The sequence below is a fragment of the Bombus vancouverensis genome, chromosome 5, assembly GCF_051014615.1.
Source record: "Bombus vancouverensis nearcticus chromosome 5, iyBomVanc1_principal, whole genome shotgun sequence".
In the NCBI taxonomy this organism is placed as follows: Eukaryota; Metazoa; Arthropoda; class Insecta; order Hymenoptera; family Apidae; genus Bombus; species Bombus vancouverensis.
The window spans coordinates 13679536-13751624 of record NC_134915.1 but is presented as its reverse complement, the minus strand read 5'-3'; the positions used below and the strand labels follow the sequence as shown (position 1 = coordinate 13751624).

The 72089-nt window shown below is 39.3% G+C and overlaps 1 protein-coding gene across 1 annotated transcript; it reads right to left on the bottom strand.

Moving 5' to 3' along the window:
- Positions 1-18625: 18625 nt before the first annotated feature.
- Cph (BCL11 transcription factor chronophage) lies at positions 18626-67241 on the bottom strand. The gene is made up of 3 exons (XM_033332834.2): positions 65377-67241; positions 39591-40043; positions 18626-24898 (listed from the first exon to the last, which is right to left on the bottom strand). The coding sequence occupies exons 1-3, from the start codon at positions 65411-65413 to the stop codon at positions 22758-22760; spliced, it is 2631 nt and encodes an 876-aa protein (XP_033188725.1). The 5' UTR covers positions 65414-67241; the 3' UTR covers positions 18626-22757.
- Positions 67242-72089: the final 4848 nt, after the last annotated feature.

Genomic DNA, 72089 nt, shown 5'->3' with positions numbered 1-72089 from the left:
CTAGGAAGGACAATAAGGAGGAGCGTCGCTCCTACGCTCGATTCTTCGCTCGTTTCTCCGCGATCTTTCACATTATTTTCTACTCGAGACACGTAGGTCGAACAAAAGACGAAGAGAGCGTGCGGCGAGGGTGGCGCTCGAGAGAAACACCATATAGAGAAAGACGAAGAGTAAGGAGAAGCGGAGAATCGTAGGCAAGATCTCGCTGCTGTGTGAAAAGAGTGAAAGTCGGCGGGCGCGTTTCTTTGAAGCGGGTATTAACGGGCCGATTCCATCGAATTTACCGCGTGGCGCGGTGCGCTCTCTTTCTCTCTCTCTCTCTCTCTCTCCCCCTCTTTCTCTTTCTTGCGAGTTCGATCATGGAATGTGATAGCTTGTATATTTGTAGAAGTAATAACGGGCGCAGAGAAGCGGAGAGTGGTCGTAGGAAGAGACCGTGGCTACGAAGCACGCGGGGCTGGGTTGTCGCGAGGAGGTAAAGGAGGTGGAGGGTAGCTTGGCGACACTCAAGACCTCTCTCTGCAAGCCGGTCCCACTTCCTCCTACGCTCATTCCATCTTACTCGCTTGCTCTCGTGCTTGCCGAGCTGTACAAGGGTCCATCTCATAGCAACGCCCACGGAAACCCGAATCGATACGACGCACTGTTCTGGAAATTCGCCGGATTTTCGTGCTCGTTTTCGAATTTTCCCCGCGAAAAAATCTCGAATCACTTCGATGGCACTGTGCGCGTACAGAAAGACGTGGCTTCGGGGTTGGTCGTGTCGCGCCGACTCGCTACGCCGCACTGTGCGTTAAAATAGTTGTCCGACCCAGAAAAAGTCATCAGTCTCTACTACCTAATTTTCAGTTTTAGTTTCTTGACTTTCTAAATTCGTAAGGATCCTTTAAACGGAATAGAATAGCGTACGGTTATTTGAGCCAGAAGGACGTTTGTGATTTGCCCTGTAATTCGCTAAAATTGGTGTTATTCAGTGTACCGACATCGACAGTTCGACAACCAAAGTTCTCCACGAAGATGTAACTTTCATCAGAAGGAAAGGCTAATGGTATCTCATGATATGCAAGTTTGATTAAATTTAAAAATATCGAAACTTAGATGATTTAAACGATACTATCTTGGTCGAATTGTCGACGTATGTACACGCTATGTTTCACTAATAGTCTGTTTTCAAATATAGATTAAAAATCATTCGTAACTGAATTTGTCGAATAACAAGGCAAATTACTTAACTTGATACGAATATTTTTCCGACTCAAATAATCCTTGCTCTATTTTCAACGACCCATCGTAGTGGGGCCAACCGACTATAAATTCGAGAATCACGCTGCTGAAGGGGCAGGACTTGGACCGAAAATTCCAGCCCTGCTTCGACTACCTTGCAGCAAGGAAAACAGCGGTTGGAAGGAAGGGATTTTTGATAAAGGTATCCCTTATCAGCGGCGGACACACGGTACTCTCTCTGGTCTCTCTGGTTCTTGAAAAACTGCACGGAGAGATTGCCTGCCCTCCTAATGCGCGCGAATCCGCCACCACAAGTTTGCATCCCTCTGCGCCTTCGATTACCACCTCTCTTTACGAGAGTCGCTCCTACGGCTCGTTTTTCCTTCTTAAAGTTCGTAGGTGGTAGGAGCACGAGGTTCCAGCGAGTGGAAAACAGAATTGAGATAAGAATCGTGATATGTCACGCGATATTTATTTCCAAAGAAGGAGGTTTTCTTCACGAGAGGAAGTTTTTATTTGGCTTTGGTGATTCTTGAATTGTTATGGTTATACATATTTGAGGAGAATTGTCTTAATTATTATTAATCGAAGATTTTAATATGTATACCAATTGTATAATTAATCTACCAAATGTTTGGTACATTGTCTTTATATTGCCAACGAAGCTAATAATGGCAAAGTTTACGAAGTGTTAAAAAATTCGATTAAGTCAGTTCCTATAATGAAATAAATTTTATCGTCAAGCAAGGTGTAACATTGTACAGGAAACTTTGTAACAAACGATGTAACTTTGTTTACAAAATTATTTGGTAACTCTTCAAATACTATAGGCAAATATGTGAAGCCAGTTGATAACGAAACAGAATGCAAATTCTAATAAGAGAAAAGTATACCATTCATGAAGACGAAGAATCAAGTAACAACAATAATTTGAATCTACGTACGACACCTATTGGTGAAAAATTATCCATAAGAAACATTCAAAACATATTCAGATTGTTTAATACACAAACATTTAAAGGTTCCAAGAGTTATCTATTTCCTCGGCTCTCAAGAATCGAGTCTTTCAAAGTCCTTCGAACTCAGAATTATCTTGACATCGCGTTAAATCCTTTCCGTCTCTTACTCTTCTCCTTTAACTGGAACCTTCTTTCTCTCCCTCCTCCCCAGAAACTTTTCACGCGGCTATCAAGGATATTGCGCTTTTCATAACAATGGCCGACGTAGATTCTTCAACATCCAACCTTTTTCCATAAAAAAAAAAAAAAGAAACGAAGAAGGAAAAGAAAGAAGATGAAGATCCAAGAGGAAGTCGACGGGGAAGAGAGTCTTGAAATGGCGCGAAAGGAACGAGGCGAGTTTGTATTCTCCGCGTTTTCCTCGTTTTTACTGGCGTGGCCAGTCAGGCGTCTTGTCATGCATGACCGATGTCGATATGTGTACAGCGTGGGATGTACACGCTCAGGAGCAAAGCATCGTTGGAAGAGTCCTCTGCTTCCCTTCGATCCCCCCTTCCTCCTTCCTATATATCCCTCTTATATCAAGAGGATGGGAGCTAGGCTTCGTTTCACATTCGTTTCCAGATCTGTAGAGGTTCGTGCACGAGAAATCCAGAAAATTGGACAGAGCGATCGGTTCCCGAACCATCGCCAACGAACGTTCTTCAAATGAACGATCAGCTGGAATCCCACACGACATTTTTCTCCGTGAGAGATCCATAGGACAAACGGTATCAAAATTTGAAAACCGAGCCAGCCAGCGAGCCACGTTTCCGCTGATCTACAGAATTTTCTTCTCTTAATTCAGATTTAAATCTTGCCACTTCGACCCAACAAATGATGTTCAGCACGTACTGGATTTAAATTTACGAAGAAAATATCCGGATATGTGATTTCAATTTTAGCTTCGAATGATCGACACATCTTTCCAATCGCATAGCTATGAACAATAGGGTTGAAATTTTACTCAGTGCTTCGATCGATTCTTTGACAAAATTCCGAATTTCACTGTATTTAAATGATCCTTCTATACACGGAATGACGCAAAATCGATATAAAATTAGTTTTATTTAGGACGGTTTAAAATTATCGTCCAATTGAAATTGCCATTAATCAAACAGACTTCCTTTGCGGATTGCCCATCCGTGCTAAAATAATTTCACATATCTAATATTTTATGAATTACGCTTTCTCTTTGCTCAAACTGAACCACGATTTCTTTAAGATAACCACAAGAAACTTCGTTCTGAATTGTAACTCGTCGTTTATACAATTTTACGAGAAACGTATTAGCTTTTAGATTTAAGTTATCGCGATGATTGGATGTCGTGTTTTTGATTTTCAGAGGATAATTATGCGATAAGTTGTACTTTCTGCACCGACGTTTTGTAAACGTTACAGTTCACTTTTTCACGGCAAATTTGAATTAATATAACAAGTAATTGTATTCAAAATAGATAATCAAACGTGTACAAACGAAAATCGAATTAAATAATTCGGTTAACCATTTGAGAAGTAGATGGGAAAGACTCGTAGAATTAAATGCACGATATTTGGAGTATAGACACATAGAAAATAAATGATATTAAATTAGATATTGGAAACACTTGTTATATTTTCATTAGTATCTAACAAAATCTATAAACTCAATACATTGTTAAATAAAGCTGACAGAACTTTGCATGTGCTTGATATAAACGCGTGAAGAGTATTTTCCACCCTCGAGTCGTTTCCCGATACTCGACAGAGCCGGCTGCTAAATATTAAAGCGACGCTATTGAATTAGGATGTAACGTCGACGAAACACGGGGGGTTGATCACCACTGATACGAATTTGTCTACACGGGCGATTGTGGTCAGTCGATGCAGGATTGACAAGACTCGGCTACTCGTTTAGCCAGTTCCTGGTCCGGTTTCCACGGTGAACTTCGACCCCGAAACGGGGCCAGCCCTGTCAACACAGAGGCGCGCGTACAGAATGACAAATGTCGCTGCGACCGCTAATGTTGCTGCACAACAAATTATATTCGAGGTGATAAAATCTACCAGGAAGCTAGATAAACACGGTACACGAAAACGAGAGGCCACTCTCGCGAGTCACGAGTCCAATTCAATTTCTTCTTTGATCTTTATCCCCGTGTTTTTGAAAGCGTCTTGAAAATTTTATACGAAAGAATGATGTTTGGCTTGGAGGATTAAAGCCTGGTTTTAAGAATTTTTGCGTCGCGCTTTCAGCATTTTTTAGACGCTTTATTAATGGATGACATTGTATGAGGCTTTTATTGTTTGTTGCAGGTGCCTCGTGGAAAATGAATCTGTGAATACAGCTACGTGGTGATCTTGGATTTATTTGGACAATATTGTACAATGTACTTATTATGGTGTTATGGTGTTTTTAATGAAGAGTGTGTAACGTTGTGAAAATAAGTGAATTTAGACTTCAGACGCATTGATTCTGATACACGTTGATAGTTATATGTGATAAATAGGCTGTGGATGTTTATGCAAGTTCCTATTCTCGAGAATACAATTAAACAAAAGTTGTTTTAACTGTTAACAAATAGTATACTTTAGATGTCTTGTATGCTTCTGCATATTATGTGCATTTTTGCACTTTGAAATTTCCCATAAGTACATACTTAACCATCCACAGTATAGTAGTAAAATTTTATAAAATATATTTCTATATCTGGGGACCACTAATTACTATTACATTATATTGTTACGTAAAAAAAAAGGAAAATTAAAAATTAGCAAAGGCAAAATCTAAGATATTCTTTATTGGACTTTTATTCTATAAAATAGTGCTCGGTTTGGTTACAAATAAGAAGGCTTTTAATATCGTAAAATTATCTTAGAACAGTACCTTCAAATGACTATAAAACAATGCCTCGTAACTTCACATTTATGGTTCACGGAATTAAAATACACTATGTTCCTCGTACAGCACAAATTTACTTGCACCGTTCAAAATTTTAAACCCACTATGCTCCTGCTTATTTTTACGTGAAAAAGTAAGTCGAAAATTTAGACTGATATTCCTTTATACGAAGCTTAACTTATTTTTTCATTTATTATTATTATTATATTTAGATTATTAATTAGCAGGCTATTAATGCATCAATTAGGTCAAAATTAATTAGTAAAGAATGTATAGTAGAATACAAACATTTTTTTTAAAGAACTTTTTCTATTAATGCGAAAGTTGTTAGAAAAACAACTAAAATTTTATTCGCTAAATTATTTCTGTTTTGGATATTAGACCTACTGTTTTATGTCACACTGTATATGAACGTTTCCGACAATATTCCTTTGCCAAACGATATTCGAATGTAAATATTTAAGCGTAATTTTCAGAGACCCTGAATCTTGTATTTTACATTTTTAACAATTACGAAAAAATATGTTTCTATCTTTTTCAAAATACTTACGTACATAACTGTTGGCTGCCCAGTTGTTCGTGTTGGCCAACAATTGTGAAACAGAAATAGTACAAAAATTGTATTCAAAGAGGCTAATAAAATTGAACATCAGTGGTCCCAGATAATAATAATCAATGCGTCGAAATTGATATGTGTAATTATGAAAGTGTGTGCGAAGAGAAATCGAGAAGATAGAATAAACACAACATGGAAATGTCCCGACCCACGGTTCATCACGCTCCTGTCCTGCATTCCTGTCGCGCGTCCACCTTTTCCTCGTGTTCGACCATTAATTTTCTTTATCGGAGTCTCGAGAATACAGCGCATTGTAAGTACGTGCTACGTTATTGGCCAATATCGGGCAGGCACGAGGTTCGAATCGTTCTCGGCTACGCACGACCCCCATTAACCGCGCCATAAACAGATAATCGCGAATTTCCCGGCGATACCGCTCACCCAATCAGATAAATCCGAAGCAGCCGAGATATAGAATTATTGTCTACGTGTTTCTCAGTTCATTCGCATGCGAGGCTACGTAGCTGCGAATTAGCAACAGATTCACGTCATTGACGGTAGGTTTGAAATTATCCAGGGAAAATTACGGTGCTGTTCGAAATTTGAAATGTTCCTGGTCATTTTAGTATTACTAGTGTCAAAGAAAAGTATAAAAATGATCAGATATGAAGTGGTAAATTGGGATTAGATTACAATATCTAATAGTTAGTTCAATGATATTTCCACTTTACTTTATGTCCTATTTTTACAACATTAAATTGTCAGGATGTACAGTATACCATTTCTTAAAACATTCACACTACTTTCACGTTGAACTTTTAGATTCACATTGAAACAAAAATCATTTATCCTGCGAATAGTTACGTACAACAGCGCGTAAAAATACAGAACAACCCGATCGCCAAACGAAATCTTTCTTCTTCCTCGTGCCACGAATTCAAAGAAAGTATACAAATCCATCTTCTTGTCGCGTCGAAAGTTAACGCGGTACTTTCTCTACAACACGCGTCCTCGTATCACAAAAAAAGTCCTTATCAATCGCATCGAAAGACAAAACACAGGGTGCTTTGTCCGAAACACGCGTTAACTCCTCGTAAGCGAAACCTTTGACCAAGAAACGTCTGTTCCTTCGTAAATCTGAAAAGCAGCTCAGCTCATTCGGTATAACACGCGTCTGGGCGATATCAAACGACCGGACTTCGCGTGCAGCGGAATAAAATTTCCGCGATGCCTCGCGTACTTATTACCAAGCGGAGTCAGCCGTGATCCGTGCTCTTTGTTTGTGTTGGCGAGGTGCGCGGAGGGTGAAGGAAACGCGGCTAAGGGTGAGAAAGAGGAGCACTCCGTTAATCATTATCCAAGGGTAAGTCGAGAGGCGAAGGAAGCCTCCTTTGAGGCCGGACCACGGTTGCTCTGCCCGGAATTCCAGGGCCTCGGATTACAATTTGGCGAGTCCAGGGCGAAGGGAGAGTAAAATGGCCGCCGGCGGTAGGGTAGTTTTGCCGGTCGTGGGGTGGCTACGAGGGTGGCTAACTGGGTGGTCGACAAGGACCAGTGGAAGGAGTAGGAAGAGAAGCAGCAGCGTGGAGGTCGGTAAAGGGGATAGCGGTGGTTGAGGACTGGGGCAAAGGGGGGCTGATGCTAGCCACAACCCCTTAAGGGTCGAACGAACCCTTGCACTACCACACGGAGTCCAAGAATTCTCTCTCTGCTCCTCGCTTCCCTTCCTCTCGGGTTTCTCTCTCTTTCAGTTTCTCCACATCTGTGTCCTCCTCTCTTTCCGTTTTGCCCGCAGTTCGCGATGCTTCTCTGTTGCTACCAGCGTCCCTCTTCCGCGTATTATCCGTCTCGTTCCTTTTCCACCGTCTCATCCCCCGCTCACCCCCCTCGTTGAACAACCTTTATATCTACAGCCACTATACCTACCACCACCACAACCACGTACTACCTAGCTACCTATACCTTGGTTACTCGTGTGTTCGAGGGGTAGAGAAGCTGCGAAAGAGCGAGAGAGAACGATCGAGACTAGAGGGTGAGTTCGAGAGTCGAAGAAGGATGGACGAACGTGCTGGTTACCGATAAAGAGAGACAGAATGGGAAAGGGACAAACGGAAACTGGCCATAGAGATGGAGAGAGACGAGGTGAGGGAGGTGGAATAGGGGAGGGAGTACATAGGAGAGAAACACGAAGCTGCATGGACGAGGGACGAGGAGAGTCGGCGCTGAATGAAGGACGGGGCGCAAAGAGGATGGGCGCACACGGGCAAGGGTGGAATTTTAGAGCCGGGGCTAGCCTTAAAATACACGCCACGCGAAATACCAGCCGTGAATTAGAGTCCGCGTATATACACGCTTGCTGCGGCGAGCGGCCAACGAACGGACGAACCTTTGGAATTTTCGTCAGCCGCAAACCAAGCGAAACCATCTTCCGACGTTTCTCTCGTTCCGCTCGCGTCCCAGCTCGCCTTTCGATGGACCTTGCATCGTGCGCGTGACTAACAGAATTCCAACGACACGAGTACCGTTGATTGTAAGACATTCCACGATTCGTCGTTGAGCGACGATTATTATGAGGTGGGTTGAACCGTTGCTGGACCGTGGACGTTTCTTTACCAAAGTAATAAACGTAATTTTTATATGGTTTGGTTAGGAATTTATTGAACGAACGAGAAAATATTGAAATTTGAAGTTCTTTTTAAGAAATAAGAAGTATGAAGAACTGAAGACAAGTTGGAACGAAATGCAATATGGTAATTAGTAGAATTAGTAATTGAAGTATAGTTAGGAATAAATAAAATACGATTACAAGCATTCGCTTGTGTCTATTATTTTATTTAGGTGTATGTTATTTAAGAGGTTTAATTAGAGTGTTGCTGCTTTGAATGGATCCTTAGATTGGCTTGATTCTCCAGGATAATCTCCAGCATGCTTCGAGCAGTGAATTAAAGATATCACGTTTTCCAGGAAACGAATTCATACACTTTTACCAGTATGCTCGTTACTTTTTTATCACGATATATAAAGAAGCCATTGTTAAATAGCTATTTCATTACGAGATAGTTTGTGATCTTGATGAGGTTGTAGAAATCGTAGACGGTATTAAGAGGCAATAAACACGGTTCATACAAATGTATTAAACATCGGAAAATGTCAGGGTAGGTTCAGATAGTTCGAGGAAGACGTTTTTAAATTTTTAGTAAAACGTTCGTTGGACATTGAATGGTGAACCCGCGCTAACTATAGAAACAATAAAATCGAAAATAGGCTTAGAAAAATGGAAATATTGCAAAATATTGCAGCAAGGATGCACATGATTTTTCCTTCACGTTAATTATGAGAATTGTTAGATTTATCTCGTCGTTAGTCACGTCCAAAATAGCCATGAATAAGTGAGCATAACTGAAAGTGGAAAGTAAAACAACTTCAGAAACAAATGCAAATGCGTGCCTTGAAGTGGTCAAACTTGGAGAAAAAGTTAGGAGTAACTGTGCCGCGATGCTAGAAACATTGACTAAACGAGTTTTTAAATGACATTTTTTTTATTCGAATGAAATTCCATTTATTACTGCCCACCTTTATGTTAGTTTATATCCAAATTTCATAACAACAAGACAGTCACATACGTTCCCAAATCGCCTTTTACAATACTTACCTTGTTTTCCTTTTTCTTTTTCATCCATTTCCATTCCACGTTCCAATCTCCAATCAATTTGGCCATTTACCATTCATCGTTCCAACATAAAGATCTAAAAATCCCCTATCTTCTACATAAAACTCAATTATTCAAACTTCATTTACTAGTTACGAAACTTCAAAAAATTCTCCACATATATTTGGATATTTCACAAAATTCGAGCGTTATTTAACCTGTTTCTCGTCGAGAAAAGGTACGTGCATTAAATAAATGAGATAAATGCTTCGACGATATTTATATTAATACACTAAAAATAGTCAACTAATGAGCTGGTTTAAACAAATGTAGGTATAACTGTATGCAACAATAACATTACCTACATACCACGGTACCTGAATATTAATGCGAGTCACTGGAACTATTTACATAGTCCTCTCATTTTCCTTTGTACGGTCAAGTCATGCACGCGGTTGACGCAATTCTAATTACTCAAAATTAACCGCTAAAAGATCGCCAAGAATTTCGCATACTACGTACATATGTAACTATTTCCTCAATTTCCTTATTTTGCTCGACAGACTCGAGTCTTGCACGCGCTCTCGACGGAAGCGGGGGATTTTTTCCTCGTGGCGCGACACGATATAAGTTGGCGACGATACCGCACGGATTTAACTAATAAGAGCAATTAGCGCCGGGGGTAGTAACTAGAGGTGGTTTGCCCGCCATGGCATGTCTCTCGCCTGGCGGTCGCCTCGGTCAATACCCACCGGACAAGATGGCCGACGCCCACTCCAACACAAACTCAAAGTTACATACATTTATGTACTCAAATGTATAACCCACCCCCTCCGGACCGAGTTGCCTTTCTCCTTCCGCCGACTACAACCCTCCCGGTCTCGCCATCCACTCCGACTACACGGACACCGAACTTCATCATTATTATCTCGCTAGCCCGGTATCCAGCTTTCCGGCTGGTGCGTGAATTTTGCAAAAGCAAAGCGCCACTCGGACCCTGTCACGAGACGCTGATATACGCTGGGGGCTGAAGGTTTGATTCTGGAAAATTAAGCGATCGATCGATCGAACCAGAGAACCGGAGGCTCGATCGTCGGGGGAGAACGCAGACGAGATTGAAACGTCGCGTCGTGCCGGTCGTAGATAAATGTTTAAACGTTTTATTCTCGCTCTTAGCGAATCTCCTCAATTTGGAAATCTAATCGATCGAATCGAGAGAAAATGGTGTAGTAAGGCGCGTGGTGCGAGAAACTTGTGAAATCGGTCAGTAGTTGAAGAATTCGTAATAATTTAAAGCAGGTAATCGGGAAAATAGTACAAGTATAGTCTTTAATAAGGATTATTATGATAAGTATGACAATAATAAATACAAGTAAAACAAGTGTAATAAAAGTACAAGCATTCGTTACGTTTCGGCGATTTTGGATGAATTTTTTACTGTCCTCCTTTTGATTTTTCTGGGCAAGTATAAAATGTTCAAAAATGAGGCAAATATGAGGTATGTATATAAATAATATTCGTGTCTATTATATATAAGGGATTTTATTTTGGATTTCCAAGTTCTTTTGAGAAATTATAATAATATGTTTCAATATTTATAAACATTAAGGTTTGTTTACTTTCTCAATGTGAAAATCGAGCTTTTTTTAAAATAATAATTAATAAATATTCTTAATTGTATATAAAATACTTTTTATTGTTTGTGACTATAAAAGGGATTGCAATGTACATCTCTAACTAAGTTTACATTTTTAAAACGTTAGTCAGAGGGAGAGAGAGAGAGAAAGTATCCTCAAGAGTATCTTGGTCTACTTTATGACCTCTATATCTTGGCTCCATAAGATATAGCTTGATATTTAACGTTAGATGGATGGGTTAAGTTTCAGAGAAGGCAATCAATTTTTAATTGTGAATTTCTAATGGCTTATAAATAAATGTTTCCGTCGTGATAGGTAAAAGAAAAATCCTCCTGAGAAGTGAAATATCTTTCATTTTAGAATTTAGATTGATTTATCAATAAAAGATTGAATTGAGAATTTCGGACACAATGGGGATCGATTTACATCAAATTAGAAAAAGGAATTGTGACCAAGGCGCGAAGGTTACGAATTTAAAAACCTCTTTCAAATAGATAGAAATCTATTATTTATATTATATATCGTACATATATTGAGCCAGTGTATAAGTGGTTAAATTGGAGAAAAATTACCCAATCAATATTTCATTATTAAATCACCTCCTATTTAAATGACTGCTTAAACTGCGAATTGGTATGCATTTATTGGATATCTGTAAAACTTATAAAATATCCAAATTATAACACTTGCCATAATATTCAGTAAATAAAAGAATTGTCTGTCACAGTTGATTTTCTGTAATTATATTCATAAAACTGTAAATTTGTATAAATATTCGCGGTTTGCTGATTACAAAATTACAGCCCGTTACATCCAATCTTAACCCTTATATGTACATGCCATATATCTAGAAATTTTGTTTTTAACAACTTCCACCAAGTAGTCGCTAAAATTTTCGTGTCATCGCTAAAAAATTCACGTGTCAAGTGTCAGAAGAAGTATAAATTCGAGCGTATCCCAGGAAATTGCGACAAGTTAGCGGCGTAAAATTTTAACGAACAGCCAGCCGCACTAACCGGGTTCGTTAGGCTTCGGCATATCCCTAAAGGGACCAGTTTAGCCAGGACACGTCAAAACGGTCCTCGATTGGTCAGCAGAAAGGGGTGGCAAGCCCACGCATACGATTGGTCAAAGCTACCCTTGTAGTAAGCGAATACTGACCCTTCGGGGGAGGATTTCTCTCCCTTGAAAAATATCGCCGATCTTTCGCGCCCCTGGCAAACGAGCGGAAAGAAAACGCACAGGGAACTCGATGAAACGTATGCGGATAGCTTAGCGGCTTGCGGTGATTTGTTTCATGTCTTACGATTTCTTTTTCCCCTCCTTTTTTCCTCTACCTTTTTCATATCGTTTTCTGTAAATTTAAATAGAAATAGAGAAATATTGAAGGGTATATTGATTATTATTGACAATCCTTGATAAGGAAGACTGTCAACATAATACTTTACAAGTATTTCTAAACAGGCATATTGTTGATCCTATTAAAAAATATTATAACTATATAATACATTAAATCTGTACATCTTCTTCACGAGATATAAATGTAAATCCTGTAGATCACATACTTGCAAGCATCTCGTTACAATGGTATTATAAGTATTTATCACTTGAATTCAAACGGCATCAAGTACGAGCAAAGCATTGGCAAGGCGTTACTTGAATTTAGCCCTGTCGCGATTCTCTAATTTTTATATTACGATCTTGCTCTTATCTCTACAAATAAGAAGATTTTTAATGTCTTAAAAAACGCATCAACTACAATTCTCTCTCAACGTGCTCAAACTTGAGATAATTTTCAATATTAACAAAATGCAATGGGCCAAAAGATCAGCAAAAGAATACAGCAAGGTTACGAAACTTAAAAGTTGATTTGATTCGGAAGTGGCTTCGTCCATCGACAGCTAAGGGAAGAAAAAGCGCGATAAGAGCAGCCGGTCTCGCAGTATCGGCCGCAAATTGGAAAATCGAAAAGCAAAGCGTGACATGGTGGCCCGTGCAAAGAAACGTTCCAGTAATTGATTTAGGAGTATCCATTTAATTAGGCGGACGTTGTAAAGGCCGAGAAGAGATCGAGATCCGACAATACTTTCGCAGTTCTTTATCGGGAAACGGAGAAGGACAGCCCCGGGAACGACGAAGTATCGGCAATAATGAGATTGAAATTAATTCGACGTCGTGCCGGTCGACGAGATATTCGACGATAAGATAATTCAACAAATTTGCCCAACTAAGTCTCGGATTTTCGTTCCACACCAATGTTACTATTATTCGAGAGTATTACCCTCTTGGTCGCTATTTCTATTTTTTTCTTCTTCATCCTCTCGTTCCTTTTCTTTCTACTTTTTGTTGGCGATCCTTAACGCTTCTTCACCGTGAAACGATTCTCGAATGAAGGAGAAGCGAGACCTCTTGCCGCGAAGACAAACGAGCACCGTTTAATCTTTTAACCGGGAACGAGACAGTGGCGCGAACGCAGCCGAACTAATCCAGCGCAATTGTTTTCGTCCGTGTTGACTGCTTATCTGGCTTAACAGCCGACTAATTCCGCGATCTAACAAACTTCGAGGCCCTGGTGCCTCCTCCGCTAGTAGTTAACCTCCGGTTCCCGTAGTTTTTCACGGCGCTCCCTGTAACGCTGCAACTGAATACCGGACATTAAGATATACACGGCGAACAACGTAATCGCTTAAACGGCCGCGAGATCATACGTGTCTCTGACGAGATAGCGAAATGGCGGCCATTTAAAGGGAAATAAACGCGTTCTCGGGAGCAATCGCGAGGAATGAGAGAACGATGCTTGAGTGGTGTGGTATCGTTTGGTTTAGAAAATTAATTGTGCAATTGATCTTATATATATAGAAGAAAGGTCTAAGGTTTTAGGGTTAACTGTTGTAAGCTTTAAAGGTTCATAGCGTGTAAAGAGAGGAATAAGAGGATGATTAATAATAAAATGTAGTCGTGTATTATGTTGTAGGGATACTTGACAAGATTAATATATTTGTTCGTCATAGATAACTTAGTTAAATTATAATAATGAAGAATGTATATTGTATAAGATGAACGTGTAATACGTCCGAAATTTTTATTTGAAGCGAAAGGTTTTACAAAAATTAGACTTTCAATTTTAATTTTTGTTAGAATTGGTTTTATTAGAATAATAGTTCCTATTAAAATTAGAATCTTATTAAGATTTTATTTTTTTTTGTCAAAGACGTGTCAAAGAACGACACGGCTCTATTGGCATTCTTTAAACACAGCGATCCCTTTCTATGCAGGGTCTCTAACTTACCCTCGGACCGGTTCTGTAAGGGGTTGAAATTTTGTAGGGAAGTGTACCACCTATTAGTAGGCAACCGTGTATTACGTTGCTGCTGTACTTCAGGTAACTCAGGTGTATGGACGAAATAGGAAAACACTGCGAATCGATACTCGAATCTTAGTTTCGAAAGTATCCTTGATATTATTTGCAAATTATATGCACAGAAATTTGTGTTAACAATGTAGCTCAAATTTTCGGCAGCGTTGAGATTATTCGTAGGTGAAAATCGATAGTTTAATTTTAACAGAGATTCGACTGGGCTAAGTTTAGGACGCGCAATTAATGGTTACATTCGTTGGAGAATGCCCGAGTCAATATAATTCACGTAATAATAGCAAGACATTGTTACGCAGAATTTGAGAAAATTTCTATTTTGGATCGTGTTTACTATTATTTTATTATTGTTGAATATTATTTCTGTTTTTAAAGAGCAATTTCGAATACAAGTTGTTAGTAATTCGACTGAAACCACCGATATATCTTTTGTAATTATAAACAGGTGAAATTTGAAATCTATTATTTTTATGAGCTTCGCATCTCTACTTAGAAATAAAAAAAATCCCAATCAGCTGACATGAACCAATTGAATAAGTCATTTACAAATGATCTTTCCAAATTCATATAAAACGCCTGAAAAACAGAATAAAAATTGGTCGAAGGTAAACGTTGCTGTCGACTCTGTTACCTGTCACATGAACGAACAAGAGTATACAAATATATCTCATTAATCAGCAAGAATACAACTGGTTAACGGCAACGGAGAATTATAAAATTTAGAAAAAAGAAAAAGACAAATGCGAACGAAAAAGAAAATTTCTGTTCTTCGTGCTCGGTTGTCGAAACATCGCGATAAAGAAGACCTCGACTCTGTTTCCTAAAACGCATGTGCACCCGAAATCCCTAAAAATTCGGCAAAACTAAACGTCAACGACGAACTCGGAATAGCTAACGAAACGTCACGATAAAAGGCTAAAATTATATGCGTCCTTCTCCATTTCTCTGCCTTCCTCTCTACTCTCCTCTTTTTTCCTTTTCTTTTTTTTTTATCATACTGACTGCTGGTGCGCTGTTTTCTACGCCCGCGACGAACGGATGCGGACGAAGCGGCGACGCGACGCCGGAAACGCGGATGGGGTGGGAGTTGAGCGTTTGACATATTTTGTCCGGAAAACCGACAGATCAGGGACGATAGCGGCGTACGAGAAAGGGTTGGTGGTTGGGGTGAGCACAGGGGCACCTCTGCTTCTGACGTGGAGATTAGTGTCCGCCATTGTGGTGACGTCACCATAGTTAACACGCATTCAAACGACCGTGCAAACGGCTGGTGAAATTATTGACCAACGCCTCGCGAGTTTCGTCACCTCGTCCTCGTTCGTTCTCTTGTCTTCCTCCTCTCTTCTCGTTTTCTTCTTTTCTTTTTTTCAAAAACTCATCACAAGTCATTTTACGTAAAAATAATCGAATAATGGAAGAGATAGGGTAAAAACTGATTTCACGGTGGACAGTAAGATAGAGGAAGGAGATGATCTATCGTTGAATCGTGTAACGTCGAGTCTGCAGGCAGAAGTCGGTACCGGTTGACAGATGAATTGTGCCCCGAGGAACAATGGGACCGACCAAAAATTAACGGCATTGTCTTAACTTTGAATTCGCATGGCGGCTGGTGTTTGCCTCATGCCGTAGTCGATTACCACGAAACAGGGAGGCGCGGCTGGGCGCGAACGCATTCAGAAGAGAGCTTTCCTGGCTTTCGATTACGCGCCCGACGACGGATTGTCCCTGGCGTTACTGCCGCATTTCGAACTTTATGACGTGTAATTTTGGCTTTGACATCTTCGGGAGATGTACGAGCGAGGAGGAAAGGGAAGTGTGCGTTTATAGCCATCCCCTGTTCTATTGCGCAAAAAATCCGTGGAGTTAGCAAAGTAGATGTAAATATGAAATGTTGATTCATGTTGGATAGGATTTATCGTGATTGCTATTTTGAATCCTTTTGCTTTTTCAGGATGTGAATGCGACTATTGAATGTGGGAAAAAATTCGGTGATTTCATATATATTATGGCGAAAGCGTAGACGTTGATGGATGTATACGATAATTAATGTTATCCGCGAAATTGAAATATAGAATTCTCCCCATTTTCATTTCCAACTTGACTTTCTTCGAACATTTAATAATTGGTTAAGACAATCGCGATAAGAAAAAGAAAAATTAGTATATATCAGTTTATATCTTTCCAAGAAATAAACTAAGGACAGTAGAAACGATACGTAAAATTCAGATTAATATGTTTATATAGAACGTTTTATTACAAATTTCTAAACTTTTATGACTATGCATAATTTCTTTTTACATTTGGTAATATACAAATTTTTTGTGAGAATTTATTATTATTCTGTTCATATATTAAATGCCAAACTGTAACGCGATTTCGTTAACTCTTCTGCTACTTTACTATTTACGAATTTATTTTATAATTTTACTAATCAATTTAATAATACTTAACTATCAGAAATCTACAACATAACACAATTTTATCTAATTTTACCTGATGAGAAAACTGTGCTCAACCCCCGTGGTACTGCAACCAGATACGCGCTACAGTACTACCCATGGCTTAACGTGCAGGCGAACTATTCTTACCTGAGCCTTGTCCATCGATACCTCTTTCAAACGTGAGATGGCGTACAGCTCATTTCCAACAAACGTTCTCCCCCGTACTATGAATTTAACGATCGCTCAGAGAAATCGATTAAAAAGAAAAATAAGAAATAATAGCTCGATTATCTGATTCCGGACAGAGCAGAGGCGATGGGTTCACGCGACGCGGCGGTTTCGCACACGCGAGACACGTTGCGAAATGCATTATGCAATAAACGTAATAAGCGTCCAATAGTAATGGCTCGAGAGGAGTTAAACAATTTATGTAACGAGCTTTCTATAGCCAGCGGAGGTGTATCGAGATCTGGCGTGAGATCGATCAATTATTCTCGCATAAATTCGCTCTTGTAATCGAGGAAGACGATCGTTCGTCGAGATCGTATGAATTGAAATTTATCCTCGGCTGATACCTTTGGGTCGTGGATGACCGAAACATTTTGATTTAGATGTAGCGGCACAGGAGTCAAAGGACGATGCGAATCGAGAGCGATTCATATTGTTATTTTGCCTCGCGACATTGACACAGCCTTGACGCATAAAACGTAATGATAAATAAACTCCGGGCAAAACAACGTTGCCGCTACATGCAACCGTCGAATAAAGACAAATTTGAGTTCTCCGACTCTCCCCCGATCAGTATAAATAAACAGACGCGATCGCGAGCGAGCAGTTACTGTCCGAGTTATTGTCCAAATTATTATCTGAGTTACTTTCCGAGTTATCGTAAAAGCTATCATCAGGTATTAACGGAGTTAATCTTGACAGTATTTATACTTATATTTATTTAATTTATTTAAATATATTTGATGGGTTGCAACAGCAATTCCTCGTTATTCTATATTATATTCCTCTATACTATCCACCATATAGATTTAAGATTGATTACTCAATCTTAACTTTTAAGATTTCTTTTTCTAAATATTTAAAGTTTTTGTCATATAAAATAATATTAAATTTAGTTTAATAGATCAGTTAACGATTATAAATTGAGGATCTTCAGAAATATTTCTTGAATTGTATTGATATCGATTTATATGAATTATAATTGTGACTGTGTTTTTGAGTTAAAGATTCTACTTAGTTGAAAAAAATTATTTGAATAAATTTTGTTCATTGATATATACTTATCTTCCGCCCTTATCCGTTTCAATCAAAAATAGGATTAATCTGGTACAATATCTTTTATCTATCGATCACGCGATATAAATTTAATCGTGAAAATAATTTACCTGAAATTATGTAAACATATTAAAAATAACATTTTTTTGGAATTACTATAAGTCAATTAGTGAGTCAATACCTTTTACTGTTACTGAAATCTTATTTTTTCTCAGGAACAATATGCTCTTTTTACAAGGAATATTATTGTACCCAGCTTCGTTAACAATCATTGTTTGAGCGAGTTACTGTCAAAAATCAATCGATAACGATACCAAATAATTATTATTACGCAATATACATTTCAATGTTGAAAGACAAAAATCTAACCGAAACGAATATGTCAGTAATATTATTGAAACAATTGATAAGACGCAACGTATGCGTCAGTAACAGTGGAAGTCTTAATGAATCTAATCACTTCAAAAACCAATCTGAAGAACATTAATTTATAAGAGAATTAATAGAGATAATGTTTAATACAAAAACCAGAATGGGAGTATATTAATATAACACGAATTATTTAAAAACAATGTGGTTTATTTGAATCGCACAAGACATACACCGTATCTGCTATGTTTATAATTACGGACCTCCCCGTGGAAAATCTGGTCAAAGGATGTGTCGCGAACTTTGGCCAGTCTTTGCCCGAAGACGCCTTGTTTTCTCGTATTGCCTTAATGTCGATCCTCGGTTTTTTCTGATTTTTCATTTTACTTTATTTTTGTTTAAAGTGTTCGAAAGTGTTGGCAGGTCTTGAAAACCCAGTCATACCGTGTCTAGAAACCGAGCTTCGGATTATTTTTACCCTGGATCAGAAGATTTCATGCTAAAAATCCAATTTCCCTGCTACCGACTGTTTTTGTTCGCCTCCGTTTCTGCGCATCCTGCCGCGTTCATCTTGCGTGTGGCTCATTTCCCATCCTGTCGCTTACTATATTATAGGAAATACCTCTTCATATTTTTTTTCTCGTTTATTTATTTTATTTAACTGTCTAGATACTTCAATTCGCTATACTTCTGACGTTTTGCTCTTCGCTTTATTTATTTATTTATTTTTTATTTCGTCTGGGATTATCTTTTACCATTTTACGTGGTTTACCCTGTGTAGAAACGTTAGAAATCGATCGACAGGACACGGCGAGGCGAAATAACACGATTTACTTCATCCGCGTGAAAGAAACTTCAGTTTTCGTCGTCTGGAATTCGTTCTGGAAGATTCCACTTTCGCGGCGAATTTACTCATCGTCTCCTGTCGATCGAATCGCCCGCCGCGAGATTTGCGTGTGTGATTGTGTTCTTTTTCTCTTTTTTTTTCCTATGTTCGCTTCGTGAGGCAGGGAACTTGGTCCTATGTGGGATGAATTCGAATAAGAAAGACGAGAGAAACTTTTGGAAACGAAGCGCGCGTTTCGTCGCATCGTCTCACGGATTAAGGTGATTCTGTGAACTTATAATTCTTTTTTCTTTCTTTTTACCGTTCCTTTGATTTAATTCTTTCTTGCTGTTTTACAGAATTAAATTTTTCGAAAGCACTCAAGAAGGACGAAACATCCATCTTTTAGATAATTGCCCCATTTGTTTCTCTTTTATTATTCGTATTCTTATAATGTTCACGTGCCGATAAAATGGCCAACAAACATCCTCGAAGATAATGATGAACGAAACAACGCGTTCTCGTGTGCACGAAAAAGATTGATGCAATTAATATTATGATGATTTTTATTTATTTCTCACGTTTGAACGCCGACGATCATGTTCGTCTGCCTTATTCTCCGCCCGGTTCTCCACCTCCCTGTATTCGTTTCCCATTTTTGCTACGGGCAGTGCCATATATTTACAATATATCGTATAAACGGAGCCTGGCATGTACGTATTTCAGAATCAATCTAACAAACGCTTTTTTTTTTCTTTAACTAGATAACGAGATTTTCATTTTTTTATCATTTTGCCTTTTACCTAGGGCCGTACACGTCTAACACCGAGACAACTATCTTGATATGAGTTTTTTTCTCCTTTTATCCCTTTATTACTCACTCGTTATTGACATTCATACAATACACAACGCACGGAAAAATTGAACAAACTAACGTTCGATCCTTTTTCCTTTAACGCGCAGACGCACAGTTTCAACGAACTCATACATACACAAAAATCGAGAAACGCACACACATACTATACTCCAGTTACTCTTTATCTTATTGCCTAGATCATCTTTTTTTTTTTATTTAGGAACAGTCCCCTTCGAAAACGTTTACAACGAGGCGTTTTTCGGGATAACGAAATGAACGAAGGAAAAAAAACGAAAGGGAAAAAAACAGAACTATACAGTACGCAGTATAATGGAACGTAAGAGAAAAGGAAAGATAATTGAAAGCTGGATGCATCGATCGTGCGAATACAATATGTAAGTACCTCAGTCTTCGGTTTCTTCCAACGAAAAAAACGGAGAAAGTAAAAGGATAATCAGTTAACCAACCGTCGCATCGTTTGGACGCGCCACTTGGTGGACACGACGATTTTCGCAGGATCAACGATCCGTGTTCTCGATCCTGCGAAAGCCGCGCGATATCCGATCAGCCGCGACGGTAATAAATATAACCAACGAACAAACGCGCTATAATAATAGCGCCAGCGTGTTTTGCGACCGCAAAATGACCGTCGAAGATTTCTCGAACGCCCTTCACACGAGCCAACCACAAAACTGTCTCTTCAACGTCTATAGATCGTATTTTTTTCCAAATCATCGGCATTATTTTTCCCGAATTTAGTTTTCTTTTTGTTTATTTTTATTTTCTTCGTTATAATTCTTTTATTATTTGCATTAATTTCTTTTCATTTTTATTCGATTTTTTCCTGTGAACGTGAATAGACAAATTTTTATGACTAGCTATCGAACGTTAATTAGACGCGTTTTTTTAAAAATCCGTTTAACATAGCGCCATCGCAAAAACAACAAAGAGAAGTTTCGATAGAGAGCCTTCGACGAACATCTTCGGCCGACGATCATCGCGCCGATAAACCTAAACAACTTTGGCATCTTCTTAACCATGTAAAACATCATCTTCGATAATAATTTAATAATAGCGGAGATAAAATAATGAAGACAGCGCTTACAGTCGCTTGTAACCGCGTTAATAATAGTTGCAATGAATAATAATAATAATAATAATAATAATAATAATAATAATAATAATCAGTATGACAATAATAATAATATAATAGTAATAATAATAATAAAGTCAATAATTAATGTTAATAATGACAATAATAATATTAATAATAAGCAATAATGGAAACATATATAATAATATTAGATAATATTAATAGACAATAAAAGTACTATGATATATTTTACATAGGATCAGGGGTGGAGCTTAAAATCTAGAAAAAACGCAGCGCACACTTCCGGTTCACGCTGTATACGATTAATCGTACATCAAATACTCTCTGTATTCCTAATCATCGATAGCTAAACGCTGTTGAATTATTATTTAAGGGTGGATTTGAGGTTTTTCGAATATCGATGTTTCGCGCTTATATACATACACAAAGGATAACTTCGAAATCGCTCACGTGATTATTCTTCTTCTCGATGGAAAAGAATAACCTGCCATTTTTATTTTCTGGCTTTTTCGCGTTTTCTTTTTTTTTTTTTTCTTCTTAGAAAACAAAGACGGACGCTTGATGTACCGAAGCGACGTCGTCGGTGCAATGTACAAAAGGATTATTTTTCCCCTCCTAACCCTCTAAATCACTCCTCTCTCCCCCCTCTTCTCGACCTTTCACCCTAAACGCTATACGTACGAACTGGTTGCAGGTTTTTTCATATTATATAACGTAATGTACATACATATACACGCGAACACGGGTCTCCATTACACATATATACATATATTACGTTATACAGTATTAATATGCGATAATATTCTCTATCATTATTAAATAAATAATCTTCAAATGCAATAATAAAGTTACTATGTTCATTATCCTATGTATAATATTTATATTTTGTATAATTCATCCTCTCGCGATTTTATATTTATGTATATATTTATACATTTATATATTTTTTTATACTCTTTATGTATATAATATGTATATTTATATATATTCATATTTATAGTTTCTTTATTTATAATTATTTACTCTTTTAAATAGTTCTGTTGAGACTCGCAAAGTGGTAACCATTCGTTCGTTTCTCCAGTTCAATGTTTAAAATCGTCTTTATTCATTGAACCAGTTTGAATTTTTCTTTATATTCGGTTTCCTTCAATTCGGAAACCTTTCTTTTTCATCTTGAAATCCTCAAACGTGGCTTTTTAACTTTCGAGGCTGACATTTGTCGTTGTTCTTCGTTTATACAATGATATACATTCCTTGTATTGCCGGGACCGTTTCCAGGTCACATCGATCGGCTGTTTCCTCGTTCACCGACCTACCGCCTCCTCCAACACTGAGAGACGATCCTGGACATTTGACCAGAGAAAATTATTCAGAGTACACTGCAACCGTGTCTTCGTCTGAACATTTTAAGGTTCCTTGTCTTCGTCCAGGATTCGCCTTTTTGCCCTCTGTTTCACTTCCAAGGAAGAAGATCCCCTCTTCAGTACACCGGGTATGGTGGTCTGTGTGGCCACAGTGGCGGGATCGGCGGTAGGCTTCCGTTCCAAGATCAAGTGTCCTTGGTACTCAACGAGGAGTCCTCGTCTTGGCTACCAGGATATGGCATGCCTAGTTTTGGACCTTGCTGCACCACAACCACGCACTTTCTCATGTGCTTCTCCAACGTGCTTGGCACCGAGAATGGCATCTCGCAGAAGCGACATTTGTACGTGTCTTTCCCGTGTCTACCGTGTGTCTTCATGTGCCTGGTCAGTTTCGAGCTCTGTGCACACGCGTACGAGCACAACTCGCACTTGTACGGTTTTTCTCCTGTGTGAGATCGCCTGTGTACCGTCAGGTTCGAGCAATTCTTGAATACTTTGCCGCAATACTCACACGTGTCGTTCCTGCCACTTCGTTCCTTTTTCAATAAGGGACTTGGTAAACCTTGAAGGGCTAAACTGGACGTGGTAGCCTTCGTTGCTTTACGGAATTCATTGTTTTCTAGGTAATGAGGACTCGGTAGCCAGAGGCCACCGAAGTCCGGCCCCGAAGATCTGGGAAAACCCTGACCAGAGAATATATTAGGTGTGGTTGAGGAATTGAAGTTCGTGGGCGATAACGCGCTGTCTTTCTCCTTGTTGTTGTTCAGAGAGTTGGTCATGTTAGACGGCGATTCCGTTTTAATGAAACCGCCCCGGTGGTTCTCCTGCAGAGCCTGCCTATAAGCCTCCGAGTACTGTGCGATATTACTTAATCCGAACTTTTCCATCAAATCACCGACTAAACTGGCAGGTTTCTGCTCTATTCTACCACTGCTTTCTTCTCCGCTTTGACCTTGAGTAGTACTCAGATCCTCTGGTGTATTCTCTTCGGTATCTTCCCTTTCTCCTTTCTGTTCGTTTTCGTCCGCTTCATCGAGATCCATATTCTCATCGCAACTGGAACCATCGTCCGGAACGGTTTCGACGCTCCCTTGAGGACTAGCCGCGTTCAGATTCTCCTGGTGTTCTTTTCTCATATGTTTCCTCAACTCGGCAAAGCTTGGAATCTCCATTTCGCAAACTTCACACCTCGTCGGCGTCGTTTGTCCATCCTGCGTTCCATCCTGTCCATACTGTCTCTCCTTGTCCCTGTGACTTCTTCGATGCACGATGAGATTCGACTGGAAACGGAACTTCTTGTCACAGACCTCGCACGAGTAAATCGTTTCTGATACGGAGTCTGTTATGATGGGTGTCGAGGCGACAGGTGGACTGGTCTTCTCGCTATCGGTCGAATTATTATTGTTATGATGACCAATCGGGCTCTGACTGTAGCAGGGCGGCGAATTTTCCTTTTGGTGATTGTTATGTGTCAGTATTGTAGCGTTGTTCGACGCTGGACTGGGAGGTTCGACAGGTTGACTGTGATTTTGTGCTGCTGGCGGCTGTTGTTGCTGTTGAGCTGCGCTCGGTACAGGTACAGGCGGTACCGGGGCCGGTGGGTTCGAATTCGTCGTCGAATTACCGCTACTAGGTGGAGCCGCGCCTAAGGACGGATTAGCGAGGCTCCTTAGGCGCGCCGAGTAAAAATCCAGATTGGCCTCGAGTGGAGGAGGATGCGCCTGTCCGGCGAGGCCACGGCCGTGCGACAGTTCGGCCAGGTTCGCCAGATTCCGGGCATTGTTCAAGGAGTCCAATGAACTACGGACCAAGGGATCTCCCAAATTTAAACCGTCCATACCTCGAAGCGGATCGCCAAGATTTTGGAGGTTTCTCGTGGCAGTCTGTAGCTCCTGAAGGCCTCTATACCCGGCCAGAGGATTCAAGGCCAAAAAGTCCGGCCTAAACATGGGTGGGAAGCTTCGTTCGAGGTGTTGAGGTAACCTTAGAAAACTGTGAAGCGGATCGCCAACAAGGGACGCTGAGGATTGAAGTTGTTGTCGTCCACTGCTACTGCCGCTGGAACTCGTGCCGCCGGATGAGTTTCCCGTGGATGAGCTTCCGGTGGATTTACTGCTTAGGTTCAGGTGGTTGGGTGGGCTCAGGTGATGCGTGTGAGTGGGTGTGGGCGTTGGTGGACTTGGCGCGGGTGTGTTCGACGAGGAGTTCGTCGATGACGACGGGGAAGTGTAAAGACGGGCGCCATGGACGCTTTGTACGTGCTGGAGCAGCTCCCACGCTGACGATAGTCTTCTGGAACACTGCGAGCACTGCAGCCATCGTGGTTCTGAAACAAGATAATGTAGATGGTCTCGGTTAAATACTTGAAAGTATAGATTTTTGGAAAAGAACTCATTGAAGGAAGATATAGCGTTAATTCATAGTAAATTGACAAATCGAGTATTTTAGGAATATGTGGGACTATGTTGATATGAACAGCTACAAGGTGCAAAGGTTTCCTAATTTTAAGGAATTCATTTTCTCGTCACAAACAGTGCAACGATACACGAATCTCCGAAAATTTCTGGATTTCGAAGCTTGTGGGTTGCTTTTATTTTATAAAACGAGAATATTTAATACTTAATGCGGAGGGGAACGACTTCGGTAAATTTTAGATTAAATTAAAATATAACAAGTCCACAGGGTCGTTGATGATTCTCCGGCAGTAATTCGAAATGGGTCCCAGGCATTTCAGCTGAGCGTCGGGCGGTCCACTGTGGGATTTTAGTCGGTATAGTTCGACACTACCCTGCCGCTTCCAAGCGCGGGTGTGTGTGTGTGTGTGTGTGTGTGTGTGTGTGTCCATGAGGATTTCCCCATAAAAAAAAAAAAAGAAGAGGTCGTTGATGAATGTCTGCATGAATTTACTTGCACATATAAAGATACAGAAATGCATCAGCGATCGTCTATGTACAAGAAAAGACTGATTATTTCCGTGACGTAAAAGACATGGTATTTACATTCCGAATAACGAAAAATGGTATAAAACCGAAAACTGTTCAAAAAGCCTTGATCACGCCTAAGATAAGGAAGGATCGAAAATCGCATAAAATATTTCACCCCGAAGCAACACTCCTGCGGGCGATCACGCGTGCGATAAGTTGCAACCGCATCAAACAGTCCAGAAGATTACCGTGAACCACGATGATATATGGAAACACGGGGAAAAAATCTCTCGTCAAAATTGTAGAGGGACAAGGCGACACCACCGCGAGAACATGTGTGTCTAACGTGTGTCCGACCCACGTATATAGCAAGTTCAACTGGCTATCAATTTTCGAGGCACCCTTAATTTCGCGGAATCGGGATAGAAATCGGGTCCGCCGATTGAATTCGGAATTCAAACGGCGCGGCTGTGTCAAATTGCGGCCACGCGGGGGCTTAAAAATAATATCCCCGACAACGATGCTCCGTAGTCGGGGGGGTTGAAAAGGCTGGCTCGAGGCGAATGGGGATCGGTTCAGACTGAAACTGACCCTTAACGACTTCTCGACCCTGCCTCTCGCTCCGTCGACGACCGCGGGAGGAACTGGTTTTGAATTTCAATGTTTTTAATCCGGAATATCAGATTTTCGGCCATTTTTCACGCTCCGGAGACGACGCTTTACGCGGTGCTAGGGTGTCCGTAGGATTTTATTAATTCGTGGCCACCCTCTCGTAAAAGAGGATGAAAGGAGACGAGAAAAAAATGGAAAGAAAGCGGAACAGACGTTGTGATGGTCCCTTGTTTCGTACCGCGGAAATGCCATTCAACGGAGGATCAGGGACATATTCGAAGAACTCGTGATTCCGGAGGTTAGGGTGATCGTGAATTAAATTTGTTTGGAAGAAACGTGGAGAGGCGATGTGGAATTTGTAAGCAGAGAGATATTTCGTTTGAGGTGTAACGATAGTTGAGATTACGAACGAGGAAAAATGCAATTTAAGTTATATGAGCGAGGATTGTAAATAATTCATACTGTGTCTCAAGATACATGAAATTGAAGTTTATATTTGTGTTCCGTGACTTTGAATATTTGACGAATCTTTTAAACAATGACATGTATTTTTAGCAAATTGTATTCCTTTCAAAGCATACTTTATCTCTTCAATATGCCACTTGCTTTTGTCTCATATGTTATAGAATCGTGAACTCATACTTATCAGGAGTTAATATATTTATGAATTTCAATGAAATATTGGGAGAAAAGTTCTGCGATTTGTATAAACGAGTTAGTGTTAGAATACAACATAAGCAAAAAATTACAGTTTGTTCGAACGTGGAGGAGAAGCGTGTTAGAAAATTAAAAAGTCGGGGATCGGTTCACCTATTATACCGTTTCAGACTGATTTAACATCGGGAAGAAAAGTCAACCGGAGAGACAAAAGATCTGGGAAAAATAAAAGCGGCCCTAATTAAATGGCTGTTCGAGATAGGGGAAGATCTTTGTCGTTGAAGGAAGTCTGGAAGCGAGAGTCTTAAAGCCGAACCTCCTCTAAATAAGACCTTACATTTTACTTAAGTTTCTTATTCCATTCGAATTGAGTCGTTTGTTACACCAAACGGAACGTTCTCGTCGATCGTTTACTCTTCTGAATTCTCTTTAAATCGTATAAAAGCAGTACGACTTGCGAATAAAATGATCAGGTTCTAAAGTTCATGTAGATTGTTCTATTTTCAGTGCTAGTTATACCTTACGGTGTTTCATATTGCTCTATCGTAAATGTCTTTTAAATTAACTGTGAATTAATAGAAAAGAAAATCATGGATTATTTATAAAAAGCAATAAAGAAACTAACTACTAGCAAGCATTTAGTGCCAAATACATATGAGCTTTTTCGAACTTAAATTGATCAATTCCGCTTTTTATAAAGTTATGAATGTCGCATTATAGAGATACGCAATTAGTACTCTACATCTCAACAGAAAAACCACATTTTCGTAAATTTATTGATCATAAGAGAATAGCGCAAATAACTGTAAATTTCAAAAAAGTTCTTACAAAGTAATGTTTGCAATTATCCTGCTTGCACGCAGTTTAATTTATAAAGTCGATCCGCATAACTTCTGAACGATTCACATAGCCATTCATTGAAACCACGATGAATGCGTAGAATATTCCAAAAAAAAAGAGATAAAAATTCCGAATACCAATGGAACAGGAAAACAACGAATTATACGATTTTTGGTCACACCTCGGTCTCGTTACTGAAATTATTCAAGAGAAACTGCTTGAGAGCCGCGTGGAACACACAGAAGCGTGTATCAACGATGTCCAATAAATGAATCACGCTGGCGCGGATCCCGGCGACAATGGGACACGTAAACAATGAATCCTAAATTAAATTAGAAACAACTCGAGGGACGTCAGCTTCATAAGCGATAGGATATACCCCGCGACAATACACAATAGAACACATATCGCCGCGTGTAACAAGGTGCTAAGTAGAATAACGAGGCTGCCGGGTGGGCGACAGATTTTTCTTCCCCGCCTCGCTGACCTTTCACCACGATTACGTTTGCGTTTACGCGTCGTGGTAAGAAACGCTCGCGGAATGGAAGAGGGAAAATACCGTGATTCCTCGCAGATAACCTCGTTCCAACGTCTACCAACGTTGCGTCGGCTTCGAGGCTGAAGTCTGAAGTTCAAACGTGATCGTATATGCAGTGTACAGGGGAAAATGATGATAGATAGATTCGGAATTTTTATACAAATTTATATTGTATTTTTATGGACACAACTAAAGAAATAGTAATTAAGAAGAGATTCGTTCTATCTATTACAAATTATTATAGTTACCTGTTATACATTTTTACCTGCAATGTACTTAGAAACGCCTAAAAATGCACCTGTTAACAATTACAACAAGTTCATTACCTTGGACAATTTAAAGATTTTGTGCATATTATGTACATGTTCGTGTATTGTCATAAGTACATAAACATTCACGTTCCATTTATCGCAGAACGTATTTATCGATAACATTCTCAACGACAATGAATATTTTTCCAATATTACTTATATTTCGCACAGCTTACTTCAAGATGTAATTTATTTCATGATACAGCTTGTAACTTCGATTTGTAGAAATCATTAAACAGAATTTCCAAACAAAACTGAAACGGCTACACGGTTATCTCGACAAGCGGTAAAACAAAGGAGCGCGATACCGCAGAAACAGGAAGAAAAACCACTTAATTTTCACCGCGTCATCGATTCGACGAACCTTTTCGAGTGCGAACTTGGCTGACCCCGGCGAGGAGAAAATTAGAAAGCGAAGAAAGGGACGAGTCACGTCACAAATGAGGGGTCATCGAGTGGCAAACCGTGAAAATTTGGCATATTGTTTCACGCGTCTGGCCCTCGGGCGAGCTTTCGTCGACCGGAAGTCGATGATATTGCCGAGTTCCCTCAAACTCGTTGAAGAGGGGACCCGACACCGAGGAAGATAAGCAAGTGCTCGAGCATAATAAAGGTGTATCGATTCACAGGCGGACGCTTTTCATATGCAAACGTCGCGGCCGGCCATCCGTTAGGATTATTTCTTTAGATTTTCCACCATCTTCTTTCTCTATGGATGCTTCTGCCCTTACTGAAGATGCGGCCGATAGAGAAGCGCATCGATCACGATTTATAGAGTTCCACTTTACAACGTGAATGGTGTTGCGAAAAAAGTACTGCGGCTATGGAAATCATTGGAAATTTGAAAGTTCTGTATGAAGCTGGCGTATAAAAATTATTAACAAAAAGAAAATGAGAAAATTATCTATATATTAAAATTATAGTTAGCGCGTCTTGGGTATTATTAAGTTTGCAAGAATTACATTTTCACATTATTACATAGAATGGATGATATATAACATATTAGAAAATGTTAAATACGTGTGCGATCACCTATGAGTCGACAACCTCAATTGAAGGTTAATTTTAAGAAGAATTTAATACAATTTAATTATTCAATTTACATATCATATTGTGAGAACGTAAATGACCGAATCATCTAGTTCTAGACTAATTCTCTCTTTCTATTGTTAGTGTGTATGTCCTCGTGCGTGTATGCCGAGCCAATACACATGACGTTGTCGAGCCGGCGAGCCGCCGCGGCTTTTCCGAAAGGGCCCGGCTTTTCCTTTTGTCTTTTAACCGTCGATGTCGATCACCGAGTCCGATCAGAGTGTGACGAGCAGTTTATAACGAGCCGGTCGCCGGTGAAGATCTGCGCTAATAACGAGTCTCTACATTCTACGCTATTGAGAAACAATTCTCCGTAACTTCAAAATTACAATGAATTAATATAAAAATTTAGTACAATATGTACATTTTAAGCGTTTTATGAAATTTTCTACATGAATAAACATAAAGAGTCGTTTTACAAAAAGGCAGATAAACTTTAATAACTTATTATTATGTTTGTCTGTCTATCATACAATAATCGTATCTTTGAACGAGAACTTGATCAAACAATATGCAACTAAATATCTACTAAAGAATTTTGTTAATATATTAAATACTAAATATATGTGACATACGATTTGATGACAAAAGCTAAATTCGTCGGAGGTATCGTGGGATCAAATAACGAACAATGTGGTCGCATACGAATACATGTTCTTCCGGTGCTCGCGATAGTGACCGAACGATTTTCCTCAGAAATTGCCCGACAAATTGGCCCACGCGACGTTTACGGGCAAATCGTTCGGAATGCCATTGTTTAACGACCATCCAAACCCTGGTCATCCTACGAATACTTCCTTTCAACCCTTTCACGGAAGATTTCACACGAAACCTAGCTACCCTCAATCGGTGGGTATAGTTCCCGCGAAATAATTTTCCAAATATTCTTCGTCTCTTCAATACGCTTTTTTCAAACGCATTTCTCATAGACTTCTAACGTGTTCATTTTACAAACTTTTGGAAAAATTATGAAATTGGAAGTTATTCTTTCATAATACAATATTTTATATATTTTACTGCATGTGCTACATACTATATGAAGACAATAAGGTGGAAATATAATAAGTTCATTTTTATTGATTTTCGTAATTTCAGTATTCTTAATATACCATAGCTGAAAAATAGATTCATAAACCCAGAAAGTTTTTTAAAGGAAAACATTCACTGCATAATGAATAATATTCAATATTCACAAATGTTACGTTTATCGTAAATCAGGGTCTATCGTAAATAGAGATTTATCTGCTGAATATTTGGAAACCATATTTTCTACTTTGAATATTTCATATATTTTTATAGATGACATGAATTCTGCATATTCTCGGCTCTTTAAATTTTTCATAAGTGCATAAAAATTCTCAACCTGTTTACGATTAAAGGTCAACTACAACGTCAAAGAGTACGTTCAATTTGACACTTTGCACAAACCTGGCAGGAATGAAAGAAGCAAGTCAAATTCTAAAAAAATATCTGACTGAGCCTCCAGGAGCCAAATTAGACAATTCTACTTTTTATTAATTCCTTAATTTCATTGCATAAGTCCACGAGGAATATTGAATTCTCAAGAAACGAATGACTCGCTTCTGGAAGTTCATCCATCGCGAAAAGATGACGCGAATTTAAAAACCACTGTTTGTAACGTCATTACGTTCCTATGCTTTGTGTATGCGAAAGATTCTCACAAGAAGAACGTTAAGAATGAAGAAAACCGCATACAGAAAGTGGAAAATTTGAAACTATTAAATAAATTCATTTGATGTTCATATGAAACACCGCGAGGCAAAGTTTCAATCGGTCAATCTCTGTCGAACAAGCATAATCTGATCCCTGATTGCGATGCGGCGCGCGTTGTCCCTTTTAAGTGCAACCCTTGTACGTAGGACAAAGTGCATACGCCGCATACGTTGGCTAATCGATATTTTAATATTGTCACACGCCATTCTGGATTAAAGGGCTTTCGGCGTATGCGTGTACACACACGTATCCACGCGTGTGGTGACGTGACGAACAGCAGATGTGCCCGGTTTGAAAAGCGAGAAGATTTCCTCCGACGAAACTGTATCGTTTTAATAAATTTTCGTGCTGTCCACGGGACGTTCGTCGACCGAAAATTCCGAAAACAATCGCCTCTGGACGATCAATAGTCGTTGCCAGTAATTATCGTTTCATAATTAATAAATCCTGGAAATAGTTATCGCTCGGTGATCACGACTGTTGTTAACGTACCTCTATTTGAGAATAGCTTTGGTAGAATTCGAAACGAACTGCTTTTTGGATCTGTAGAGATCGGTCTGAGATGTAAAGAAACCTGATTTTTGGAGACACGTAAAATTGAATAGGTCCTGCCGAGTCTTGCGTCTCGCCTGTCACGTTCAACTTCTTCCAGATTTAATGTACGTAAGCGTAGTATTATTTTAAATATAGCGTTTGATCTGCGACTCTTCGTTTAACATTCTGTTAATTGAGAGATTGATAGTTCTGTCTTTTATTTTTTTTTATTTAAAGTTTCAGAAGTGTATTAACATGTTGGTACTTGTACGCGTTTGGTTATTTTATTTGCTGAACTGGATTGTAATTTTATGGAAATATTTGCTGAATGAAATGTTCGATCAAGTTTGCATGTCTTATTTTCATATTTCTTGGATTAATCCCTTTTACGAAATAAATTTCTGTTAGAGGATCTAAACAAGATGAGATATATAGGTCATAAGAGGAAAAATTGATAAGCCACATTATGTGCCACGAGTCTTTGGATAAAATTTGTTACTGTATCCTACGGCTAAATATAATGCGAAAATGTTCCTCAAAGAAAACACTTTAAAAGCTTTATCAAAAAGTTACAACAGAAATGTGGAAATAATAGTGGTGTTATTTGCAATACAATGCAGAGCATGTACAGAATATCATGATTAGATAATTATAGAAACCTTCCATTTCTCTATCGTATTAAGTACACGACAGTTATCATATCAAAATTAATAAACTCAATAGAGTCTTATTATTTCTGACTAATGTGCTTTATGGAATAAAGTGATATACATATATTTTCTTTCGCACAAAAGCTTCTCTAAAATATACGATGAACCGATTTTTTCTTTGAAATGCAACATATTCCAAGCATAATTTTATTAAAGCATTAAATTCAATCTATTGTCAAATGCACTATATGTTATAAACATCGCTGAAACTTTCATGAATCGAAGCTCTCTCTTTAAATAAACCCACATACTGTTCGAAGCTTCCCGCGACTGTATTTCTCGTGGTCACTACAATGTTGCAACGCGGCTGGCTAGCGTTTTCTCCGAGACTTTATGTCCCTTGTTCCCCTGTCCAACCGCAAACGTCAAGAATGGACCACGGTGCCCATTAACTCTCTCGTCTGGCAAACAAACGAAAGAAAAGAATCTCGAAGCGAGAACGTTGTGTTCTTCTGTTTGAAATAACAACATTTCCAAAGAGAGCGCGTGCCAAAAATATTGCTCTTCTTCGAATGTTTGCGCGTTATTGCGTTCAGCTTCATCTGCCAAACATGGTGCAGTTTAAGAAAGAAACGAAAAGAAAAGGCAAAGTGAGGACGCGTTTATCTTAGCAGTCTGAAACGTTGCTGCTGTTACTTTCTCGTCTTCGACTGTGACACTTTAATTGTCTTCGTTGAACCTTCGCCGCCAGGAAGAAGACAAATGAAGTTTGTAGCGAGCTTTTTAACGTGTCTTTGTTAAAGAAGATTGGCAAGGGCACGAGGATAAAGGGTTGAGAAAAAATTGAAAACCGAAAGAAGGTCGTGTAAAATGGAAACTTACCAACCCTTTATACTTTGATAACTCGTGTGACAAGACCAACGATTTAAGTAGATTCTTCTTATCAAATTTTTTGCGACCAAGGATTTGTTTCAAAACGAGAAACATTACGAGTCAGTAGCCTTCTTCATTTTTCTGCTTCATATGGGTTGAAACAATACGATACAGTGAAGTGCAGTGCGAAGGATTAGTCAAACATGACTTTGTAAAAATGTTCAGAGAGGTTTCTTCGAAAAATTGATGACTTTTTTACTGCGAGGAATAAAAACAATGTCTATAAGATTCACACGGTATATAGAATATTAATTAACAACTTAACAACAACTACTTGTCATCTAATTAAAATTCAATACAAAACCATCGCGCTATATCTATTGTTACCATCAAAAAGATGGTAAGAACACCTCGAAACTAAACGTTCGAGGAAGAAGTCGTCGCGAGTAACGATGACGAAAATTAGAGGAAAAATCCTTAAAAAATCTGGTAGAAAAACACGAAGAGGGGGTAAAAAGTGAAGACTGTCGCGCGTATTGGCACTGCCGCTACAGTGTATCACTTTTATGTCGTCCTCGTTGACTTCCTTCCTTGCGGGGGTGAGAAAGCAGGGAAGAAAGAAGGGAACGGAAGGGCTGCAGGAGCTCGAAACCCTGAGATACAACCAATTCGCAAGCAATTCTCGTGGCGCCTCGGGCGGTCCACGAAGACGAGCTAGCACGAGAATGACAGAGAAGGAGAAACGAGTATAAAGCGAAATAGAAAGAGATGGAAGAGGTTCAAAAAGGGGACGCGCGAAGGAAGCATAAAGAACCACCGTTGGAAAAAGCTCGGCCACGAACGAGAATTAATATTCCAGACAAACGTGACAGATAGATCAAATCTGCATCTCACCGGGAACACCAGTGTCAATTTCGACGGATTATCGCTGCTTGTCTCGGTTCCTCCTCTTCATCCCCCATGCCAAACTTTCGTTTTTCCCTGTAACGTCAATCTCCACCTCCTTACGTTTCTGTTTCTCAGGAGACAACCGCGAGAAGATTTTTTTTTCATTCTCTGTATTGGTTTCAGAGTCGCTGATCTTCTTCGTCGGTAGATATAATATATTTTTGTCGAGTTCGTGAAAGTGAATGAAAGTCCTTTAAAAGAAGTAGCTTTTGGTAGCTTCTATCGTGAAGTTTAAACGATAAATGCCACAAATGATGACAAATAGTATATGTTTGTTAGATTTTGTTGTATTTTTTGTGTATTGCCAATTATCAGCATGAAATTGACCACTTTTTTATTTTTTTTCGTTAGAAGATCAGCGTTAAGCGAAAGTCTACAAGTTTTAAAACTCTCCGAGGTTTCATATTATAAAACATGTTTCCAAGATCATTCAAAGTTTCTGTAAACGAAAAATTCAAAAATTTCTCATCTATATAATATTCTATAACACTATTATGTTATCAAACCTACTTATACCAAGTTAACCAACCTCAACATCTTACTCTTTCGAGAACCAAACTACGTTAAACCCTGTCACCGCAAAGGGTTCAACACATCTTCCACTTATTCCAGCTAAAATATTATGTCAAAAGACACAGTTGCCATTTTCACTCATGAACGAACTTCATCAAAAAACTAAATAAAAGGCAGATGATCCAGAGTCTAAAGTCTAGAGGGCTCCATTTCCGCTTCACTTCGTTTCTCTCGATCGTCTCCGATTCAGGTTACTTTACCTAGAGACAAACTACAAACTAGATACACCGTGATGTCGCAGATCAACCGGTTCGCTCACATTTACGCATATTATCCCACGAATTCACACATACGTATTCGCGTGCGTGCTCGTGCAGCATTGGCTCGTGCGGACCACGTGGCCAAACAATAGGACGATTCTAATTGGGCTTTTGGACGTGGCCGGTCGATGACAAAAAAACTGGGCAAAAAAGGCGACGAAAGGGGCTTATCCAGGAGAACAAGTCCAACGTGGACGCGGTGTTGGGGGATGAGCACCAGGATGGGGTTAACGCTCTTTCTCCGCGTACCTAGCAGAAAAGGGGGACCGGGGATGCTTCAGCGAGTTTCACGGACCGTGATGAAATTTTAAAGAGACACACCGGTGCGCTCGCGCCGGATCAACAAGCTGTTGCGTAATTATTATCGTTTGCATTAATCAAGCGGTGGCCGCGGTTTGCCCGCGATGGAGGATCAACCCTTCGAGTGTGAAAAATCTTCGAATACGAAGGGATGACAGCGAAACGGGGGTAAACACATATTTGGACGCCTGGGTTGAGATCTTCCAATGAGGTTTCATGATGTTCGGACGAGTTTGATGATGTTTGATGATGTTTAATCACGTATTACTGCGGTTTGTATCAATTGGTTTAACGTGTAGCAAATGTTTAACTCTAGAAGAGCTAGTCGAGTCACTTTGGATTGCTAGCAAATATAATTAATCCTAAATGTTTAATTTTTGAAAGAAGATAAGAGCGCTTCTATGTTTCGTTAGAAATTATAGCAGATTATTATTATTTATGATTATTTTATAGCGATTATTTTTTACGTATAGCGAAATATATTGAAGATAAATATTGGGATAAAGAAACTGGTATTTCTATTTAAATATGTATACAGGTAGGATGAAAGTAATTTAATGTGGAATTGTGTTTGCATGAGTTAATTAGAATTATGTATCACTGGAATCTGAGTCTGAGGTAATAACGTATAATGTATTATACATCTGATTGTGAGTAGCTAATAACTGTTATATATTAATGATAATTAATAACGTTTTGCATTTTAATAAGCATAGATATGAAGGTATATAAAGGATTCCTGAATGCAGTTAGCATTATTTGTTATTAGCTTTTTCGAACAAGTAAACTATTATAGGGTTACGTTATTGATAATGGACATTGCTATTCATTTATTCTGTTATTCATATCATGAAAAAACAATCATTCGTTTTTAATTGGTATCGTTGGGTCATAGGTTACGATAATAATTTATGCTAGGTTCGTGTTAAATTACTTAATCTTACAGTATAAAGATTACTAATGATATTTATCGTGTAAAATATGAAATTATATAAAGTAACCTATAAAATCTAAACCTACCATAAATTAAATTATTTTAATTATTTGTAATAATTACTAATTTATAATTCAACGATGCTACTTCAAGACTAACGCAGAAGATCTAATTGTGATTCTTTCTATTAAATACAATACAGTCTATTGCACGAAACAGCAATCACATGAAAGCTTATCTCATTTTAAATAACTCGACTTCAGGCGTTTATATTGAATTAATTCCTTGCTTAATGATATTTTAATTGCTGTAGAAACATGTCAGACGACAAATTATTCGTCATCACTAATTAACAATTCCCAATTTGAAGAATGGAAACAGTGTTAGCGTTCGAATTAAATTGCACAATTTATATCACAAGTGACATTTGATCTTATTAAATCAGGGGTTAAATATTTGAATAAAGTACTTGGTTCGAAAAAGTGTAATAAGATCAAAAATTATATAACAGATCTGTTTCTGCAACTTTTAGTAGCTTCAATGGAACGCCTAGTGATGTCAAACTTTTAATCAGTAGTGTACATATAAATCAACGTTGTTTCATCGATGGTAATCGTTCCAATCGAACGATTATTCCGCCAATACCCTCTCATCCACGACTTTCCTATAATCGTCGCTTTTCGAACGGGACACAATTAAGATGGAACGATTCTTAAGTCTTAAGGAATGGCCGGATCATTCCGGAGCGAGCGTGATAATATTTGCAAAAGCGAAAACACGCTAATTGTAAGAAAGAGAGCAGAGGAACGACCAGCGATTCTCATTGAATACCATTACCGGGATCCGTCTTTTCTCTCTTTCGTTTCCACCCTCTCTGTCTTTATTTCTGCGATGCAAAACAGCCGGCCGCGGCAATTTGCACAGGTAAGCACCGAGTTAAGAATCTCAAAGGCTGTGCTTTCAATTCATCAGGGGCGTCGGGCCGCATGAATTTCGTTCGAGGTCGTCGCCGTGTCTTTGAAGTTAATCGGAGTAAACCGTCGCGATCCTGGTGTCGATTCGTCCCTACGAGTGGGTGCGAAATTGAAACCCTCCCTTTCATATCGTTGTCATTCAGTCATCGAACGTGCCTATTTTTCAAACAAATTTCGAAGAAACTAGCGGATCAGGGTATTATGAATGGAAACTTGAAAATTGGCAAGATTGACCGATAGCGAGCCAGGAAGTTTATTTTTCGCGTTTTAAGTGTAGATTAGTAAAAGATACGAATCGAGCGCACTACTTTTGTGGTTCGATTTTTAAGGTGCAGGACAATCCTTGAGAATTATTAAATTACATAACATAATGACGATACTGTGGTAATAATAATCCTACGAAATGCTATGTAAGATGACGCTGAACTTTATGAAAATTGAACACAGTGGGGATATTTTTTATTCATCCTGTGAATATTTCAACTTTTACTTTCATGATTTATACAAAGTTTCACGAGAAATATTTATGATCCGTTTTTCAGACAAAATTATAGTTCACAACTGTTCGTTAATATTTCTATCCTAAATACCAGTAATTTTGAATCGAATAAAAAATAAGATAAATTTACGAAGACTGTATCTATATGTGGAAACATGCTACGAAATTTTATTTCTTTATATTTTAGGTACAATTTTTACAACCACGAGCGTTATTTGCATCGATTCGATAAAAGTCGCGTGGACTGTCGACCATCGAACGGTCGATCTGTCATCTGCGCAGTGAAATTCTGGTTTTGGATTCGCTGGTCGAGGGGGCGAGAAAGAAAGAAAGAGAAAAAGGGAGTTTTAAAGTACAGTTACGGGCTGCCATGTGATGTCGATCGTGGTTCACCGAGCATGGACAATACCGCGGTAGATTCGATTTTTGAATTTAAAGAGCCCGCTCGGGGATTGGGGTGAACCTGCCCCCATAGCCTCTCCCCTGCCCCTCATGGCCCTCTTTTTTATCGGTGGCCGCATTGTCGAAAAGTTCAACGTGCGAATGTCCACGCTGGTTTTCAATCATAGTCCACGATGAAAAGTCGTAATTAATTTTATTTTCAAAACTTGCCGCTAGTCTGATTTCGGTTTCGAGTACCGTCAAGGGAATCGTAGAACCGTCACGCTGCAGGGTAGGGCAAAGTTTGTAGACATCCATCTGGGTGATCGAAAAATCTCAATGGTTTATTAGATATGAAAGAATAAAGGACAGGAATCCTACGTAGTATCTTAGGATAGTTTCAAAAATTTATGACTTCACTCTTTTTTTTTTAGGAGGAGCAGTTATGGCAGTAGTTTTGTAATTGAAAACATGATAGAGAAGAGTCAATAGTTTATTGTTATCGAGTTAGCTATTGAATTGTTTGCAAATTAAATCATTAAAATTGCTAATTCGAGAAATGAAATTTCCAAGAATATCGATATCGGTTTTTAAATCGGAAAATAAGTAATAAATCGGAATTTTATTGTGTTGTTATATTAAGCAGATTTCTCAATCGAATTTAACGTAATTTGTTACTTATTCTATCGGAAATGTCGGCTCGGGAGCTGTATAGAGTACGGAGAGCATTTGTTGCCGGAACACTCGCGTTTTATTTATAGAGGCTACCTTGACTCGGAAGACCCAACGCAGAACTGAAAGCGGAATATGTGAAAACATCGTGGGCATCTTTAGTAACGCGTATATCGTTGAGATCTACTTGATACCGCGAGTCCAATGTCAGCTCCATTTCTGTTCGAAGAATATTCCTGATAACTTTTATCGGGATAGCATAAAGGTTTAAAGATCGTAAAAACGTCAATATATACCTACGTATGATTAAAGTACTATTTAAAAATAACGTGCTTTATATGCACAAACTTAAAACTTAAAATCTACCAATTCCTTCCTTCAATCCTACATTGCTCCAGAATACTATCCCGAATGAAACTTTTCATTTTATCTCTTTTCATCCCCATTTCTTGAAACCTGCCTGGAACCTGCTTGGAACCTGGAACCTGTATTTCAATTTTTCTGTTCGAAATAATCAATCAAAAACCACTTTCTAATCATAACTTAACAATTTTCCGACGAATACTTCCTTTCTAATCTTCAATACTTTCTAATACACCTTATTCTTACGTATTTTAAATTAGAATTTTAACTTTCTGTGTTAAAAGCACCCGATTCTCCTCATAATTCACCTAATACCGAACAAATGAACGAATCCCAGGGACGTACTCACCAGAATTGACCGTATTGGTGTCCGCGTCCACAGATTCCGTCTTCGGTTTCTTCGGTAGATCCTCCTTGTCTTCGTCGGAAGCTTCTGTCCGTCTTTTAGGTGTCGAGCTAGCGCTTGCTTTCAGCTCGATCGGACTTCCAGCGTCCGGACCGGGCCCTTGAAGCGTCGGAGGGCTCTCCAATCTTCCTCCGCCTCTTTTGTTGATGGGCGCCGAAATGCTGGGCACCGAGTTCAACTTCGAGTCTTGGTCGACCGTCTTCAAGGCGAGCGCATCCTCCGGATCGGAGTCTTCCGGCGCCGCAGTCGCCGGTGGACTGTGACAACCTTGAAGAGTGCTGCGACAGTGATTCACCTTGTGTTCGATGAACCGCACGATCTCGCCAAGGGGGTAGGACGCCCTGCATGCCCCACATTGGACGGTGTCTGGGGATGTGGTGCCTTGCGAGGTTTCCGCTGGAAAATTAAAAAATTACACTTTCTTAATTTGTTTGTCGACGGTTTCCAAAGCATATAGAACAGTTAAAAATAGCGGTATAAGGTGTTAAAGGTTCGTAGATTTTTACTCTTCTGAATGAATAGTATAAAAACGTAGAAATTCTAGAAAGTAATTTTTAAACCTGCAATGTTAGAGATAATAAAATTCGAAATGTAATAATGGATGTATCGCCAGTTATTTTTATAATAAATGTCTTTGTATGGTATTGTTTATATGAATATGTAAAACCAAATTGTGATAAAATTGTCGAATAGAAAGCTTAGGTATTACGTGATGCTCGAAATAATTTTTCAAGATCTCAGTATTTTATTATAAGTTAATTTTTCAAAGATCGTGTTCCGTGTTTGACAACATTCTGTCCAGTTTTACGCGTCTTACATAAAGTCGCTCACATGTTCCTATGAAACTAAACAGAAGACCCTCTTAAGAATTCGCCCAAAGCTGCAGACACTTTAGATAAAAGGATACTTCAAGTCCTTTCTCTTGAACCTGTGTTTTAGACCACCCAAGAAAATTTCACCATCTTGCAATATTTTATCGTGACGCTTTCACCGTCCACGTTCTGGATGAAAAGTTCATTAAATTTGTTCCGTTACGTTTCCCTTAAAATACGGCTTCTAATCTCTCTCGAACGTATTAAAACGTGGAGAGATATTCTGATTGCGTTTTAGAATTAGAACTACGGAACGAGGTATCATCGATTACCAATTAAGTTAAAAAATCAATGAAACACTGCTTTCCATATTTTATGACAATAATTAGATTGTAAGAAATATTCTCGTTTTTTATATTTCACTACCTACAATACTTCGTTATCAAATTATATTGCAATAACAAATAGTCTACGACCAAACTACAAATTTTTACGACCGGTTTGAAAAATTGCTCTTTTTACCATAGAATATATTAATTTTGTAGAAACGTAAATTAATGTTATGATAGCAAAAATAGCCTTATTACAATATGCATCAAGATTTTTACGACTCCTGCAAAAATGATAAAAGAGAAAAAGACGTCTCCTACACGATAGTTCAAGCAATCGTTATCACAAAATCTCACAAAATTCCCACAATTACCGCATGCTTATGCATATAATTGAAGCGCGTTCAATTACAGCGCCAGTTACGCAGGCATCGCGAGCTCAATTTTCATGCAAGGGGTTGAGGGTTGAAATTTGGTTAGCTGAAGGAAAACGCGCGCCGCTGATATAGAGATCTAATTTCCTTCTGTGCGAGTCTTATAATTCACCGTGGTTCGAGGGGCTAAGGTCCCGGGGTCAGCCGCAGACGTAACAATTCACTTTTAAGTGTCCTCCAGCAGACCTCCTGGCAGCATTCCTCGCGGCTCTTCCCCTTGCCCACTGCTTATGCCGCGCTCCATTAACATAGAGATTGGCAGGAGTTTCATGCATCGATCTCTCCCTCGTCGGAGTCAAGTATCCATATCCATCCGAATGGGGCTGCCAGTACGGCGTAAAAATAAGAAAACCCTGTATCATTGTCTTTCTGCCCATTTGTTCTTCTACTCTTTCTTCAGATGTAATAGGTGTTTTAATACAGAAAACATTATAACATATAGTTTGATTTGGCTGTGTTGTACAAATATTTCGGAGGAGCTTCTTAGCGGACTTCTTTTTATGGTAGGGATGAAGGTCCATATTTGGATAGCCTGTGGCTATTCCTTTTGCCCGTTTTCGTAGGTGCGCGGACACCGTTCGATTCTTTCGGGGCGGAGCTCTGATTGACCACTGGCCAGCGCGCAAACGCAGATCGGATGACCCTGCGTATGTAACATCACCTTTCGTTTGAGTGGGATTGTTAGGCAGTTGCATGGAAAGGTTTCAGCGGTGGATTTGTACCACTTTTGCAATATTTTGATCAAAATTTATCACACGGCGCTCATTAATCATTTAGACATCATGTAACTTCGTACTTAGTGGCATTGTTGGTCCTGATGGAAGTACTCGTATATCGATCTGTGTTTTAAATATTGCAATACTTACTTAATAATGAAATTGTACTTGTTCAGATCGTTTCTTATAATTTTCATTTCACGATTTCATTATTCTTGCCTGGCTTTAATTAATTCACCCTCGAAAACACTAATTTCTACTTACTGTAATCGATAAAGGATATAAACAGATGAATTATTACTCACGAAGAGAACAAGGGAAAACAACGTCAGAATTCGAACAAGTAAATTTACTTCTAGGTCTTATCATATCTTGTGCAGCATCACTATCGAGCCTTTTCTCTGAAGAGGAACGTTTTCAACACCCCTATAACCGGAAGAATCCATATCTGTTGCCAACAACTATATCCAAATCTTAACCAACATAACTGAATCTATACTCGCACACTTCCTGCGAGGATACAATATTTTAACCATTCCTTCAACATCCCCAGCAAAAAGACGCGACCTTAGAACCAACAAAACTAACCATCCACTTAAAAAGATACACCATATACACTTCGACGCAGCGATTATTATGTATCGGGATGAAAAAAATGTTCAACGGTGAACATGCTGAAGAAGCAAACACGATTCAACGAAGAGAGACAGAAAGAGAGAGAATCTTAAAAGAAACTTCGCGAGCAGGACGAGGAGGGCTGAGAGAGGTCTAGGATCGAAGGCAGAGAACACAGAGACAGAAGAAGAGAAACGGGACATAGAGAAAACGGGGCCTTGAATGGACTCGGTTCTGGGTCCGTTATTCGCCTACGATTGAAAAGCGCTCGCTTAGAAACAAGAGACGCGCGACCGGTCGTTAACGACAATAGGCTTTTGTTTTTTCGGGGGCAGATGTTGGACCGAAGCTCGGGAGCTGCGGCCGACGGGTAAACTCATGGTTGAAGAGGAAAAGAGACGAAGAGACTCGTGGTTATGTTACCTACCCCTCTGTGGCGTTCCGACGAAGGTGATCGCGAAGGAGGACTTGGACGACACGTGTCCGCTCCGTCATTCTCTGGTGAATCTCCCTTCGTGCATACACGCACGCGTCACCCTTCTAACCTGTCCGCTAAACCGGTCCAAGAGATACAGCGTACGATACGTATGACGTACATACGTTGTCGTTGTGTATTTATTCATTTGGCGTCACGACCCACGGAAATAAAGAATGAGAAATTACGCGAATGAGTGAAGTACTTGAGATTTTGAAGAATTTATGGAGGAGATAAAGAAGAGTCCTGTTGAGGATATATAAACACTAGAGATATCGCAGTTTCCTATTTCTAGAATTTCTTTCTAGTAAACTTTCCTTTTTAAGTATCGATGAATAGTGATTATTGTTTTAAATAAAACACGGAGTAATACTTATGTTTAATTAAAAGCGAAAAGATTGGTGAGTAATTGTTCTTGTTAGTGCAGATGATAATTTTTGCTGATTGATTGCTCAATGGCTGAAAATGACCAGGCTGATCTTTCTCTTAAAGAATAATATCAAGTAGAAATTAAAATGAAATTTTCTAAGTACTAAACTAGTGTGATCGTTTAAACAAATTTTAGGAGTAAAGTGTACATATACATACGTATATTACTAACATAAGGGATGTTTGGAGAATGTGGTGTGAAAAGATGGAGTCAGAATGGTTGACGCATCGTCCTTCAATTCATATATATGCAAAGTACAACTCGACGTGTATATGTATATTTTATCGCTAATATAAAGAGATATCATAGTAAGGAACAGCACTCTACTTCCTCTCTTGTAAAAATTTCGATTCTTCTTTCAATTTGTATACGTTTCATATGTATAAATCATTGAATCAACATAGACATATTTTGTTATATTATTTAATATATATATATAGTGAGACGAAATGTACTGTATCGTGGGAGTTATCAAGTATTTCCACCAAAAAGATACAAAATCACATTTAGATTTTTAAAAAATTGTTCGGAGCTTGATAAGCGTAAAATTAGGTTTCGAGATGGTAAGATTGGCGGATGGGAGATGAAAGTTTGGTTAGCGGATGGAAGTAGGTGATTTCTCTTTTCCGTAAGATTGTAAGGGAAGGAAAAGAGTTTAAATTGATTTTGTGGGTAGCTTAATAAAAATATAGTCTGAATGTTTCCTGATCTTCAGCGGAATTTATTAAAACGGATAACGTTTAAAGTTACCGTAAACGATAAAAGCAATGTAAACGTTGAATTAACTTTGTTTGCTACATTTAATAAGAATCTCGGTCGAGTAATCCTCGATGTTATATAGAATTTATTAAAACATCGTGTTTCCTGTATTTCATTTCTCTTAATTATGACAAAATCTTTATACAATATCTTTCGTATAAATTGTTGGCGTGAAAATATTTCGATCGTCTTGTTAACAAATAACATTTATCTGTTAACTCGGATATACGATTTAATTTATCGCTCAATTTGCCAACTCTTTGAGCTTTGATAACTTTCTATTGCAGACATACCAAATTAAATGCGTTTTTAAATAAAACTTTAACTACACACAAGTTCTTCAAAATATAATATGTTTCGTTATGTAAAACTAATTCTCATGCCGGTAATTAGCTAGATTCATTATTCCAAATCTATTGCAGTTATCAATCCTAAATTTTAAAAATTCCTGGAAAGAAGTTCTTACACTTTCTTTTAAAATATGTATAAATTCACGAATTAAAAAGATGTCCAGATGGAATAGACTTATTTCAGTTCTTATCGATTCGAAAGTTATTTTGCCTCCAATATAGAGAAAAGCTTTTGTTTAAGTTCCTGATTCTCGATTCGATTCGATTCTTCCCGATGGCTGACATAAATACGCTAACAGAAAGCAAGCTTACCGGCCACAAGAGTAAAAGTAACATCCACCAATAAAAGGATGCCGCGAATAGCTAGGAAAAGATAACATAAAAATGCAATATTGCCCCGCGAATGTAAGTTGGATTGCTTACAAATTGGTCCATACATCCGTAATGCCTCGATCACTGTACCGCGTGTCTCCCTTATTGCGAAGAGACTTCGTAATTTCCATCGACGAATGGAGGGGCAAATGCGTATGGGAATCGCTGCAGGAAACGTCCTGGAGCTTATTAGTCCTTCACATTAATTTTCTTTCGTTTGCCGTTCGAGTTAGATGAAACGCTCAACCAAGGGAATCGACTCCACGCGTCGATTAGTCACGACGATCTCCGATATTAAATTCTGAATCGTTTCCTTCGAATAATCTTTTTCCTTCTCGAAAAGTTAGTCGCTCGATCAAATCTCTAGCTTTTAAGTTCGCTGATAGTTGAATTTTAAGTGAATTTCAGATAAATAATAATGCCCGAGTGATATTAAATTTCGCTATTTTTTGAACTGTTAATTGTTTGGCATTGACCGATTAACATTAATGTTAGTTTTAATTATCAGATTGATTCAAACGTTCATTTCTTGATTCTTGGAACATTTTCTTTTATTCTGATAATATTATAAGTTCTCTTCATTCGCACTTTTCAAAATCGATCTCGATAAATGAAACAAGACGTGGAAGAAATTTAATAGACATTTTAATTAGACAGCATTTTCCAATGAGCTTCATAAATAGACGCAGAAAATTTTAGAAGTTTTAAGTTCTTTTCAGATTTGAAAGTATTGCTCGTATTACAGTCATATAATCAAGTAGACACAAGATCGTTCTTCATAAAACATTAAGAAATTTCTAATTCAAAACCCAATCACAGGTACCAACACAGTCAAAACTGCCCTTAACTATCTTCGAACATATCTATTCGTAACTATCGAGCGACGTTCCTTTATGAGCAATTTCCTGCAGGTTTAATTTCATAAAGAATTACTACACCAGTTCAATTATCTCCGTATTACACTTTCAAGAAACCAAAAACGAACGACGTCCCACGTAAGAACATAAACTATTGATTCAATCTTCAATCAATAAAACAGATGTTGATATAAGTACGATACAAGTACATATAAGAGATAGCACTCATGGAACTTACAAACTTATTCGCATATAACCAACATTTAATTGAACATCCTCCAACCTAACTCAATAACTATGAAAATGTGATTAAACGCGATCAACTATAAATTTAATAAAAATGTTCAAAATCTTAATATCAACATTACCAAACTTGTCGACAAAACAAAACGTTCAAAAAGTTGTCCTTGCTATTCTTCTAATTCCAATAGTAAAAATAAATTTCTGATGTAGTAGCATTCTAAATAAATACTAATCTAAAATCCTCCAAATCTTCAAAACCAGTCGTTTCAACGTCAATAATACGACATTAATAATACTTACACCCAATTTATTCCCAATGTATACACAATAGACATACACTTGACTAAATACTAATCCAAAAATCCACAATTCATTGAAATATCAACAGAACCTTCAAAAAACACCACGTGGCCAATTAAAAACCAGCAGTCATCGCGACTGACCTCCACTCCACCGAGACTCTCTCCACTCTCTCATCGAGACTTTCCAAAACTAATTCCGTCGTCACCGAATTTCAAGAACCAGACGGCTGCAGGTTGGAGCATCTCGGAACGACGTCGATTTCATCGGGACGCGGTTCCATTATCAGCTATGCCTCGCGTCGTTCCGTGCGTGGCTCGATATTCCTGGCGACGTGTGCCAGGAATCCATCGGTTTCTTGATCCGTCTGTATATTTCGCGTTTCCCGATGGATCCTAGCTGCACACGTACGCGCGTCCGTTACCTCGGTCGTCGAAGGAAATTGCCGCGACCCAATACTAATGGATAATGGAATTATTGGTTACGGTCGGAGCTCGCCCTAGGGATGATCGTAATTCAATTGCTTCGATGTGTCCTGTGGACGTTTTGACAGGACGGATGTCCTAACAAGGAAACCGCCTCGGGATATCCTCGCGTATATAGCTCTATTTCTTCATGTGTTGTGTCGACGTCGTTTGTATCCCGACACAACGTAGTGGAAAACCGTGGCTGGGGGAAAAGTCGAACAACCGTGTTTCGAATTGGTCGTGGATAATGAGAAACTACAGTTGAGCAGATTAAAAATAGAGAATTTTGAACGAGAGGTTGGGGAAGGTTCACGAAAGTAGTCGAATTTGTAGATACCTTTTACGAATATATTATGCGTGTTATGTGAAACATTCTGAATTCGATCTACACTTTTAGATTCTTTTCAAATTTTACCAATACAGTCATGATTATTTATCAATCATGTCTTATTACAGAGTCTAATTAACCACTGGAATTTACGTACAATATCCTACGAATCAAAATACCTGTACAATTTATTCAACAAGATCCTCTTTACTTTCATTATCAACGTTGTTATCTAAATCATAAACCCATAATTTCACGGTTAACAATCTGTATCGAAACATTTGTAAATCAGCCAAACGATCCTAAGCCTTCGCTCATCAAACATACAACGTGTATTCAATTTTAATGCAAGTTATATTCAACCTCCAATTTTGAACCAACCTTCACAATAAAGACGCTTGCAAATGAAATCCAATCTCAAATTGCATCCTTTCAAGTAACAAAATTTTCCCTCAGAAAACCAGAACAATTTCTCCTTGCAAGTTAAGGTTTGTTTACCTTTATGCGCCATTACGCGTCGGTCCATGGCGATAGTTTCCATGGTGCAGCGTACCAATTCCCGAATCATCGTCCACTTAATCAGTAACTCACTCGTAAACTCGGTAACGATCAATGAACCAACTCATCCTCAATTTTACTGCAACCAATTAAATAATTAAGAAACGAATCGCGTTCGAAGATCTGATTTCTCGCATGCTCGGATGCTGACTGGAGAATTTGGCAGGGCACAGGGCTGGCCAAGGGCCCCGACGACAGGATATCAAAAGAATAGAAAGGACCTACCAACGCGATCTCCGATGGTGGGGGCAATTTTTATACGGAACCCCCACTATTCCTCCTTTTCTCTCTCTCTCTGTTGTCTCCCCTTTTCCTTTCTCCACACCCGGAAACCCCTTCGTCCTTTCGACTTTCTTCTAGGGGTGAAGAGTTTTTAACCCTGGACCTGGCATCGAAACGAACTTACCCCACAAAGGACACAAAATGGCGGTGCCATACGTGTTTTTTTCGTTCTTCCATGTGGAAGACCCTTTCCCTTACGTACGTGGACCAGATGATGATGGGAAAAAAACGCTGGCCCATGGAGATAGAAGAAAAAATTGGACCTGGTTTGCGGATCATGCGCGTCGAAGACTATATTCGAAATCTCGTTTTGTGTACCTTCGACCCGCCTATTTTTATGGAAGGAGGCTTTTCTTTTTATATCTTACTCGATGATCGTTTTCCCTTTTAAGGCTCCGGTTTTTCTTTGGGATACTCGAAATCGTTGGAAACGGGAGCGAACGTAACGGCCACTTGTTTTCGAATGGAAACGGGGTCATAGGTGTAGCAGAGGATCTATCGTATCACGGGACACAGGAAGTGGGAGGAATTCAATGTTATGGTGTAGGTTCGTGCTTGAAGCGATTTTCGAGTGTTCGTATGTTTGAATACCAAGAAATTGGGATTTAAGGAAAACAGTCACAGTTTTTTGTGAAGTAGATCAAGTTGTCTAGTCACATCGTATCATATTTTCTTCAGTTTTAAAAATATCCAATTTTCATATTATATATACATGTTAGAAATATTCAAAAATATCGAACTTTCAATATTAACATAACATTTGGAGAACTTACATCTTCATCAAATATGAAATAAATTGATGAGAGGATAAGATGACCTTATATTTCATATGCATAATACCCGCATAATATGATCGCGTAATAGTCGTACCTATAGTAGTTTTGCAATACGACTCGCTAAACGATGCATATCTCCTTCCGTGTTTAAATAATCAATATCCAAAAAATCGGCGTTACCCTCAAACAAGATTCAATTAATCAACATTCTATTCTATATTCGAAATTTCAAAACGGCAAACGCATTATCTCTGGATCAGGAATCCAAAGTGCACAGTATCCTGGCGAAACTTTCCATCTCGGTCCACCCACGCAGGTTCACCGTCTCTTATCGTCAACGTCTGCATTGTCCTCTGCTTGGCACGCTATCTAATCTCAGGGCATCGGCTCGAAAGCTCGAACGAGTCCTCCGGAAACGCGGCGTTTCTCACGTGTCACGGAACCGCTTTTCCTTCTGGCCGACGATCAGATATACGCACAAACGGGAGGTAGGGTTCTTATTCTTCTCACGACTGAGGAATCGCGTTCTAAGCAAGGTGGACCCGACCAAGGACGCGCGCATAAGCGAGAGGAGAAAAGACACGTCGTGTTTCAGAAATTTTAGACAGTACGAAATCCGTGAAAACGGGTTGACCAGTTTGGGAACAACATACGCTAGATTCACAGAAAATATACAGAGAAACAGCTAGAAAACTGCGAGCCGCTCTCTGTCCCGCGGTCGGCCAGGCGGTTATGAGAAATATGAAATCTGGTTCTCACGGACTGTGAATGGGTACACCGCGGCGTATCTTTCTCTTTCTCGCCCGGTTTCCCACTCACGCACCGGGTTAGATCCTTCTCTCTGTATCGTCGCTCCACATGCGTATCGTGGGAGGATCTCCAGATCCCGGGGGTCTTTTGTACGCCTGGCCAGCAGGACATTGTCCATTGAGAAACGGCCAAACAGGTCCTAGAGAGCTGACCTGTACACCCGTCCCCTTTTCAATCGGCCTCCTTCTTTCAAGAAAAACCCCTTTCCTCATTTTTTCGTCAAAATAAATCATGTGAGTACAGTTATCCATGGTCCAGCTGGTCTTTCGAGTAGGGCGAACTGAAGCCATCGGATTAGGACCATATGCAGAAGTTCCATTTTTATAACTGTCATATGTTATATTCACTGACACAGTGTGTCAGATATTTTTCTTTTTCTTAAAGCAAATTATACTTGGCTTTTTAGATCATTACGATGTGCGCGGAGAATCATGTATTCTTCTTAACTCTTCGCTAGCTCTTCTTTATGAATATTAGGACATTTAGAGGAAAAGGGTGAACCTGAGAAATTATTAGGAAACGATTAAACATTGAACTATAGAGAACGTATGTGTTCAATGTTTCAATCGTTTTAATCAATTTTAATATTTGTATTATTAAGTTCTGTATGATATTTATATTAGATATTTTACGATGATATTCATATTAGCTGTATTATTTAATACGCTTACTGTAAATCATTTCATAAGTCAGATCTAAGTTTTTAAATGTTTAATTCATTCTGAATGTATGCAATTAATTTTAGATGGATCATTTATGCAAGGATCGATATATAATAGCTCGTTCGTTATTTTGTTGTTGAAAAATGAAAAATATTGAAAGTTTCGAATAATTTTAATTCGACGTATTTTCTATCGTCGTATAGAGATCAGAATACACTAGACATATTCCTAAACATGGAATATATCCCAGCATTCTGTCACGTTTCTTCTCTCCCATGGAATCTCTGAATTCGCCCATGCGTGCCCTTTACCGCCAAGTTTTCACCTTTCGTGTGAGAATCGATGGCTTCTCGTCTCGTTTCGACACGGTGGCTCGAGAGTGCAATTACCAGGCTAGAAACAAGGGAAAAACGTGCTATGCAAGAAACAGCTTTCAGAGGAACGAGCTTTGTGCAACGTTTGCATAAAAAGCGTTTACAGTCGTTACCACCCCTTTGTATCGTATTTTTACAGGCAACCGAGGAACAAAAACGGATCGCGTTATTACAGGTGGAAAAAGGGAAACGATACCGAACAGTCGAAACGTGATGTACGATTGTCAGCTCTTTTTAGTGAATAGAAGTAACGAGCTCAGAAATTTTCTAACATTTTTATTACACCCAAAGTCTTTTACGCGATAATTAATCAACATATATATTGTAGTATTGGTCAGTTGAAATATTACAGATTGTAGCTTATAAATCTCTCTTTTAGAATTTTAGAGTTTTAAGTGTTTTTTAAACATCATTTTCTTTGTTTACTATTTTCTAATGGGTAGATAACACGACAAGAGTCTCGACTATCTTTTTTATTTTATATTTAATTTATAGTAAAACAATTTACATTTTTCTCGCCTGTCTTATATATTTACATATGTATCCTACATTCTCATTTACAAGACGCGAAAACAGACTGTAAATGAAAAGAGTTTTTTAACAAATCAAAGATAATCTAAAAATTAGTTTTCAATTAAAATGCTTTACCGCGTCTATTCTGTACACCAGGATATAACATCACTCGTATTAGTACGGTGTATTAACGCCAAAAATCTGTAAATATCGCTCGAATTAACGAAAAAGCGATTACGAGATTACTCAATAAACGGTAAAACGAAATTTCTGCCCAACTCGATTTTCTTCGCTTAAGAATCATTATTTAAAATTTACTATTGCAAATTACTATTTCTTCCGATTAAAATTACTACGTAAACTATGTGCTACGTACAGCACATTACATTTGGCTGAAGACTTATTGCCAGGGGTAGTAGCAACTGGTTTGCCCGACGTGACGATCAGTTGGGAACAAACGGTGAGAAACGCGAAACGAGGAGATCGCCAACGCGACGAAATACCACGGATAGGCCTTTTGTATCGTCCGGTATCGTGACTGATTTCGCTGTCCCTTTCTTTCCTGGGCTCTGGTCGGTTCTCTTTCTTCGTTCTCCGGTGTTTCCCCGGGTTTCTCCGGCTCTCTCGACGCTCCGCGGGGCCAGCGTCGGTTAATTAGAAAGTTCTGTGGTAAAGAGAGGAAAGAGGAGGCGGTCCGGGCGCCGCGGAGGTTTCGTTGTTACATTATTCAAAACGTCCCTCCCGCGAAACTCGCCGGGCGTGTGCCGCAAAACATCCGAATGCAAACTTTTGACAACGCGCGGACGCGGCAAGTGCCGAAGCATGTCACGCGAAATAATTAACGATCGCGCGAGGCGAATTTTCTCGAGCGAGAATTAACCAGCGAAGCTGGATCGTTGGTTTTGGTGAGCGTGCGAAATGTTACGTTTCCGGGCCTCGTTGTCCTGTTGTTCGCCGAATTCGAACTGGTGGCAACCCGAGTTTCCCAAAATGTTATCAGGTACTACATTTCTAACGCGAGTACGCGTACGTGAGTGTATGTGCATGTAACGCTTTCTGGTTGTTAACTGTTTACGAATCCCCTGGTGCTTTTGGGGGTGTAAAATAGTAAATGAGATTCTTGTAAGGGTTTTTCGAGATAAAGTTATACAATGATGTACAAAAGTACAGATCAAACTTTGAACACGAGATTTTTTAACCAATTTGTAATTTGTAAATTATAACTTTCGAATTTTTCGAGTTTGAATATATGCGTATATACAAACAACGGTAGAAAATTGTTCGTTGTTTTTGGATTTTTATAAAGAGTGAAGTAATTTTCTCTATAAATTTTATATTTAACCCTTGTGTACACAGCCACGATATAGCTCTTCCATAGTATTTCAAATTTTTCCATAAATTTTGTAAAGATAATCAAGGAGTGGTTAATCGCGATGGTGTTTGTGATATTTTTAAAAAATATAGTAGAAAAGTAAATAAAGGAATTAGTAAAAGAAATACAAAAGAACGCGTAGCAAAATATTATAGAAAATATCAAAAATGGTTGCTCGCACAAAGATCAAGGTATAACAAAAGTATACTGAAGAGAAACGTTAGGATAGAGAAATTCTGATACTTTAGAATTAGAAATACGCTTGGTAGTCAGAACAGCGCGCAACAGCGAGGCCAGAGTTGAACTCGCCTGTGATACAAAAAACCTGACCCCAGATTTCTTTTTTTCTCTACATCATCAGATCCAGTCTCTAACCCCCCGCGGATCGACCACGCAATTGGTCCAGCCCAGCGGCGGTCGATGAATTATCTCGAACCCGATCCCACTCTACCGGTTCGAACAGCGGGTTCGATTTTTTCGCGAGAAAAAAACCATCCCGCTGAGCAATTTTGTCGTGGCCGGCCAATTGGAAAGCAGCACGCGAAAACGGCCACGCCACTGGCGGATACCGGCCGACCGTTCCTCGTCTTCTTATTCGACTTCCGGATCGGCCGATGCAATGGCCGGACATGACTTCCAATGTCTGGTTCTTTAGCTCGTGTTGTTCCATTCTAAAGGGACGTTTCGTTTTGTCGTTTTCTAACTCTGCTACGGAACATTGAGTTTTTATGTCTGAGCTTTATTCTTCTTTCGAAATTCTTTAACTTGCAGTCAATTGTTACAAAAAGATTTTTAATGTTTTGTAAAAAAAGGTTTGTTGTAAAGTTGAAACGAGAAATTACCTACAGCAATACAACGATATTTTTATCATTTTTCTTCAGCTTAAGAATGTTTTTAACGTAAAGAAACACGGTCATGATCATAATGACGAGGATATGATCTGGACGAAGATAATTCAAAGAACGTAATAGGATTAATGCTCCGTGCTTCGTAATAAAATTGATCGCAGAGATCTTTCAGCGCCTTCCAGGGCGTTCTTGACCTTTAAAATTGAAGTTTTCGTCTCTGGTCTCTGAACTATTTGCAAACAGTTCAATCAGATAAAATACTTTCTTCGTAAATATCACGTATCTACTCCGTTTACTATTCCCGTAGTATTTTTTTTCTTTCACTTTCTACAAATACCAAAAATATTGAATATTAAAAATTCACTTTATCCTTCAAATATTATAAATTTCAGAAAAATTAACTAATTATGATGCAACTCTTTCCAAAAGGTACGTAAAAATTTGATTTTCTGAAATGTTTATGTACTTATATTGTGTCCAAAATATAATTTTTTAAATTCTATTACATCCAAAATGTAACTTTCCAAACTGTATTATATACAAAATATATGCTTTCAAGATATTCAAACACAATCTGCATCAACTTTCTCAATAATACAATGAATTCCAAGAAACAAAAGGCGTATTACTCATTCTACGAATATAAGAACGTCCAGTTTTTATAGAAAATTCCTTTACGGTCAGTCGTGTTTCGTTGAAGCAAATATCCTGCTATCCAGCCGAAAACCGCGTCTCGAATCGCCGTTTCCTCTTCCGGTGGACGCGCGACGAAGGACGTGAAATCGGGAGGTAAGATTTGCGTAAGCGGATGGGCGATCGTTAAGTGTTTCATCAGAATTCAGTTTAGACGTTTTTTTGTACAGTTAATGGGTTGAATAGACGAGTTTACGTGTTTCAACACGGTCCATTTTTGGAGAAAGACATAATGAAGAAGAAAAGAAATAATTTTATTTTCTCTGATATTTGCTTTGTTCAAGAATATAGAAAAGAATATCTTTATTCGATGACTCTTTTATTTTAGCACACTATTATAGTTCTCTACATATCACTATCTTATGAAGTATGCGACATGTTAATTAAATCCTGCGACACTTTGAGTGAGCAGAAAAATTTCCTGAGGAAATTCACGATAAATTGTCAGTGAAGAATATAATTACTATTTTTAGAAACTAAATTAGTTTCCAAATTATTTTTAAATAAAAGAAACGGAATTATAATTAAATATATTTTGAGGAAAAGTTGTGTATTATAAAGATATCAAATAATGATTATAGAGTCGCATAATAAGTATATAATAGCCAGGATGTTTACAGCCATTACATATCAATAGCTAAGAATAAACGTTTAAATCGGAAACCGTTAGTTTCCCGAGTAAAATATTTATTAGTCACTCGATAAGGGTTGAAACGTGTGTCTATCGTGATCTTCAACATCCACGTTGAACATTCGACATATATTGATATCCTAGAGTAATGTAGTCTCCCCGAAATAGGAAAACTTATTACCTCGACAGGCCTATTTATAACAATAGACTTATTTTGGAAACAAAGCATTAATAGATTTATTTTCAATCTACTTGAAATAACTGCCCTACACCGCGCAGATATTCGCATTCTCATAAGCGTTTCAACAAATGTTTCTATACGTAAAGTACAAAATATAAAATAGAATCAAATATTCGAACATTAAATATCCTAGCTCGAACTGTTCCACTCACCAATAAAACAGTAATTTGCAAATGAACTTTATCTTATGCTTTATGAAGACTATTAATTATTTCTATCAATAATATATAGAATTTAAAAATAATTATCAATAATTGATTAAAACTTTTAAAAGAATTCATTTTATCGTCTACCTGTCGAATCAAAATATGCATTGCACTGTGTATACATCGTAACGATTTCATATATACCCACTAAATGATACTGTATGATTCAATGACTTTATATCTCTAATGACGCAATGCGTCTGATCGTACGATCCAGCTGTTAGAAATATTACATAAACCTACTTTGTAAATTGTCACGTGAGATCGATCCCTCGTCTGCACCAGGCCTAACACAGCTCTCATTGTTGTCTATTTAATCACACGCTGTCAGGCTTTCAGTAAAGCGGCAGTCAAGTTATGTCCAAGTCTCGAAACGAGTAACTGACTCGCGACGTTCCAACCTTCTGACAATTCGAGTCATAACCGGCGGAAAATCTAAAAACGAGACTCCACTCTGTTCCCCTGAACTTGGCGTTCCTATTTATAGAAAGGCCCAGTCAGCGTGTGTACGCGCCACGTGGTTTACATACGCGTGCGTTCTTCTGGGATATTGGACTATAACGGGTGACCGACACTGGGGAAAACAGAAAATCGCCGCGGAAATAACTGGACTTTAACGCCGCCTGATTAGGTGATCCAAATCCTGATCAAAAACCTGGCTCCTTATTTCTCTCACTTCAAAGCATTCGATTCGCATAATGGATGGACATCATCGTGATTGTCGGTTACAAGCTGATGGATAGTTGATTCATTGGCGAGAAAATTCCTGGAGGAAAGCTGATCCCGAGAAACACTTTCTAAACATGAAAGTAATTATCTCGAGGACACGCGTGATTAGTCAATCAAGCCCATCACCGCTCAATCTTCTCTTCCACAAGGTCAAGTATAGGAAAAAACAAAACTACTTGATCTTTAATATCTGTCGACGTTGTACCCATGAATTGGAAGGTTGCGTTTTGATCGTATGAAGACAGATTGACCTTCGTTGCTCCCTGACAATTAAGATGACACGGTCCAGGATGGTCCACGAGGGGTGAAACGCACCTTACTAGGAAAGGCGCTTCGAAGTGACCCTTGGTCAGGTAGGCGATCTTTCCCCCTTTTGGACAAGTGAACTGGCCGACAAAGCATGTAATAATACGAGTGGATTATCGCCCTGAAAGGTGTTCGCACCTTGGAAGGAGGGACTCGGACAATGCCGGACAATGGAGCAGGAAACCGACACCGCAAACAACATAAATTTTCTTTGGGCACCTCGCCATTATGCTCCACTCGGACATCTCCGTGTTCCATGGGTCAGACTGTCTTATTCTTCCCTGGATTCTCCCTTCTCTTTTTTACTGATGTGTACTGAGGGGACAAATAACAGGGTGATTTCTTCGAGAAGTAAGCAGGTTTTGAAAAAGCCTATTTCTAAGTGCTTGTAAGTCCATTATTGGTTGAAAGTCGAGCTGGATACCTCGGATTCCCGTGTATAGGATGTTTAGGTACAGTGTAATGTATTGTGATTTGTTGTTGTGAGATGTACGTTTTCTTTGGAAGGGAAATGAGATTGATTTAGGAAGTTACTTGTACAAATAAATACACTTAAATAATGAGAAATTCCCTAATAAAGAAATGTCAAATTTTACAAGTCACTTTCGTAAGTAAAATGTTATTTCGTTATCCTACTTGACAAAAATTTATGATATTACAAAAGAATAACTTACATAACATATAAATTAAGAAATTTGTAAATTAATAAGTTGTTAGTTATATCATTAGCTAGTAAATTATCGTGCAAGGGAACTCTGGCTATTTAAGTTTACTTCTGTTACTACTAACTCTATAACCGTTCTTTGCTACTTACTAACTGTACTTTTCACTTCTTTTAAACAACATCTGTGTTCTTCATTATTGCACGAAAACTATTTGACAACGCATCAAACATCCATGTACACAACGCCACCGACTCTCCAAATTGCCATTCTACTTCGTGTCAAAATAAAACGAAGACACACGTTGCTCGAAACTCATCAAATAAAAATCATACATCCAATAAACTTTCCAATCTACACGACCGACCCAGTCATCTATCAATATTTCCTCAAACACTTCTTTCTCGAAACTCCACTCTGAAAAATCGATCGATAATTCAGACTCGATCAGAGCGACGAGGACGCGAGGCGATCTGTACACGGCTTCGCGGTCTTAACCCCGTTTTGAGGGATCCAGAGGCGGGGAGGCCAATAACCCAGGTCGTCGAGCTTCGCGAACGAACCCGACGACATCGTATTTCAGCCGAAATTGCCGAACGGCAGATTGGACGGACGATATACAGCCACGTTTCGGGAAAGATAGCGAGAAGCGGTATCGGCGTCGTTCTGTCCTGCTTCAGGAGGACAAGGATTTAAGGAAAGGATGGTTAATTAATTTCTTACTTCTTTTAGTGGCCATTTCTTTCTCGTAGTCGATGTGATTAAAAATTACGGGAGAAAAACATAGTAAGTGACATTCTTCAAGTTTAATGGAGAGACAATTTCTTCATCGATATGTTATCCATACAATTTTGTACTATCATTAGGCATATCAAAGAAGGCATATCATATGCCTTCTTTGTTTTGATTTTGCAATTAAATATATGTACGTATATCTGTTTCCCACTTTCTTGAATATGTTGAAAAATATTAAAAGTTATATAACATTGTGCTATTGGTTTGTTACGTTCGTGGATTTATCAGATGTTTCTAAAAGACTTGTATTTTGGGATTTAACAAGTCTTCGTACCAATTATGCAAATGCATTAAATTACTTCCTTTTAGCCATTAAGTTGGCCATCAAAATATGAAAATCAACATGGATAGACTTGTCACGTCTTTTCGTTGCGTTCGTCTCTTCAATTACATACTCCTCGAAGTAGTTTCACAGGATTGTCTTCAGGATGTACAAAAATCGTGAGCAGTGGTTAAACAATCGTGCTATTTGCAGTTACTGTTAAGAGTATTTAGAAGTAAGAGTAACCGCGGGACGTTAATGTTCTGAGCTGTTATCTTATCAGTTGAACGTTTTCAGAAGACATCAGATACCTACTGGAAGTTTCTGATCGCTTAAGTGGCTGTGACGTTATTTGTCCCATTCTTTCACGTTTCTTTCTGTTAAATTATGTGAAATAATTTGATCGTGACAAACTTGTACAACAGAGTTTTCCCTTAACGAACTTTAAATATGCCTCGAATAAATTATTATAGATAAAATTTGGGAAGAATATTGTTGAAGTATTTCTGCAGTCTTCGTGTCTAAAGGGTAAAGAAACCGGTATTCTCAAGACATAAAGAGTTAATAATTCAGAGATAACAAAGCATACTTGCACCTTGTCCAATAAAGATACGTAACCATCCCATTCACGTCCTCGATTCCAATTCGAGGATCTTTCCTGGAGGAACCAAGTTAACAGTTAACCAGACCATAGTCCCTCTCGACGATTACCCTAGGATTAAAACTTTCCGTGTAACGACGAGAACTCATTGACAACGAGAACCTTTGCTATCTAGTAGCGGACGTCAATGCGACATCGGACAGCGTCAGGTGGCGCCATCTATTCCACCCGCGTCTCTGATCGATTCCCCCATAAATATTCCATCAATTAAAATATATGAAAAAATCCCTCAACAATTAACAAAAAGCTACTATATTACATTTATCCGTAGAAGCGTCTAAAAATCTTGATTTACTGTCAACCGTCGCTATTTGTTATTCGCATTTGTTATAGCATTTATATACTAATTAATTAAGTTTAAATATCGTTAAATTAAGTTTCACATCGTTTGTCGGTTACTTTCGTACGATGAGAAAAATTTGACACTGTGGAAACGGAACGTGGAAGCTAAGAGAAGAACTCTTCATTGGAAAAAAGACTATGTGCAAATACTTCTTGTAGCTGGTGTATAATAAAAATTGAAAATTCTTGTGACAGGTTAACTTATCCTCTCCACTTAACAGATTTAAAATTCTCGTCTGAAACTTGCACGAGAAACGAACTCTCTTCTCGCAGCTGGAGCGGGATAGCGCGCGACAACTTTTCCTCACGGTCCATAAAAGATATCGCCATTAGCGAGACTCGTGTTACAGAGACTTTTTGCGTAGCTCGCGTGCTTCTGGGATCAAAAGTCGGGTTCCGCGTGGTCCCTGGCTGCACGACCGCGCGAGAGACTTCTTACCTGGCCACGTGCTGGGGCCCGGTGAGTAGATAGCGGTTCGTAGAACGACAAAGAGGGAACGTGAAGAAGAGAAACGCTAGGAGAGTCTCGATGAGGGAAAGGGTTCGCCACGCGCCCAAAGCACGAAAGGTTAATCTGAGAAATCAAATCAAAGTAGTTTTTTGTCGGGGCTCGAGGCAGTTGTTAGAAGAAGAAAGAAGGAGAAAGCAGCAGATTAGATTGGTTGATTTCTAGTGTTGGAGAAGGATAGGTGGAAGAAGCGATGTTGAAGGAAGAAGATCGAAGAAAGAGAAGGAGAAGAGCTTCCGACGGGTTGCATCAAAGACAATATTTAACGCGCTCGGCATAGAAAACGCCGCATATGCCGTGCACGTGCCGACAGGGGCGCGTAAAACTCACTTTGTTTGCTAAATAACATCCTCGAGAGTGCTTCGGGCCCGATATCAAACTGAAACGACGCCCCAGCTTCGCAGGACGCCGCGCACCGAGGAGGTGTCCTGCTATGCGGGCGTAATTGCGTCAATTAGCGAGTCACGCTTTCCAACTACTGATAAAATTGCTTTCGCCGAGCGAAACGTCATTTCCTACCTGCGTCGTGATCAGCTTTTGCTCGCCGCGCTGAATGGATTTCTTTCGTATACTCATGACGGTAAGATATGAATGTATTTTATGGGCACATACGTGTGCCCCAATGGTCAGAAATTTAATATCATTTTTGTATCTAACTAATTAGTCTATACTTTCATATTCTTAGTAACGTAGCGATAAAAAGTCATTGAGCATAAAAATCTGAAAACTAAAAGTGCAAAATGGCGACAAGAAAGTAAGCAAATTGTAAAAGTGACCACATCCATGGTCTTAGTTTCAATGCTGATACAGTTTTCGAATTGTTTACAATCTCGTTGCGCCTGCCATTCGTTAAAACATTTCTCAACTTTGAGAAAAATAAGGGAAGACTCTGTGCTCCTTTTAATTTCATACGAGAAATATTAATTTTCTTCATAGTCAGGGTTTTTTCTAAACTTTAATGCGAATGGATTTAACAGGATTGATGAATTAATGATCGGATACGAGATTGAATTAAAGGAATTTCGAAAATTGTTGCAAGGTTAAATCATAAATTTGTTTATTAGTTGACTATTCCATTAATTTCTTTATTTATTTGCAACTTCATTGTTCGTTGATCGGTTTCTGGAGAAAATATAATATTTGTATAATATAATACTAATATCACAGGTTTTAAGATGAGCGAACTAGAGAGACATTTAATGTTGTCATCTAAGAACGCTAGATTCATTAAGCGTTATGTGTTAGAGCGTAGCTCGTTACTGTTTGTGCAGGTTTGTTAACAAGCAAGTTGCGTTGTAAGTACATACGGGATTATTGAATATATTTGTTGAGATCATAACTTAGAGATGATTAGGAGATTAGTTGGAACAATCTCAACTTCCACTCGTTTAGCTTATATATAGGAAACTTTATTCAAAAATTTAACTTGTGAATATAATCATTTATATGATCTGTATCAAGAAACCAGATGCGAGCAAAATAGAACCGAAAGTTTTCCTATTCAATTGTGGTATTAATTTTCCTATTAAATGCATTGACCCTACGAAATCTACTTCCAATTCTACGTGTAAAGTTATATTGTCAAAAATTAATTCTTCTTAACATCTCTGCTCTCGCATCGATTATTTTTAAACTTCTGCCTAATATATTCCTTATCAAAGAAACCATTTACCCCGTCATGTACAAACTAAGAAGTTACGTTATCAGAAAATAATAAAACGAATATCTAAAACATTGACAACCTTTTCCTTTCTTTTTTTTATCGGCTACCTGCACACGTAAGGCGATACAGTCCACAGGGAAGTGATAATTTACTGGCAATGCTGGCGATTCGTTCGTTACACGATTTTCCCCTGACTGTCGCCGATATTTCGCTCGATTCGACGTTGTTTTGTATTCAAACAACAGCTGCCTGTGCTCCTGTTCTTCGAACAGAAGCGTCACGGTCCCGTACAACGCTCGATATACGATTCCTATCTTAATTGGGAATTTGCTTATTCCGATAACGGGTCGCGCCATCGCGTTCACTTTAATCGTTGATCGCCGACCTGTGAAGAAATTTGTTCGAAGAAAGAAGAAAGAGAGAAAACGACCAGCGATTTCGAAAAACGATTTCCGTTCTCGTGATCGCAGCTGACAATTCCGCACGGTCGCTCCTGTTCGAAAATTTCCACTCGTCGCGTCGGGTACCGATAGTTGCGCAATTATTCATTTCAAGCATAAATCATACCGCATAAGCATAAATCATATTGACGCTCGAGAAAGAAACTTTTTAAGGAATCATAGTTTTAATTGACTCAGACTATAGCTGGGCCGCAAATGAGTAACTGTGAAGGTTCTTTTATTTAAAAAAAGGGAAGAGAAAAAAAATCAGTCCGAATTTGAAGTTAGAATGTATTTTTGTAATGTTAACAAGTATCTGAAGATTTAGCAAAGCATAAAAGAATTGTCAGTCGATGAGAGATTACTTCTTTCTTGTTAAAATATTAAGAGGCTTCTTACTTATCGAAATAAAAATAGAACCGAGGCATAAAATTGGAAGAATTACAGCAGAGTTAAGACAGAAAATTCTCAGCATTTTTCTCTTCTTCGCATCAAGAAAAATACGCGTACTTTAATCTCGCTACGTTCTTCCTTAATAATATTTTCCTACTAATAAATTTCCTTCAAGGAAAATATGATAAAATCGTTCTTCAGGCGTGTGATTTCTTATTTCAATCCCTATGCTTTAATGCTTTCTTAAAACAAGAAAACATTCATGAAAACCTGTAGCAGAGTGAAAATAACCGAAAATTTATTTGTCAAGATTCGTAAAATACAAAATTATCGAAGCCGCTGTGGTAAATTGCAAAATAATTGTACAAGATGTTTACTGATCGAGGGCTGGGCGATCGCGTGATCTATTTACTTGATTACTCGTATGTAGGACAAGTTGGAAGGCGGATAATCGCGATGTAAACAGGAGTCGTAGATTCAAGCGCCGACAGGATAATCCGCATTTGCAAACAGAAATTTAAAGGTTGACCTCGCGATCGTCAAATCGAGAACTCTAACATCGTTCGATCTTAAATTTCAATAACGCGAATTCACAAAATCAAGGAAGAAATTAAAAGAAAAGTCGAGTGACGCGTTGAGACGAAATAGAACAGAAATTATCGCAATGGAAAGCGATCAGAGAAATTTTGACATTTCGACCAAGCAAACTGTCACGAAAGAAAATTATTTCGAGGTCTAATCGATCGGACTCACCTCTTCAAACGCACGCGATGCCGAAATCGTGTCGGCCAATTCGCGAATTTCCTCGGAATCGGCATCACGCGACGCGTGCGTGTCCACGATCGACCACACACGTTATCGTCACCTTCGGCAAACTCGTATCTCGCATAAAAGATATAGCGGATTCATTTCTCGAATAAAAACATAGCTGAGAACTGATCGAAAGCTTGTCATCCTCGTGCAGCTATTTCACAATTCCGATTCCATACATTCCAGACATGCGTACGTAGCTGACTTGCGAGCCATCCTCGCTCCACCTCTCACGCGCATATGTATACGTAGCGACCACTTTTCGACACTGACAGAAGCCCAGGTCACCGATGAAGGCACCAATCACGCCGACATTCTTCCTCCCCTCGAGAACTTAACATTTTCAACAGTATCAAACAACTAAACCACGATTCTACCTATAATACAAATGAATAAAACACACGGCGGCAGGTGTCCATGTCCAGCCATCCGTCGTCTATCGTGACGATCCTGACTGACCGATCGAATTAGATACTCGATCGATCGATACTTTATAAGGTGGAACGAACGATTTCATAAGATGGAGCCGCGGGGTTAATCAGTGGAGAAATATTCCGGTATCTTTTCGCGGCGGCGTCATCGCGCGAACTAAAGAATATCGCAGTTGTAATTAAGAAAACGGAGCCGCCGCCGCCGCCACCGCCGCCGCTGCTGCTGCTCTCTCCGTGGGGGCGAGGGGGTGCAGAGAGCCGGTTCGAGGCGACGCGGGGTAGGGTGCGTTACCAACGGGGGTGCCGGCAGTGACGGGGGTGGAAAAGTCTGTGAAAAACGCGCGCATGACAATGCCGCCCCTCCTTATCCATCCCACCCCCTCGACTTGTTCTTTCTCCACCTCCGCCTTGGCCGACTCCTTCTTCTCCTCTCTTTCTCTGCAGCTCTTCTTTTTCCACCCTTGAAACTTACGAGGGTGGGGGTGTCGGGGACTAATTAAAAATTCAACCGGCGACGAGTTCTCCGAAGACGTTGGCCTGCTACCCCGCTTTTCCCGCCACCACCCCCGCCCGATCTTCTCTCCATTCATTCATTCCTTCCCTTCCCTTTCTCCTTCTTTCGTCACGTTTCTTCGTAACGTCTCTCGCTCCCTCTCTCTCTCTCTCGCATCTTTCTAGACGTCCACGCCGCGCGCCTTTTATTTTTCTTAACCGTGGCCACGCGACCGCCACCGATTCTTCTTCCTTTTTCATCCCCCGTTGCTTCTTTTTTCTCTCCTCTTCTCGCAGCTGCTTTTAGTTTGCCCTTGCTACGAGAGGCGACAGGTTGCCCTTCCACCAGAGAGAGACGAGGAAGCAAATTGGATGAGATTCGAATAATTTCATGACTTTGAGTTTAGGAAATGTTTGTAAAGATCGTGTCCCTAGCAGAAAGATGAAATTGGAATTATTTGGTGAATTCAAGATTGGAGAAGTGTGGATCGATTCAAGTGTTTGGGTTAAGGTTATCGCTAAGAATTAGGACAGCGGATTCGAGTTACACGATCGAGAACGATTTATGACCTCTCGGTCGGCAGGATTTCGAACACGTTTGGTTACATTGAGTCCTACAAACCGAGGATTTGTCGGCAAGCGGTTGTGACGATGACAAGATCGCTTTTAAATTTCTTTTTCAATTTACTGTAAGGTGGAATGAACAGCCGAGCGATCATTCAATAGTTCTATAAATCAGTTCAGAAATTGTTCGACTGTTTCGTCAATATTATCATTTAAAATTGATAATGAGGCTCCGAGGAACCTTAAGATAGATTTCATAATACGTAGCTTTGAATGTAATTCTATAATAAGAAAAAAGACAGAATATAAAAGGAAACTTAAACGCTACGGTTTATTCTAAATTACTTTACGCTTAAAGATTTGCAAAATTGTATAAGATCGAACAATGTTAGAGAACTTAAACTTTCATACACTGCATTACCCTTTTCTACTTGCCAAATATAAAACACGAAGAATAAAGTTAAATACGTTAAATACAAAATAACTAAAGTTTTGATTTACTTTTGCCGAATAGATACATTTTGCATATTTCGGTGCATGTTTTCGCCAAATTAAAGAAACGTCAATTTCTTGTAATTCGCAAAGACAGGTTATATTCACAAATTTTCAGAAGCGAACCAGCTATACACATATCGAACGCTAAACAGACGACAAAAAGAGTATCTCCGGTTTATAAGATTACGAGATCGACACCGAAAATCGCCAGAAACTTCAAACACTCTGCAATTAGAAATTAGAACGAATCTCACAAATGAAACTATTTAAAACTCTTAATTAGAGGAATCACGAATCATTGGAAAACCGATCATTCTTCTATTATTACAAATTAAAGGAAATTTTACAAACGCGACACAGACAAATCGCAAATTATCGGAAACCCCAAATACTCTCCTGTGATCAAAGATTAAAACGAATCTCACGAATCCAAACCATATTGAACTCTCCGTTTACAAAACTACAAATCTTTCTTAAACGAAACTTCCAAATAAAGCTGGAAACGGAGCATCAAGGAGCGAAGAAGGTTCGTGGCAACGAGGAAAACTTCACTCCAGGCTTTCAAGTTCAGGCGCGTGTCTTCGTCGCGCCGCGCAAAATCCAAAAATAATAACACGCTCGAAATGGAAACAATTACGGTTTCTGATCAAGCGACGGACGCTGATGAGTCTCGGCTTTCTAAATACAAATTGAATTTTGTCATTTTATTTCAAATCTACTCACCTTGCGCGATCCTGACCGCGGGCATTTTGATCCTCATGGTGACGTTCGTCGATTTTCGTGGCGCGTCGCACGATTTATGCCTCCGATCAACGGGTTTCCTTCGAACGTCCAGGACGGAAGGTAGTTCCGCGATCGAAATGCTCGTCCTTCGATCGTCTTGGTCGATATTCTACGCGATTCCAACGAATCTTCGACACACTTCTTATTTTCAAATTTGCTTGGTATTTTTTTTTTCTAACGGTGAGTTGTTGAAGAAAAGGGGGAGGTGAGGACTACGCTGGAATGAAGACGGTTCCTTCGAGCAGAATCAAAGTAAATTCGTCAACACCTTCTGTCCTCCTCCCCCTCACCTCCGCCCCGCGGTGTTGCTTCGTTGAAACGAGTCCATCCGACGTTTCACCTGTTTCCACCTTGAACAACTTTTCACTTCCTTCCTCTGTTCCTCGAGTCTTTCGATCCTCGTCGATCGACCCTCGCGATAAACCCCCCTTTTGAATCACTCTTTCTTTTTTTTCTCTTTTCCTCTCCGTTGAATTTATTCTCGATTATCTCGAATATATTCTCGTTGAAGATTTTCTGTTCTATTTACCGTCCGATCGTCTGGTGCACCTGGCCGCGACGACGACGGAACTGACAGTCGGCCGGGACGCACTTCTTCGTCAACTAATGTTCGTCCTCATCGTGTTCCTCGGCTGGCGTTCAGCGCGGCGCGTTCGCGAGAAACGACACACGTCGCGGCGCACATATATGCGATCACACAGACGTGGAACGAACAGAGCACGAACCAAAGTGTTTAATCGCGATCGACACTTCGGGGAAAACAGAAGCAAAAACTTGGAGACTTTCTGTCGCGCACAGGTGCTTCACCGGCACCGTCGCGATTCACTGTGGAATCCAGTCAGCCAAATTTTTCCCAGAAAACCGGCACCGTCGCAGGAATTTCACCTCGTGGAAGTTATATCTCTGGTAAACAGAGTCACCGCAACAGTGTCGCGGCCAGCTGTGGCCCGTCGCGCGTTGTCCAATAGTCACACGCTATCACTAATTATACCAACAATCCCATCCTTCTTCTGTTGTCATTCACCTCTCTTTTCCTCTTCACCTTTCCTCTCACCGAAATATTATAAGAGTATCGGAACAATCAGAAGCAAAACCGATATGAAACAAACAAAACAAGTGCGCCTTAAGATCAACGTAACTGTCGCTCCTTCGACTGACGTAACACGCTTCACACACATTGGTCCTCCTCCTTCTCGGTCTCTTCTTTCTTATTCTTACAATGGGCTCTAAAAAGCGCGCCAGACGACACACGCGTATTTCAACTGAATTTTCATCGGCTTCGGTAACATCTTCCTGTAACTATCACGAAGATCGTAATACAAAACACTCTGCTGTTGCTGGTCTCACGTCCTTCCGGTTTGAAACATGTACAAGACGAACAACAACGTGCTATTCCTTTCTGGACGGTTTGTCAAACGCGTGTCCTTCTGGTCGGCGTACTTTTGGACGTTCTCGGCGAGGTTCTTGCCGACGAGGTTGTCTCGGCGTGTGGGCTGACGCGCGGATGTCGAATGCCTGATGCCGGCGTGGACCAGAGCGACGATGGTCCAGCATGGGTCGTATCTCTGAGTGGACTGTGCCGGACGGTGCGCCTAGTCGTGCCGTGCGGGACCTGATGTCTCGGGCACTGTGCTCACTTCGGACGCGCTCGGTTCGCCTCGGCGCCGAGACCGGACACCCCACGCGCTCTCGGGGTAGTTTTCACCCCCGTGGTGGGGGTAACACGGCTCCCCCTCTTTGTCGTTCCTCACTGGCCGTGCACGAGGCTCTCGCTCGCCCGATCACTCTCTCTGTCTGGCGACCGGCATCTGTTCTCTCTCCACTCTGTACACTCTCTCTCGTGTGCTCTCCCTTCTCTCGCAAGCGTGCAAGTTACACGCGCGCGGACTAGACTGGTGTGTATACTCGTGCGCGTACCATAGCCTCGTCTCTGTCCGCTACGCGCCGCTCCTTCTCCAAGCTGCCGTTCCCCGTGTCCGCCTCGAAATCGTTCGTCTCTGTCCCGATCGAGACGACTGACTCGCGCGCGACCCGACTCGACAGTCTCGCGACGGGACGCGGGATCGCGCGGATACGCATCGTTTCGCAGGGTTGACTTTCTTTCTTTGTTTTTTTGCCCATTGGAACGTTGATTCTTAAAATACATTATTGACGGAAGATGTGTATCGATGTTTTAAATTTTTTAAACGTTGACGACAGAACACGTGGATCGACGTTCTCCGGTTTATTTGATTTGACATACGTATTTGCCAAAAATATACGGGAACCGGGTTAACATTTATGTTACGATATACCGTCAACAATATGTTGCCAGCGAAGATTCCTTTGCTTTCATTGGCCCTTTCTATCGGAAGTTTGGTTTGAGGTGAAAATTGCAAAGGCAAGTTGGAGGGTTTGCAGCAATAAGGACGTGCTTTTAATATGAAGATCATGGACAATAAACGTGATTAGCTCGTTTTTCTAGATTTTCATTGTTTTAGTACCGTTTAATTGTAATCGACCTCGAGTTGGTTATTAGTTATTAACACGATTTACAGTCAAATGCAGCTGCTTCGTTATTGCAACCTGCCTTTTCAATTAATTTCAGACGTTTTTTCCCTAGCCGCTAAACTATGGTTACCGTGGATGTGTGAACACAGTCGTACTGGCATTTTGAGGGATTGAGAACATTTGAACATGCAATGTAACAACCCTCGTAAAAATCTACACGAACATAAAAATAACTTATAGAGAAGCAGTTCGAAAATTCAGTACATTGGCAACAAATCCCATATTAAATTATCTTTTATTTGGTTTTGAAGCTAAACGCGCGCTTCTTTCATAGTCCTCAAAATTCTCAGTATATCTGTCACAATGAAATTTTAAAATTTACAAAATTGTAGTTGATCGATTTGGTCTCTGAGAAACTCGTGTTTGAGCGTTTCACAAACCCCATTGGTCAACTCCATAAATTAAAAAATACAAAAATGTAGAGATGTTGCAAATACTATTTTTTATATTTATCTTAGAATCGTTCACCATCATTATACCATGATTTATGTCGTCCTGTTGCGACAAACGAACATGTGCAACTAAGTCGTTTTTTCCTTCGGAATTGAATATTAATTATGTATGTACTTCTAATGAAATTAAGTAATTGACAAAAATGTAGTTGATCAGAGTCTGGCTTCTGAAAGGTTCCTTTGATCGTTGCGATATATTCGTTAGAATTTTAGTTCGTCAGAAAGCGCGTGCACAGTGACCAAAGATTTAGTCGGTAAGAAACGATGCGATTAACACTGGCCAGGCGTTTAAATTACCAGAGTAATTTCCACGCGTGTTAATGCCGGCCTGGAGAGGTGCCAGGCTTTTGTTGACGGTTGGTGTCACATTTGTTATGCTCACGTTACCTACGCTAAATTTTACAGCCACATTTTCACAGTAGGTATCCTTCTGACAGCATCCTTACCCTTAAGTTGTATCTTTTTGTTCAAGTTTCTCATTTTTCTTTCTTCCATTTCTTTCTTTTAAGGCGGATGAAACGATTCGTTGACACGATTCAATCGCCGGCTTTGTGCAACAGTTGGAGTTTGTAAGTTCGATACGACACGGAATACCAAACTGATTTCCACGCATGCATTATAAAGTGGGTAATAAAAGTTTCGAGGCGCGGTTGGTTTCGTTGGTTCGTCCGCGACTAGACGTTAAATACGAACGCGGTAACATGATTCTTCATATTTGATCGTTTCGGCGAATAAGGTACCTATATCGATGGAAATTATCGAATAACAAATATACAGTTTTTGTACGTTGTTTAATTTGTAGAATATGATCTTGTATTCTGGGATATTTACATTTGTTACATTTGTTGATTTACATCAAATTAGTCGATGTGGTTATAGAAGTCCTAGAAGAGAATTTTAAAAGAAACCTATTGGCTAAAACTTTATATAAAGACAATATGACGAGGAAAAACGTAATAGGTCCATTTGTATTGTATTTCTGATTTCGAGATTATTTGCCACCTGTTATCATCAATGACCTAAAAAATGAATTTCATAAGGGGCAAGTAATAAATGTATGCTGTATAAAAACGCTAAGACACAAGAGGTAACTAACATATAACGGTTATGACAATTGATATATTTAAGTAGGAGAATGGAATAGCTATATATATCATTTCAAACCTAAACAGACAGAGGATATTTACAATATGAGCGTAGGAAAATATAGCGCTAGTAGGTTTGGTAGCGGTATGATTTGTTTCAATATTGTTCACGTCAACACAAAATCAAGTAGAATGCTCCGTCAGTCTATATGCATTCAGCATCATTCGTCACTCGTTATGGTACACTCTTTTTCACGCTGACCATGCTCCTTGACAATGTTGACAATAATCACCCCTCAACCCCTCACTGGTAGCTACCGCTCATATCATGGCTCCGGTATACCTGGCACGCCCATGTTCCACAGACCTGGATGACCCATGGTCGCACATATTCCAAAGACGTGGATGACTCATGGTCAAGTAGACCTTAATTTCCCAGGGTTAGCCACTTATCTCAGCAAGTAAGATGCCTCTACAATTGTATTTAAGACATCTCAATAATCTTCCATCGTTGTCAAAATACCAACATATTCATTTGAAATCCATAAAATTCATTACTCATATACTGACCAAATATCCGCAAAAATATCGAAAATATCATGCTCCGTTCCTGCTCCGAATCCTGGAAGAAATTTAACGATCGGGCAATCGTTTCTACAGGCAATCGCGGGAACAATGTTCGAGTCGTATCCATCAGTCAGCCGCGAACGTTACAGATCCGCGTCGCGATTACCGATGCACGTTGGTCCCCTTCGAACTTCCCGTAAACACGTATACACAGCTTCAAGTCGCAGAGAAAGTGGAGTAGACGAGTGTACGCAAGGAGGTACCTGCTCTCTCACATTAATTATTCCGTGACTAAACCCTTCATCCGCGGTGGGATCGATACCAGCGACGCGGATCTTTCGACGGGATTATTCGTCCAAGGATCGAGATCCTTGCGATGGAAAGACAGTCTGGAAAAGGATAGAGTAACGGAACGATATTAAGGATGGAAGCAGATAGAGCGAGATTGTCTGGATTTTAATGCTGAATTGATAATTGAAATGGGAAGATGTCCGATGAAATTACGATTAACGTTATGATTTTATAGTTACTCGCATATTAATATTAGTGGGATACGCTGTTATTATGAGTATGAAAGATTTGATCGAATGGGCTTTTTTTCTTTTTAATTACGTTTAATTACAAAAATCTGAAACACCCATTTGCAAAAGGTTACGTTCATCGCTTCGAACCAATACCTGCGGGTTATACTTTGGTCGCGCCCTTTAATTTGAAGCGGACGCTTTTTCTGCTTTCCTTCGGGTTAGAAACGAGGAAAGGGCAAGGAAATGTGCGTCGAAAATATTTCCCAGGCTTAGAGGCTGTCCTGGTCGGCGGAGGATCTGAAGTGACTTTTAACTAACCCGAGAAATTATCTGTTGCGGGCTTCTGTGACACAGACTCCCGGGGTCCTGGACAGTGTCCCGGGACATAGATATCTGTCCGAGATACTTCTAGTGATCTGTATTTGGGTGTACTGCCTGAATCGTGGGCTGTGTGTTCGTGTTCAGAATGTTTGAAACATTTTATGAATATGATGGATTTTTAGATGTAGTATTTGATTTTCGTTTTAATAATTAAATTAATGGTTCCGATTTTGGTGATTAATTTCTTTATTAGTCGTTCGAGCTTAATTTGACGAGCTTGAACTCTGAGGTATTATAAATTCGACGTTTATGATGATTCGTTCGATTTATAAATTTTCAATAATTCAAAAATTAAAAATCCACCTCCTATCGACCGATACCGATCGCATCTGGCAGCCAATCCACGATCGCTCGATCTTAATACGTAGAAGATCCCGGAGACCGCGATACTATCATAAATTTCCAGCATATTGCACCACTTCCTGCTCCGAGACAGCGTTTTCTCACCCAACAAATCCCAAAAGTCATCCTCCTACATCGTTCAGCCATTAAACGCGAACCTGCTCGAAACATCGACTTTCACAAGAAGAAGAAGAAGATGTAAAATCACGTGCCTAGCTAATTTTTTTGTTTATGCCTTCGCGTAACAATTTCATCGATCATTTATGTTGTCGATAGCGATTGCGTCCGAAGAATTTCGATTCTGTATACGAGTCTCTCACCATTTCGAAACCACATTGATCAATTTCATAAACTACAAAATAGAAGAGAAAGATGGTGATGTTACAAAGGCCATTTCTGTTTATTTTAAAATTTACTGTTCTTTATATCATCTTCCTGCAATAAATGAACCGATAGAAGCAAATCGTTTATTTCTTAAGAACTAAAAATTAATCGTGCAGGTACTTCTAATATGTAATGAAACTGGGAAATTATGGAAAGTCGATTGGTCTGCACCTTCTAAGTGGCTTTTATTTATCGGTTTGGGTCCTCTTAGTTGGAACTCGGTTAAAATGTCGGCGAATTTACAAGCGCGCGGCTATCCGGCTCGCCTCGTATTTATTGCAGTGCCAGATAGATCGTATCGTCTATTCGGAATGCATAAGTTATCAAGCCTGTTTATTACGGACGTGCACGCTATATAGCGCGGGCCA

Excerpts from the sequence above, each read along its gene's own strand:
- Cph (XM_033332834.2), bottom strand. The coding sequence starts at position 65,413 with ATGAGGATCAAAATGCCCGCGGTCAGGATCGCGCAAG. Across the intron at positions 40,044-65,376 it reads CGCGGTCAGGATCGCGCAAG|CGGAAACCTCGCAAGGCACC; the intron begins GTGAGTAGATTT and ends TTAATTTTCCAG. Across the intron at positions 24,899-39,590 it reads CACCAATACGGTCAATTCTG|AACCACGATGGCTGCAGTGC; the intron begins GTGAGTACGTCC and ends ATCTTGTTTCAG.